The sequence below is a fragment of the Pan troglodytes genome, chromosome 12 (genome assembly GCF_028858775.2).
Source record: "Pan troglodytes isolate AG18354 chromosome 12, NHGRI_mPanTro3-v2.0_pri, whole genome shotgun sequence".
NCBI lineage: Eukaryota > Metazoa > Chordata > Mammalia > Primates > Hominidae > Pan > Pan troglodytes.
Genome location: NC_072410.2, coordinates 26,919,965 through 26,989,323, shown reverse-complemented (window position 1 = coordinate 26,989,323; position 69,359 = coordinate 26,919,965). Strand labels below are relative to the sequence as shown.

Here is a 69,359-nt window from a genome sequence, read left to right as displayed (position 1 = left end):
TGGGGCGGCTGCACAACCAGAGTTCCAAATTACAAGCATGTTTTCTGGGAGGGGCCACAAGGTAGACAACCCCCCACCTCCGGCAGCTGCCCAGGCCCTAAGCCCTGGAGTCCTGGCTCGGGCTATTACTGACCATCCCTGTGATCCTGGGCAAGAGGTCTATCTGCAGGGGAGGAGGTGCTGAACTAACACACTTGTGCGTAACTCAGGTGGCCCAGGTGGGCCTGCATCTCCAGGCCTTTCCAGGCAAAAGGTAAGAGTATTGGCTTGTGCGGCTCCCGTGACCCACACAAGGTCGTACCTTGGTGCCTTGCCATGAGCAGGCAGTCCTGCGAGTGCCACACTTCTTCCAAGGCCTGAGGTTTGGACAGCCTGGGTGCTCACTCTTTGCTGATCACTTCACAAAGCTATCAGATCCATCCCGCCTTGGTAATAGCTCTTCTCTCAAGGATGTCCTTCCAGCCTGCAAAATGCAAAGGCTCCAAGCCTGTGTCCTGGCCAGGCCGGGGTCCAGTCTTGGACTCATACTTACCCCAGCCCACGGCTAGTCTGCAAGGGGACAAAATGGAGAGAGGGCCAAGACACCTGCCTGTCCCCCAGGACCTCTTTGCTTGGCCAGCTGAGGTTATCAGGTCATCGATTGGAAGGCCAGCTCTCCTATCCACCTCCCATTCTGGCAGCACTTCACAGTTTACAAAGGAAGCTTCTCCACTCCCAAGAGTGTAACTGACCTCATAACTTCCTTAGAGAGGAGGGAAGCTGCTTGCCCAAGACCACACCACTTATAAGGAACAGGCAGGGACAGGGACTCACATCTCCTGTCTCTCCGAGCCCAGTGTCGCTTACACAGCTGCCCTCCCTCCCACCCCACTCATGGGCAGCTCTCAGGCTGCCTTAGGTGGCCAGGAAGCCCACCTGCCTCTTCCCCTAGTCCTGGCAGGGCCACCACATCCTGGGGTGAACATCCAATGAATTTGGCAGGCACTGTGCAGTGTCACTTTAATTAGGAGGCTGATGAGATGGAGGCTGCCATAGCTTTAGCAGTGGACTTTTCCTTAGTCCTGCAGATCCTCCCTACTCCAGCTCAGCCCAAGGCAGAGCCTGCTCGGTCAGCCACTGGCCTCCAGCCTGGCAGTGTCAGGAGGAGGGGAAGTCAGGCCTGGCGCCGGGGCTGGCCAGCCAGGGGCCAAGGACTGCAGAGCTGCTCACGTCCGCACATATCTAAGCATCCACATCCCGTGACCTGCTTCCAAGGGCCAAGGCCCCCACCCCTCCACTGGGGACAGCTGCCTTCTGTGCTCAGCCAGAGGTGGCCCAAAAATTCTGGCTGGCTTAGCCTCGTGCCCCAACCTCAGCAGAGAGGCATGCAGAAGGCCACATCTGCCAAGCCGTCCCAGGCCCTGCCCTACCCCAGGAGTGCATAGTCAGAGGCCATGCACATTCAAATCCTGACCCCTGGACACTGCTGCCCCATCTGGGCTCCTGCCACCCCCAATCCCTGCAAGACCCTAGGGAGAGAGGCTCACCCTCCCTCTCTAGCCTCAGAGCCATTCCCCACTTCCTGCCTCTTCCTTCCTTAGTGCCTGAGTTAGGCGCATGCCTGTCACCACCCACACTGACCTCCAGGCCCCATGAGGGGCCACTAACATAATTTATGTTCATTTTCTCTTCATCTCTCTTCCCATGGATGTCCTTGAATACACGTGCATCCTCAAAACTGTCTAGTAGCCAAAACCGGGGATAATGGATGAGCACGAGTTCTAACCCAGCAGTCACAAAGGCCTCCAGAAGGGCCTCGCTCCCAGGAGCCATAGGATTTGGGGCTCATGGCCATCATATCTAGATTTCAGGAGAGGAACCTGCCCTGATACCCAGGGATGCTGCAGCAGGTGCAGGCGCTGTTGGGATATTGCTCACCAAGTCCCAGCCACGGGGTAAGGGAGAAATGCCCTCCGCCCCCGGGTTGTCTGCGCTGTTTCTGAGTCCAGCTCTGGCTTGAATGCATGAATCACACATCACGTCCCTGACCGGGTACCCTGTAGCCACCCTCAAGCAGCCATCTCTCCTGAAAGTGCAGGACACCCCCTGGGTTCCACCCCATCATCCCGCCCTTGCTTCTTGCTTGTGAGAGTTCTCATCGTGTGTGTGTGTCTGCCTTTGTCCTGTGCTGTGGGTTTTGTAGACCACCCTGGATGCCCTCTGGCTGGGTTTGATAGATCCTCTCAGCAAGCCTCATGCTTTGCACTGTCACAGTGGCGCCCTTTCCACCAGCCTGAATACGCCAGGGGGCGTCTACCATGTCTGAACAAACAAATGAACAAATGAACAGACCACGGTGTGAGCCTGAGAAGTGGTGGGGGCAGCCTCTGGCCAGCAGGCCCCTCCAGGCAGTCGTGGAGAGTGGGCACCTCCTCCAGGCCCAGGGCCTCCCTCCCTGGCAGCCGGGGCCACCTGCACTGCTTTGGCTAATCCGGCAAACCCTAAGGGAGGCCCAGAGGTGGAGCAGCGACCACAGCAGCCTGCCCTGAGGACCCCGCTCTGGTTTGCCGCTGCCTGCAACCAGCCAGGGGCTGCTGGGCTGGAGGAGGCAAGGAGGAGGGCGAGCCCAGAGGTGCAGTCAGCAGGGGCTTCATGAAGAACGAGGGACTGAGGTGGGCCTTGGGGTGTAGGTGGGGTTTAGATGATGGACGTGTGGAATGGAGGAGAAAGGGGAGAAGCTTCTAGTCACAGGCAATTGTGTGTGCACAGGCCCAGCACAGGGGAAGCTCAAGCCACCAGGGAGTGGCCCTGAGTCTGTTTTTGGAGTGTCTAGATGTGGGAAGAGGAGGTGCAGGTGCTGAGGCTGCAAAGGCAGGAAGACCCCTGGGGGACAGTGCCAGGCGCCCAGCTAGGCTGGGCAACCCAGACTCTCCTTTTGGTATGAGGCCAAGTTTCACCCCTGAGCAGCCAGGAAGAGAGTGGAGCCAGGCACTTTCTCAGGACAGGAAGCATTGCTGACCGCCAGCAATGCAGGCCTGGGCTGCAGAGGGAGGGCTGGGACTGAGGGGCAGGGGTGGGGATGGTGATGGCAGAGGCCCCAGAAGAGGGTCTGACTGCCCATGGGAAGAATCAAGTGGATGTGGGAAAGCAACCAAAGAGAGACCCTGGGAACCCGTCATGCAAGGGGCAGAAGGTGAGAGAGATGGAGATGTGGTCAGGAGGCCAAAGAAACAGGCAGGGACGCCCAGTGAAGAGGGGTTCCTGGAAGCAGAAAGGGCAGCATCTCCATGGGGCTGCTGAGAGGCCCTGGGGTTTGGAGATTGGAGGTCACTGTGGGCAGTGGGGGTGGCTGATGATGCAGACCGCGCTTCTCTCTGTGAGGATGGACGGGGGCAGAGGAAAGGGAAGGGCTCTGTTTGCCTGCCTGGATCAAAGAGGCCAGGTCTGCTTGAGATGAGGAGCGAGGCATCAGAAAGGCAGAGAGGCAGGAGGGACCAAGGAGAGTTCACAGGGAAGCCCAAGGGCCAGGGCCAAGGGATGGAGGGACGGGCCGTCCAGGTGCTGGGCTGCTGGGTAGCTGGGCCCTCCCCACTTTCTCCTCACCCAGCTCCACCTCTGGGGATCCAGGCCTTCCACAGCTGCAGGGGAGTACCTGGATACCACCCATCAGGCTTTATGTCCCTGCAAGTAGGTGGGGGGCACAGGCAGAAGTCACCTGGGGGAAGGTTCAATATCAGGCCTGGGACAGGCTGCAGGGCTCCACAGGCCTGAGCTCCAGAGCCGCTGCCCCAGGACGCGCAGAACCCAGTGCGAGCTCAGATCCTGTGGTCAGTCTGTTCATTCATTTATTCACTGACTCATTCACTCTTCATTTCCCAACTCAGCCTGCCCCATGCACTGGGCTCTATGCTGGGATGGGGCCCTTGAGGAGCCACAGTCTGGTGGACACATAGGCCTGTAACCAAATCCCGGCCACAGAGGGTGATGATGCTGCAGGAACCCAGGGTGGCTCAGAGTGGAGCAGACAGACCATCCGCCAGCAGACGAAAAGGGGCTGGAATCTCCTTGGTGAGCTATGCTCTTGCAATGCCCAAAAACGAAATTTAGAAAACAATTTTATTTACAAACAGCATCAGATAATAAAATATTTAGGAATAAATGTCATAAGAAAAGTGAAAAACTTAAACCCTGACAACTACAAAACACTGTTGAAATAAATTCAAGAAGATCTAAATAAATGAAAAGATACCCTGTGTTAATCAATTAGAAGACTTAATATTATGAAGATGAAAATACTCCCCAAATTGATCTACAAACTTAATATAATCCCTATCAAAATTCATCCAGCTTCTCCCAAAAAAATGACAAGCTGATCACAAAATTCATACAGAAATCTAAGGAACCCAGAGTAGACAAAACAATATTGAAGAAAATCAAAGTTGGAGGATTTCCAATTTTAAAATTTACTACTGCTAACCTACATTGATTAAGACTGTGGCACTGACATAAGGATACACATTCCAATCAATGGAACAGAATTGAGAATCCGGGAATCAACTCTTGTATTTATGGTCAAATTGATTTTCAGCAAAGGTGCCAAGACAGTTCAATGAAGGGAAGACTAGTCTTTTCAAGAAATGGTATGGGGCCACTGGGTAGCCACATGCAAAAGAATGAATTTGGTTCCCTGCCTCACACCATATATAAAACTCAAAATGAATCACAGATTTAAATGTAAGAGCTAAAACTATAAAACTCTTACAAGAAAGCATAAATGTAAATCTTCATGATATTAGATTAGGCAATGGTTTCTTAACTATGACATTAAAAGCACAAACAACCAAAAATTTAGATGAATTGGACTTCAAAATTGAAACTTTTGTGCTTCAAAGGAAGTGAAATGACAACCCACTGTATGCGAGAAAATATTTGCAAATCGTATATCTGATAAGGGACAGATATGTAAGATCTGGGACTTATCAGATAAGGGACAGATCTGATAAGGGACTAGAATAGATAAAGAACTCTTCCAACTCAATAATAAAAAGACAAATGGTCCAATTTAAAAATGGGCAAAGTATCTGAAAAGACATTTCTCCAAAGAAGATATACAAATGGCCAGTAAGCACATAAAAAGATGTTAGACTTAATTAGTCATCAGGGAAATGCAAATCAAAACCACAATGAGGTACAAATTCACATGCACTAGAATAGCTATAATAAAAAAGACAGACAAGCCAGGCACTATGGTGCTTGCCTGTAATCCAAGCTACTTGGGAGGCCAAGGCGAGCGGATCACTTGAGCCCAGGAGTTCATGTCCAGCCTGGGCAACATAGTGAGGCCCCATCTCTAATAATAAAAAATAAAAGACAATAACAAGTGTTGATGAAGATGTGGAGAAATTAGAACCCTCACATGCCACTGGTGGAAATATAAAATGGCGTAGCCACTTTGAAAAACAGTCTGGCAGCTCCTCAGAATGTTAAACACAGAGTTCTCACAGGAGCCAGCACTTCCGTTTCTAGGTCCATACCCAAAAGAAATGAAAACACATGTCCCCACCGAAACTGGTATACAGATGTTTATAGCAGCATCATCCATAAGAGCCCCAAAGTAGAAACAACCCAAATGTCCATCAGCTGATGAATGGACAAATAAAATAAATGTCTAGCCATACCACAGAATATCATTCGGCAATAAAACGGAATGAAGTACTGACGCGCACTCTGGCATGACGGGCCCGGAAAACATTCTGCTCAGTGAAAGGAGGCAGCCACAAAAGCCTGCGTATGGTCTCATTCCATTTTTAAGGAACGCCCAGAGTAAATCGCCCTGCAGAGGCAGTATGAAGATTCGTGGTTGTCCAAGGCTGAGATGGGGGTGCAGTGGAGGCGGGGGGAGGTGGTGGCTAAAGAGTATGGGGTTTGCTTGTTTAAGTGGTGGAAATAGGTTCATATTGATTGTGGTGATGACTGCACACTCCACGGATATACTAAAAGCCATTGAAGTATGTACTTTAAATGGATGATTACATGGTAAGTGGATTATATCTGAATAAAGATGTTTATTTAAAAATCCTCTTTGGAGAGGCATTTGCAGCTCTGCCCTCTTTTCCAGGGCGCAAAGCTTCAAGGAGAGGAAGGATCACCAGCCCTGGGGCCAGAGCCCAGCAGTACCACAGACCTGCTGGGTTACCTTAGCCAGGTCTCCGCCCCTCTCTGACCTCAGTCTCATCTCTGATCATTTCTGAGGGCCTTTTGGCTCTTTGAGCTGGCAGCCCCAGTTCTGGAAATCTAGACTGAGGAGCCATCCTCATGAAGGACAAAGCTCTATGCTCAAAAAACATTCAGCGCAGCTTTTTCTGTAATGGTGAAAAACCAGAAGCCACCTGAGTTTCCGATAACAAGAGAAGAGTTACATAAATGAGGAGCTGCAGCTGTGCCATTCTAAGCAGGGCCTGCAGACACTGGTGAGGCGGGAAGTGCTGCTGAAGGCAGGACACGAAACCCAGTGGCCGAGACAGCCTGGAGCTGGCAGGACGGTGGCAGTAGTGGGACTGTGAGCATGTCATCCTCTTCTACTCAGAAGCCCATCACTGTCGCCTTCATGGTGTCTGTGTGCCTGCACTGCAGACTGGAAGTAGATCCCTAATGTGTGATCCGTGTGTACAGGCTGCATGTAGGCTGCAGCAGCCCGAGGGTCAGGCAGACTTGAAGCAAGGAAGCCATTCCTCAGCCGGCCTCTGAGATGGCCCGATGGGCAGAGCTACCCTGGGGCAGCTGCCACGGACCCCAGTGAGCTCCAGCGGGGAGTTCTGCCAGTACACCCCGTAGAGCGTCCTCACCCAGCTGGAATGGGGCTGACATGGATCAGAATGCCCCGGGAGGAACGGGGCTCCCTCTGGAGGGAGTCACTGCCCCATCCCAAAGTGCAAACGTCTCCTAGACAAAGACCATTGTTTGTGATCATTCTCCATCCTTGTCCCTCCACAACAGCACCTCTACACCGGCACTACCTGTGATCCAGAGCATGTTCGAGGGAGTGAGGAAGAAGCGTGAGGGGGAAATGGGGCCTCATGGTCCAGCCGGGGCTCCTCTTCCCAGACTTACCTGGGCACTGGCAGTGGCCTCGAGCGGCAGGCTGGGTCCTCTTCCCCAGCCACGCCAGGCTTGGCCCCATGCCCAGCTCCCCTCCAGTCCTTTCACAGGCCCAGGTCACAGCTGAGTCGGAACCATAGGCCCAGGGGTACAAGCTTTCCGCACCTGGGCCAGGTGCCACCTCCCTTCCTTCCTCCGCCCCCTGCCTCCTGTGGGTGGCTCCCTACAAGCCTTTAGGTGTCTCGCTCCCACCCCACGCTGCACAGGGACAAATGAGGGAGCCCACACACTCCTGACCACCTGCACCTGGGAGGAAGCAAAGACGGAGGGTGGAGGGTGGAGGGTGAGCAGGAGGGAGAGCCGAGCAAGGCTGCTGTCTGCACCACCCCCAGGCTGGCTTGTGTCCAGCACTGGCCATGAGAGTCCCTTGCTCTCTGGCGGCCTCTGTTCTCATTCGGCTGTCCTCAGCTGCATCTGGTCAGCAGCTAGCAGGGGCTGCAGCGTGGCAGGTGGAGAACTGCGAGGAGCCCTGGTGCGGATTCCAGGCCTCACCTGAGTCCTGCTTGGTGCCATTTGTCTTGACAACTGCTGACACTGAGTCTCCGAGACAGAAAAACAGGCAGAAAAGGGAACTGCAGCAGAAGGGGCTCCTGAGAGAGGGGCTGTGGCAGGGCAGGGGCTCGAGTGTGCTCTGGGCCAGGGAACCTGCTCCTGAGAGTCTGGGAGACTTTTCCATTTTCCAACGCGGTTTCACATTCAGGGCCTCAGTCCGCCTCACAGCACCAGCCCCAGCCTGAGACAGGCAGGCTCAGCCTCGCCAACAAATGAAAGAGCCACTTATGGGCCCTGTTTTGTGCCGGGCTTTGCACTGGCTGCATGTGGGACCCAGTCCAGGGAGAGGCAGACAGATAGATAACTGAGAATGGTGCCGCAAGGGAAGTGCTCCAGCTGGTGTGTCCCCAGGCTGCAAGTCCCAGGCCCAGGAGGAGCGTGGAAGCTGGGGGCTCAGAAAGGCCTCCTAGAGCAGTGAGCCTAGAAGGAGGCCCAGAATGCAGCCGGCTGGGAAGAAAAGGCCAGGATAGGGAAGAGACATGCAAAGGCCTAGAAATTGCAAAATAGCTTTAAGTACTGAGGGCTTACTAAGGGCCAGGTGCCTGATGGTCCATCTTTCCCATCATTTTTCAACGTAGGCATTATTATCTCATTTCACAGATGAGAAAAGTGGTCTCATGTTACACCACTTGCTCACCGTTACTCCTAAGATTTTTGTGAGTCAGAGTAAGCGAACTGCTAGAACAAAGAATCCCAGATCTCTGCAGCTGAGCACAAATTGATTTCTTGCTCATGTCACAGTCTAGGGTGAATCCAAGTGGTGATTCAGGGACCCAGGCTCTATTTATTCTCTAGTGCTACCATCTTTAGCTTGTGGCCTGCATGCTTGCAACAAAAGGGAAACTGAGTAAAGGATCCTGCTTGGGAGACTTTCATGGGCCAAGTGGATGTGGCGTACGTCTCTCTTCCACCCCCTTTCCATTGGCCCAACTCATGCCTAGATCAAGGGGGCTGGGAAATGTGGTCTCAGGGTGGTCAGGAAGAGGGGGACACCAGGAAGAGGGGGACACCCAGGATGTCAGGGGACTCTGGATGGTACATCCCTGAGCAGCTGATCCTGGGCCTGTGTCCTTAGCCAGAGGCTACTGCCCTTCATGCACCAGGGAGGAACTGGGCACCCTGGGGAATGGCAAGTAACTGGGGTGGCGCCTGGACTTTGTCCTGTGGGCAGCCAGGAGCCACCAACAGGCTTTCAGGAGGGAAGTGCCCTGGGCAAGCCTGGGTTGCAGAGAGATAAGACTGCCGAGGAGAGAGCGTCGGGGAGGCAGGGGCGAGGTGACCAGGCCTGCAGTTCTTGTGAGCAGCCCAGAGCCCTTGGGGACCCCAGGCTGAGTCTCTGGACCCCTGCTCCAGCACTCATCCTCCTCCTTCCCAGCCCATCATGAAATCCTGGCCACCCAAGCCTCAGCCATGCCTTCCCAACAGGGACAATAGGCAGGACACCCAGCTCCGCCCCAGAATGCAGCTGAGGGGAAGGCCGAGGGGAAGGCAGCGGAGGGCAGACGTGAGGCTATAATTCTATTGCCAGCGTCTGGGAGCCAGCAGGGGCAGAGGCACGGATAACCACATTTGGTTCATTGCAGGCGCCGGGGACATCACTCAGGCCCGGCAAGGAGCCAGTCACCCAGACTGCATGTGCCCTGCAGGGAAACCGTCTCCCAGCAGCCTCGTTAGGGTAGGGGCTTAAACAGGAGACCGAGGGCAGACCTCGGCAGGGCCATTTGAGAGGCTGGGAGGCTGGCAGCTTCTGAGAACCACTGCCAGGAGCTGGTCCCTGACTCTAAACCCCCTCTCCTGGAGCCATGGGTCGGGCGCACGGGGCAGTGTGAAAGGAGCCAGGTGGTGGGGGTGGTGCCCTCCCCAGGGGAAGCTTGGTGAGGCAGGCAGGGAATCGGGCCCTGGATCTTGGCTTCCTTAGCTGGAGCGGAGAGGCATTTCCTGATGTATGGGAACACCTGGTGTGCAGTTACACGCTGGCTCCTGTAAACCTCCTCGCACCCATTCCCACTCAATGCTGCCTGGTAACAACACCTCTCCCTCTTCTGTGCCCTCCAGGCCCTTCCAGGCTTTGCAAAAGGAGATGGGTGTGGCCCCTGTGGGATTTCCCCAGTGCCCAACCCTGATGGCAGCTGCTGGCTCCTCCCTGTCCTCATCCTCCCTCCCATCACAGGCCTCCTGCAACAACCACCCCACCCCCCAGTGCTGGCCCCCAGGACATGCCTGTTTTCAGGCTTGGCTTGCACTACCCTGCCTTGTCCCATGAACCTTGTGAGCCCTGTGCTCTCCCCAATCCACAGAGGATGGCCGGCTCCCCCAGAAAGGGGAGGGAGCTTGCCTGAGGTCGCACAGCAACAGGGGGTAGAGTCAGTCCATGAACTCACAGGGGTGTCCTGCAGGAACTGCTGCCACTTCCCTCCTGCCCTGGCCCTCCTCTCTATCTTCAGACCTCCACCCTTCCCTCCCACTGCAGGGTCCCTGGAGCTGAGGACATTATAACCATGCCCCACATACACACTCTTCCTTCCTGGTGCCCCAGGAATGGTGGGAAACCAATGCCCGCCTTTACTGGCAGAAGAAGCCAGAAAGGATCCCCAAAGGGCAAGAGGGAAGCTGGCAGCTGGGAGGCTCACCTGCAGGTCAGCCCTAGAGGCGCTCTGTGGCGGCCGGGGGAAGGTGGCAGCTGGGACAGGCTTAGAAGACAGGAGAGGAGGGAAAGGCTAAGGAGGCTCATGGTATTTAGGATCCTAGTTAAGGACCTTTACTCACTCAGCCATGTAATCCAATGAAGTATCAGCTTCAAGCCAGTGCCTAGGTGAAAATTGTTGATATTCTAATTCCTTCACAAACAGCTTCTGCATGTGCCCAAAGCTGTTGCTTCATCTCCTCCATATTTGGGCCTTGCCCCACCTCTCTCGCTGACAGGGTGACATCCTGTGGGCAGAGGTCTGGGGCAGGCCCCTGGCAGGAATAACTCCTGTAGCACTGGCCTTTCTAGGGGCAGCACAGGGGAGGAGAGGGACATTTTGGAGTCAGAGGCCTGGGTCTGCATGTCCAGCCTCTCATTTATGGGCTGTGTGCCCCTGGGCAAGTGGCTTCCCTTTTCAAGGATTCAGTTTCCTCTTGAGTAAATGGGCTAGTGTAGCCAAACTTGCAGGGTGGTTCTGAGGATCCCATGCTGGGCAGTTCACACCACACCCGGCACTCAGCAACCGGGAGCTCCCACTGTGACTTGCCAGAGTCTCAGCCACCTTGGGGCATTTCTTCTGTCCACTGTGCCATAGCCTTTAAGTCAGCTTCTGGAAAACCGAACTCCTTGTCTTGGTCTTCACTCCAGATCCTCCACTTAACTTCCACATTTCTGACCTGAGAATGACATTCCCCTATGCTGAGGCTAAAAGCTATGAAATAATCTTTAACTTTGTCTCTTGGCTTAAGTGGCCACCACGCTTTGATTAAGCCCCTCACTCAAATTTGCTTTCACCCCTTCACCCTTCACTCCATATTCAGACCAGGGTCAGGAACAGAGGCTGTCCATGGCAAGGGCCCATTCTGTATGAGCTACAGGGTATGGGCTAGAGGTGAGGATACAGAGTGGGGGCCCTGCCCTCCGGGAGCTTCCACTCAAATGCAGGAGGACGACTTGCCCAATCTTCACCACGACAGAGGCAAGGGGCCAACAGCGCTGCTGACCATGAATGAATGGAAAGGCCACAGGGAGGAGGGGGCCTTTGGATGGTACCATGCAGAAGGAGGGAAAAGGCGTTCCAGGCTCGAGAACACTGACTGTTCATTTGATGATATTTAAGTGCCTGTTACGTACAGGAGGAGGCTTACACCAACTAACTAGGACAGAAGACTCTGTTCTCAGAGGGTATATGAATTCAAACGCGATTAGAATTATGGGGAAAATAAAACAAGGTCATGTGGCAGCGAGTGACAATGGGAGGCCTCTCTAAGGAGACATTTCCAGAAGATCTCAATGATAGAAAGGAGCCACATGAGACTGAAGGGAGAACATTCCAGGCAAAGGGAACAGCAAATAGACATATAGACTAATGGAGTAGAATTGAGAGTCCAGAAATAAACCCAATATGTCTATAGTCCATTGATTTTCAACAAGAGCAGCCCGAACATTCAATGAGAAAAGAACAGTCTTTTTGATAAATGGTACTGGGAAAACTGGATATCCACATGCTAAATAATGAAAATGAACCCCAACTTCACACCATCTATAAGAATTAACTCAAAATGGATCAGAGATCTTACATTTAGTAAGTGCTTAAACTATAAAACCCTTGGAAGAAAATATAGGGGTAAATATTCATGACCTTGGATTTGGTGATGAATTCTCAGCTATGACACCAAAAGAAAAAATAGGTAATTAGAATTCATCATAACTAAAAACTTGTTCCTCAAAGAATACCATCAAGAAAGTCAAAAGACAACCTACAGAATGGGAGAAAGTATTTGAAAATCAAATACTTACACACCTGATAAGGATCTAGTATCCAGAATACATAAAGAACTCTTTCAACTCAATAACAAAAAGACAAAGAACCCAGCTGAAAAACTGGGCAAAGGACCTGAATAGGCATTTCTCCAAAGACAATATATGAATGGCCAAACAGCACATGAAAAGATGTTTAACATCACTGTTTGTTAGGGAAATGCAAATTAAAATCACAATGAGATACTACTTCACACTCGCTAGAATGATCAGAATTTTTAAAAGCAAACAATAAAAAGTGATATTACAGAGGTGGAGAAATTGGAACCCTCACACATTGCTGTTAGGAATGTAAAACGGTACAGCCGCTTTGGAAAACACTGGCAGTTCCTCAAAAAGCTCAACATAGAATTATCGTAGGGGGCCAGGCACGGTGGCTCACGCCTGTAATCCCAACACTTTGGGAGGCCAAGGCGGGTGGATCACCTGATGTCAGGAGTTCGAGACCAGCCTGGCCAACATGGTGAAACCCCATCTCTATTAAAAATATAAAAATTAGCTGGGTGTGGTGGCAGGTGCCTGTAATCCCAGCCACTCAAGAGGCTGAGACAGGAGAGTCACTTGAATCCAGGGGCCGGAGGTTGCAGTGATCTGAGATCGCACCACTTGCACTCCAGCCTGGGCAACAGAGCAAAACTCTGTCACAAAAAGAAAAAAAAAAAGAATTATCGTAGGACCCAGCATTTCCGCTCCTAGGTACACACCCAAGAGAATTAAAAACAAGGACACTAATGTTCATAACAGTCCTAGTCACTATAGTTGGATGCAAGCCAAATGTCCCTCGCCTGCTGAACAGATAAACAAAATGTGGTCTATCCACATTTCATTGCAAAAAGGAATGAAGTACTGATACCTGCTGCAACGTGGATGAACCTGGAGAAAATATGCTAAGTGAAAAAAACCAGACACAAAAGGCCACAAATCATGCCATTTCATACCTATGAAATATGCAGACTAGGCAAATCCATAGAGACAGAAAATAGATTAACGGTTGCCAGGAGCTGTTGCAAGGCAGAAATGAGAAGTAATGCTTAATGGGAATGAGGTTTTCTTTTACAGTGATGAAAATATTCTGGACTGAGATATGGGTGATGGTTGTACAACATTGTGGATGTACTAAATGCCATTGAATTGTACATTTTTAATGGTTAATTTCACGTATTGGTAATTTTACCTCAATTTAAAAATACATTTTCTACTTCAGGAGGCCAAGGGGGGCAGATTGCTTGAGCCCAGAGTTCAAGACCAGCCTGGGAGACATGGTGAAACCCCATCTCTACAAAAAATACAAAAATTAGCCAGGCGTTGTGATGCACACCCATAGTCCCAGCTACTTGGGAGGCTGAAGTGGGAGGATCCCTTGAGCTCGGGAGGCAGAGGCTGCAGTGAGCCATGATCGCACCACTGCACTCCAGCCTGGGCAAGAGAGTGAGAACCTGTCTCAAAAAAAAAAAAATTCTGACAAACTACCAATTTTCAGAATACATAAAGAATTTCTATAAGCCAGTAAGAAAAAGACCAAATAAAACAATTTTTTAATAGGTTAAAGGCTTGAACAGACACTTCATCAAAGAGGATATTCAAATAGCCAATAAGCACATGAAAATATGCTCAACATAACTAGCCACCAGGAAAATGCAAATTAAAACCCATTAGGATAGGATGGCAATTGTTAAAAAAAAAAAAAAACAGAAAGAAAGGAAAATAACAAGTATTGGTGAGGATGTGGAGAAATTGAAATGTGTTGGTGGAAATGTGAAATGCTGCAGCCACTGGGAAAAACAGTATTGCAGTTCCTTTTTTTTTTTTTTTTTTTTTTTTTTTTTTTTGAGACAGCGTCTCATTCTGTTGCCCAGGCTGGAGTGCAGTGGCATGATCTCGGCTCACTGCAACCTCTGTCTCCTGGGTTCAAGCGATTCTCCTGCCTCAGCCTCCCAACTAGCTGGGATTACAGGCACCTGCCACTATGCCCGGCTAATTTTTGTATTTTTAGTATAGACGGGGTTTAACCATGTTGGCCAGGCTGGTCTCGAACTCCTGACCTCAGGTGATCCACCTGCCTCAGCCTCCCAAAGTGCTGGGATTACAGGCGTGAGCCACCGCACCCAGCTGAAAGCAAGATCTTGAAGAGATATTTGTACACCCATGTTCACAGAAGCAGGATTCACAAGAGCCAAAAGGTAGAAGCAACTCAAGTGTCCATGTACAGATGAACAGATGAACCAAATGTGGTTTGTACATACAATGGAAGATGATTCGGCCTTAAAAAGGAAGAAAATTCTGACATAGGCTAGAACATGGATGAAACTCGAAGCATTATGCTAAGTGAAAGAAGCCAGTCATTAAAAGACAAATACTGCATGATTCCACTGACATAAGGTACCTACAGTAGTCACAATCATAGAGACGGGGAGTAGAATGGTGGCTGCCAGGGGCTTGGGGGAGGGGAAGTGGGGAGATGCAGTTTTACATGATGAAAAGATTTCTAGGGAAGGATGGGGTTGATGACTGCCCAAGTTGTGAGTGCATTTAATACCACTGAACTGCGCACTTAAAGATGGTTAAGATGGTAAATGTTGTTATGTGTATTTGACCACAACTAAGAAAATTGGGAAGAAAACACTCCCTTCTTTTCCAAAAAAAAAAAAATACCCACAAAGAGATACTACACACTCACCAGAATGACTAAAAGCAAGAAGACCAATAACACCAAATGCTGGCGAGGATGTGGAGCAACCGGAACTCTCAAACACTGGCAGTGGAAGTGTTCATTGGTAGGCTCACTTTGGAAGATTGAATATCCACGAAAGCTAAATATTTGCTTTTCGTATGACCTAGTAACTCCACTTCTAGATATTTACCCAAAAGAAATGAAAGCTTCTGTGCACCAAAAGACATATGTATGAACGTTCCTATTGGCTTTACTTATAGTTGCCCCAAACTGGAAACAACCCAATGTTCATCAACAGGGAATGGATCAACAGTGATACATCCACACACTGGCATACCACTCAGAAATGAAAAGGAATGAACTCACGCTGAAACAACCTGGATGACTCACCTAGACATTATATTAAGCAAAAGGAGCCAGACACAAGAGACTGTTTTGATTACATTTATATGAAAGTTCTAGAACAGGCAAAATTAATCCATGTGGTAGGAATCAGAATGGTGCTCCTTCTGGGTGGTATCGACTAAGAAGGGGCATGGGGGACTTGCCGGGGTGAAGAAAGCACCCTGCCACTTGCTCGGGGTGCTGCATGGCTCTGTAAACTGTCTCTGAGCTATACCCTAAAGGCTGCCATTCATTGTCTGATCTGGGTAATCATTTGTAAAGGTCCCTCTGAGTGCAAGGTAGAGAGGGGTTTGTAGAGGTCTCAGTCAGAAACGGGGGCCCTGAAAAACTGGCACATTCATCAGCAAGCATCCCCTAGCCCCCAAACCTGGCTAGTCAGACCTGAACCCCAGGAGCAGACCCAGTGTGGACCCCAAGCAAGAAGAGGTCTTTGGGAGCGTTTTTTGTCCCACCACCCTGGCCTGGATGGCAAGGCCCAGGCCCAGAGAGGAGGAGGGACTCACCCCACAGTGCAGGGCAGCAGAGCAGGGCAGAAGCCAGGTTCCCTGCCTCCCAGCCCAGGGCTCACTCCCAGCAACAGGCTGTTCTCATAAAGATGCTCTGACGAAGGTGACAGCGTATCTTTTGAAAGTCCTAAAAGCATCTTTCTGGTAGGGCACAGGAGGGCAGAAGAGGGTCATTCTGAGACCAGATGGGGATGGACAAGGCATTTCCACCCCTCCTTGGCAGAACGAGGAAGGAACAGGGTCATAAGACCAGCAGTAGCAAGCTCTGAGGTGTCCAAAGAAATTAGGGCTCTGATGGGGCCACACTCCACCCAGGATCCAATGGGTTCTGGCTCAAATTGAGAAGAGTCTGGGGAACTTGGAGAATAACCTACTTCCCTCAGAGAAAACAGAAAGGCCCTGCAGGAGAGGGGGTCCAGGACTGGTGGCTGCTGGGCAGAGCAGGCCAGGCCTGGACCTGGGCTCTCTGTAGTCCCAGTGTGGCAGTGAGCTCTGATTAGCCCCAAGACCTGCAGCTTCTAGATGAGGGATGGGGCTCACTTCTGAGGCTCCCACCATTGCCAGGCCTCTTTCTGGGTTGATAGCTAGGTGGCAGCCACCTTCTGCCTAAAGATCCCATCAACCTCAGAGGCTGCCACCAAGCCTTCAGGGCTCTCTGGAGCAAGAGGAATGGAGAAGAGAGGGTGGGGAGAGAGTGAGAGGACCTGGAGTTTGTGGTCCCCAGCTCCCTGAAATCCTTTACCCTGGTCTGGAAGAGGCTCTGTCGATGAATTCTGGCTGTTAAAAATAACCCACCTCTCCATCATCCCGACAGCCGCGCTCCGGGACAGTGTGTTCCAAGGCCAGGCTACTCTCCAGGGACAGGAGCTGTGGGGCAGGAAGGGCTGTGGATTCTCCAGGCCAGCCCAGGCTGGGAGAGAGGCCCACAGCCCTGCATCTCAGTCCAGGCATCCCAGCCACACATGAGTCTACCTGCCTCCCAAGACCCTGGGTGTCAGGTCCAGTGACAAGGGCCTCCAGGTTCCAAGGGTGCTGCAGCTACCCCAGAGGCTCATGTTGTTACAGGATCTGTGGGCCTCTCCCGGTGACCTGGAACTCGCTTCCCCCTTACATAGAATTCAGCAAAGAGGACACTGTGCCACGTGGCTTCCTCCTCTGATTCTCAAAAATGCCTCTGTCTGGGACCACAGGGGGCTTGACAGGAATCAAGGAGACGGAGGGACTTGGGTGTGTGTAAAGCCCACATCCTTGTCCCACAGATGCAGTCCTCTCTCTGCTGCCATCCCCTCTGCATAGCACTCAGGGCTAAGAGCCCAGGCTCTGGAGGCAGAAAGACCTGGGTTCAAATCCTGGCACAGCCCTAACTACAGTGAGACTTGAGAAAGTTACTTAACCTCTCTGTGCCCTGATTCTCTCATTGATAAAATAGATAACTGTGGCTCTAACCTTGTAGGGTTGCTATGAAGCTAGAGGAGTTCCCAGTGTTCCTAAATGCAGGGCCTGACACACAGTAAGAAAGAATGAGGAGGAGGAGAAGGAGGAGGTGGAGGAAGGGGAGGGGGAGGGGGAGGGGGAGGGGAAGGGGGGAGAAATGAGGAGGGGGAGAGGCAGAAGGAAGAGAAGGGGAGGGGGAGGAGGAGGAATGGGAGGAGGGGAGAGGAGTAGGAGGAAGGGGAAGAGGAAGGGGAGGGGGAGGAGGAGAAAGGGGAGGGGGAGGGGAAGAAGGACAAAGAGGAGGGGGAGGGTGAGAAGGAGAAAGAGGAAGGGGACGGAGAGGAAGAAGTCGTCCATCCAGCATCCTGGTTAAGAGCACTGGCTATGGAGTGGAATTTCATGTCCCAGTTCCTCTACTGACCAGCTGTGTGGCCTCGAGCCAGTTGCTTGACCCTTCTGGTCTCTAATTTCCTGAGCTGTGAAATGGAAAGATGACCCCTCCTGGAACCATTGTGCGGCCTCTGTGTGGGTGCCCTTAGGATGGTGCTGAGCAGAAGTCGGCACTGGACAAGTGTGTGAAGCCCCAGTCAGGACAGCAGGAGAGCTGGAACCCCAGAGACTGTTGAGCTGAAGGTGGGGCGGGGTTGGGGTAAGGGCAGCTCCCTTGGCCACACTTCTGCAGGAGCAGTTAGGCCTTCCTGGCCACGCACACCACAGAGGCTGGAAGCTCTTGGGCATGCAGCAACATGCCCACCCTGGGCTCACCTCACCCCAGGCTGGAGAGCCTGAGGGGCTTCCTGAGGCTCCTGCAGAGCAGACCCATCCAAGGCAGCAGGCCCCGCCTGTCCCCACCAGCCACCTTCCCACAACCCCACTGCATGCAGGGATGCGGGCAGAAGGAGGGAGGGAGAGCGAGAAGGGACCGAGGGAAACCAAGAGAGGAGGCTCAGGGTCCAGGAAGAAGGAAGGAGAGAGGAGAGAGTGAGGGAAAGGGAGCGGAGAGAGACCCAGGAACACAAAGGGAGACAGAGAAGAAATTTAGAAACAGAGGAGTGATCTCTCTAAAAGACTAAAATGGGAGGGAGGAAGACCAGCTGTGGAATCCCGAGGAGGGCTGTGAGGGACAGTGATGGAGCTTGGGGAGCTGGAGACAGCCTGACTCCCCTGCAAACAGGGCTTTTATCTAAGGATGGGTAAGATGTTGTTATGACAACAGATGTAGCATTTAGGGTAATTCCTGGTGAATAACCAAGAGAAGAGGTGGCAGCTCTGGTGGGTGCTGCAGTCCAAAAACGGGGTCTCAGAGGCAGCCCCAGGCCCCATTCGCCCCTGCCTCATTCCAGACCCTTCCCTCCACCTGAGCCTAGCCAGGACCTTCCTAGTCCCTGAGGCCAGGCCACCCCAGGACAGACCTTCTGAGCCACAGCCAAGCACCCAGGTCCCACCTCCTCACCCATCCTGCCTAGGGCTGACAGCAAACCCAGGCCCTGTGCATGGACACTGCCTCCGTGACAAGCATCTCAACCTAACTCTCCTCAGGACCCTGAGAGTGAGGTGCAGCAGGAACCTCATTTTACAGATGATAATATAAGAGTCAGAGAAGTTGAGTAACTTCTCTGAGGTCACACAGCAACTAAACTGCTCTACACGGTCCCACCCCAGATCATTCCCAGGGCCAAGAACTGCTCCTGGGCAGATCTAGAGACAGGCTATTCTTACAAACCTCATCCCCTAGCACCTTCTGGAAAAAGTTAGAGACAGCACTTGTGGATGAGAAGAAAAGGAGAGACAGAAAGTGTTTTCTGCACCTGGCTCTCTACAACACTACACCATTGTGGCCCTTGAGATGATTATTTCTATTGCAACCCACTGGACACTCCCAGTATTTGGGAAATACTACAGGGTAACTGTGGGGCCTGGGCTCTATTTGGTGGAATCTCTCAAGTCTGGGGGACCCTGAAGGCCAAGGCTCCCATCTAGCCCCCTCCAGCCTAGGGGAGCTCCATGAAGCCTGCGGCATCCACAGCTGCCCTTTCTCCTCTGTCCTCTGGGCCATTGGCCTCACACCCACAGAACCTCCTGGACATCCACCCCAGGACTGCCTGGTCCACGGGAGGGACGCATCCCAGCCCTAGGGAGCTCGGAGGGTAGGGAGAGGGAGCCAAGAGCTGGGGCAGCCAAGAGCTGGTGGCGGGTGGGGGGGGCACAGCCTCTGCAGGGGGCCTGCTTGTCGGTGGATCCCAGGCTCTGGGAGGATGAAGCCCTGGCCTTTCACATGCCTTGGGGCTCCTGCCCCAAGCCCAGATCTCTGCCTGGCTGGCATCACTGGGATGACAGAGGGGTCTCTTAACAGCCTCCAGGGTCATCGCAAGGGAGCTTCCTCAAGGACAGGACCCAGACCCCAGCACCTCCCTGAAATAACACCCTGGACCTGGAAAGGCAGGCCAGGGGTGAGGGGCGACCCAGCTGGGAGAGAAGAGAGCCCAGAGGCTGGGGGCTTCCAGGGGCTCCAAGCTGACTGCGCCTGAGGAGTGGGGCTGTTGAGCAGGAAGGGATGTGTGTGTGTGTGTGTGTGTGTGTGTGTGTGTGTGTGAGAGAGAGAGAGAGAGAGATTACTAATGTGATGGAACTGTAGTCGGTGAGGCAGAGCTGAGGAATTTTTTTTTTTTTTTTTTTTTTTTTTTTTGAGACAGAGTCTCGCTCTGTCACCCAGGCTGGAGTGCAGTGGCACAATCTTGGCTCACTGCAACCTCTGCCTCCCAGGTTCAAGCGATTCTCCTGGCTCAGCCTCCTGAGTAGCTGGGACTACAGGCACATGCCACCATGGCCCGCTAATTTTTGTGAGTTTTTTTGTTTTTTGAGATGGAGTTTCACTCTTGTTGCCCAGGCTGGAGTGCAATGGCGCAATCTCGGCTCACTGCAACCTCTGCCTCCGGGGTTCAAGCGATTCTCATACCTCAGCCTCCCTAGTAGCTGGGATTATAGGTGCCCGCCACCATGTCCAGCTAATTTTTTTGTATTTTTAGTAGAGATGGGGACTCACTGTGTTGGCCAGGCTGGTCTCGAACTCCTGACTTCAGGTGATCCGCCTGTCTCCGCCTCCCTAAGTGCTGGGATTACAGGTGTGAGCCACCGCGCCCAGCCAAGCTGATGACTTTGAGCCCTTCTAGAGAATTCTTCAACAGAAGATTTGATTTAAACAAAGAGAAGGGGAGGAATTGAGGAGAGGGAGTGCAGGGAGCTAAGGTCCTGCAGGACAGCCCTTCGTGCAAGCTGCTCCACTGCGTTGGACTCCCTTGCATGCCCCTGGATGCAGGTCTGTCCCTGCAGCTGTGGATGCCCTAGGTTGACAGGGGCTGAACATCCCCAAAGAGCTCGCAGCCAGCTGTGATCAGAGTGGCGCAGGTAAACTGCAACAGGCACTCAGTGGAGCGATAGCTGCCCTCCGTGGCCCTGCACTGAGGCTCCAGGACAGCGGGTGAACCGCAATCTCAGGCAGTCAGGGTTCACCCCCACAGAGGGAGGTGGAGGGAAAGGAGGTGCACTGGTCACAGGTGGCCCCAGCCCAGGCCTGGGGAACTGGTGTGCCCAGGGGAGGCAAGGGGCCTGGGCAGAGTGAGAGCAGTCTGCATCTTCTGCGGCTCCACCTAGGCCAGAGTATGGACATGAGAGGCTGTGTCCGAGCCACCCAGGTAAGGTCTGGAGCCAGGATGGGAAGGGGGCGCCCCACTGGCCATGAAAGGCAGAAGGCTTGGGGCCCCCACACATTTACCCCTCAGTGATATCTGGAAGCCTGGCAGGTAGGCTGAGATGGGTGTCATGTGAACCCGATGGCTGCGGGACAGCTAGGGCCCGCCTGCCCCCGGCACTCCCATCCACACCCAGAGGCCTGTTCTCACAACTGCAGGCCACCCTTCCCTCCTGCCGCTGCTCCTCACAGTAGTGTGGGCTGATGCCCCATGCAGACGGCTGTGCCCTCTGTGTGTACAGACCTGGGCTCTAGAGTGGCTCCAAGCATCATCAGACACAGGACCTGGGATCCATCCCTAAACCACCTGGGCCAGATTTCTTCATTTGCAGAATGGAAGGGCTAGAAATCAAATTCAAAGCACCACGTTGTTCTCTTCCTCCAAACAGGCTCTTGGAAACCTGGTTCCTTTTGCCTGCACTCAACAGGGTCCTGTCTCCCGCCCTCCACTGACTGGGTTTCTAAGACATTCTCAGGACACAAGGGTGCTGGTGTGCAGCAGGGCTCCAGAAGACCCGTGCCCTTACCAGATCCAGGGGGCAACAGCCTGAGACTTCAGGCCAGAGAAAAGAAAACAAGTTTGTTGGACGCCTTCAGCTGTGACTGCTGTCTCCTCCCCTTTTCCTCCTCCCTGTCTTGTCCCCCTCCTCCTCTTCCCCCTCCATCTCTGGCTCCCCTTCTTCTTCCTTTCCCCCCTTCCTCCTCCTCCTCCTCTTCCTCTTTTTCCTTCCCTTCCTCCTCTCCCCCTCCTACCCCTCCTCCTCCTCCTTTTCCTTCCCTTCCTCCTCTCCCCCTCCTCCCCCCTCCTCTCCCCCTCTTTCCCCCTCCTCCCCCCATCCCCTCCCTCTTCCCCCTCCTCCTCCTTCCTCTCCCTCCTTTCCCCAACTTCCCCTGCTCCTCTGCACTCGAGGGCAGCTCCTGACACTCATCACTCTTCTCCACTTCCTGGAGACAGGAGACTCTGATATCCCAGCTTATTTTAGTCAGCTGCCTCCTGGAGCCTGGCTGCTGGCCTGGGGCCTCACTGCCCTGTCCCTTGCCCCTGAGGGGGCAGCCTGGGGCCAGAAGTCACCTCAGAACATGAGCAAGCCCACACCCAAGCCACAATCTGGATAGCATGCCCCCTGTTCCCCTTCTCCTGCCTGTGAAGCTCGCCTCCAGCCCTCGGTAGGGTGCCACCCTCCCACAGACCCTCCTCCCTGCTCCCCACCAAGGCCCACCCACTCGGGTACCCGCTGATCCTTGCCTTCCCCAAGGGTCACTCACGCCATCCCTCAGTGCTCTGTGCCCTTGGCACCGGTGGCTTGACCCCATCTCACAGCCAGGGTTCAAGGTGGTGTTGGCTCTCTGTGGCCTTTGAGCCTGGCATGGAGCTTAGTGCACTGGAGACTAGTGTCAAGGTAGATTTGACACAGGGCACTCTAAATTGTGTACCCTGGACCAGCGGTCCATCCTGTTTCTGCAGCTGAGATGGGTGCAGTGGCAAAGGGCACGTGCCTACCTCCAAGGTCTCCAGTAATTCCCTTCCAGCCCCAAACTTGCCCATCCTACTCAGCAACACCAACACTGTGCTGCAAGGGCACTCAGCCCGGCCGCCCTCCACAAGGGCCACTTAAGAAACAACCAGCATCTGTTGTTATTCAAGCTTGTCTCTGGAGGCTTCAACTATTCCTCCCTCTCTGGGAGGAGATCTCATAAATATAGTTTTCTCCATCTCACCACTTTTCCTGGGATATTTTTGCACCCCTGAGAGACTGGTGTCAGGGGCCACTGACAAGCCAGGCCAGCCCTTCCATTTTCACTGTTTGCTGGGCATTGTCACACATGATCCTGGGATGCACAGGGAATGAGACAGAAATATCTTGACACACATGGATGAGGGCCCCCTGTGTTGCCAGGATGGGAACTGCAGGGTTGGCCCCATTGCTGTGGAGCACTGTGCTGGTGGAGGGAATTGGGGCACAAGTTCCACTCCTGGAGCATGGGGAGAAATGATGCCCCCCATGGAACCAGGCAATCAGACTCACAGGCAGCACCAGAGGCCATTCAACTGTGTGGGCTCAGGCGGTGCTTGAACCATCCTTGCCTTGCTTTCCATGCTTCTGAGAGAATAGGACCTCCAAGTGCCCCTGCCTCCCTTCACCACCCTTCCTGCCCATCTTCAGCCTAAGTCAAGGTATGCTGGCTCAAGAAGCTCTCACCCCACCAACACCTACCCTTCTCTCTGCTCACTGGCTGTGTTTCTGATGCAGGCTTCTTCAAATATCAGGGTCCACCTGAGTGCTGACATTTGACCCCTGGATGCCCCTACTGCAGCAGCAGCACAGGAATCCTAGAAGTCTCCGGAGATGGCCCTCTTTACTGCCCTGGATGACACCCCTCACACCAGGGTGGGCAGCCCTTTCCCCTGCACCCACCAAGGACAAGGCTGGGGTTCTCCACAGATCTGAGGGACAAACAGTTTCATCTTTCACACCAGCAATTGTTTTCCACCTGGGACTCCCTGCAACTTTGTCTCTAGTCATGGAGAGAGCTCTGGGGCCCATTACTGATGTCTGGAATGGGCACAGCAAGAAGGGCATAGGCTCACATGTGGCACATTTGACACAGCTGCCTGAGAACCTTCCCCTACTAGCTCCACACTGGAGAGGGCCTGCTGAAGCTCTCCATGGGAGAGTCCTGGAGCCCATGAAAGCATGGGGTGAGAGCAGGCAGGACACAGGGCAGAGTCCACCCTCCTTCCATCAGGTCTCTGAGCAGGAGTCAGAGGACAACTGGGGCAAGGAGTTCTGCCCACCCACTTTGAAGAGAACCTGAGGGTCCAGAGGATTAAATGTAATGGGTCTGCCATTTGCAGGTGCCCGTCTGTACCCTCACACTCTATAGGAACACCTTACATGTCATCTCTACCTCTCAACATGCTCCCCAATCTTAAAGTAGTTGATGTTATCACATTTATTTATTTATTTTAATTATTTTCTCCCTCACTTTTTTTTCTTTTTGATACAGGGTCTTGCTCCATTGCCAGGCTGGAGTGCAGTGGTGCAAGCACAACTCATTACAGCTTTGAATTCCTGGGCTCAAGCGATCCTCCCACCTCAGCCTCCCAAATGGCTGGGACCCCAGGCGCACGCCACCACACCTGGCTAATTTTAAAAAATTTTTTGTAGAGGTGGGATTTCACTATGTTGCCCAGGCTAGTTTCCAACTCCTGGGCTCAAGTGATCCTCCTGCCTCGGCCTCCCAAAGCGCTGAGATTTCAGGCATGAGCCACCACACCTGGCCCTTTTTCTTCTTTTTTTTTTTTTTTTTTGAGATGGAGTCTCACTCTGCTGCCCAGGCTGGAGGTGCAGTGGCGCAATATCAGCTCACTGCAAGCTCCGCCTCCCAGGTTCATGCCATTCTCCTGCCTCAGCCTCCCCAGTAGCTGGGACTACAGGCACCCGCCACCACGCCCAGCTAATTTTTTGTATTTTTTGTAGTAGAGACGGGGTTTCACCATGTTAGCCAGGATGGTCTCGATCTCCTGACCTCGTGATCCACCCGCCTCGACCTCCCAAAGTGCTGGGATTACAGGCGTGAGCCACCGGTCCACGTGGCACATTTTAAATGTGAGCAAGTCAAGGCTCAGAGAGGTTTAGCGGTCTGTCTGAGACCATATATCTGGTAAGCAGTAGAGCCAGCTGTGACTCCAAAGCCAGTGCTCTTTCCATGCTGCTCCAGGAATGGCCCCAACCATGCCCTCTCTCTGCCCATCCCCTCTCTGTCGGGCCCTGTCTGAGCCTCTGCTCTCCGGGTCTGGTCCCTGCCACCACCTCTGCAGATGCCCTGGTGCATCCCGGGTGCTGTGGGGACAGTTCTCCTGCCTCTAGCTCAGCCAAGGCCAGGATGGAATTTTCCAACAGAATTTCTCTAGGAAACTATGGAGAAAACAAAACAAAACAGAAAATGAAAACCCCAAATCAGAGACACACTCCCAGAGCCCAGGGTCCCCAGCCTTAGATAACCAAGGCTGCCCCAGTTTGCTGGGAAAACTCACTTCTCCAACAAATATTTACTGGGCACCTGCTCCGGGCCAGGCTCTGCCAGAGGGCGAGGAGCACAGGTACAGATGAGGTAGCCAAGTCCCTGCCCTCTCAGGCTGTCCTCTCAGAGGAAGTCCCTGGGCACAGACCCAGCCCTGCTGGGGTGAAAGCAGGTCTGTTGCTAGGAGCTGCATCTTCTCCTGCATCATCCTGAGCCATGACCCCATGGGAGCCCGGTTTCCCAGAGCCCACCTCCCCACTTGCCCCTCCCAGAGTATCTCACCCACTTCCTCCTCTGTTGCCCCCCAACTCCAGTGCCCCTCCCAGCCTTACTGTAGACACCATGTCCCGCCCAGGCAGGTGGCCACTCCCCTCTCCCACCCGCTTCCACCTGCCCTGGGGAACGTCTTTCAAGACGACCCTTCTGGGGCTCAGCCACCTAGATTTCACCAGGACACAGGTAAGGGGTGTGACTTGAGCCCAGGTGGGGTTGGGGGATGGAGGCTATGTGGGTGCAGGCGGGAGGGCAGAGGAGGAAGCCTGGTGAGCAGGGAGGAGAGCTGCTTCTTGAACAATCAACAAGTAGAAAGGTGGGGGGAGCAGGGGGCAGGGGGCTTCAGTTTCCCCTCATCTCTCCTGGGACAGCACCCAAAACATCATTAGAACCATGCTCCTGTCCGACCCCCTCACTTGACAAGAAGGCATCTGAAACCCAGAGAGGTGAGCAGCCTTGCCCAGGGCCACCCAGCAATTTGGTGGGCCTCCTAGGATCATGTCCTGAGCCTCTAGACCCGGAGACAGCTGAGGAATCCCTCAAAGAGCTGCCAGCTAGGTGCCCACCCAAATCCAGCTGCCAGGCCAGCAGGGGCAGAGGGGCCGCAGCCTGAGGGGATTTGCAGCTGAACAGCTGCATCAAAGCTGCACCTGACAAACAGGGACCAGTGGAGCCTGCTGCTGTGGCTGCTCCACCAGCCTTTCCCACACTGGGAGGAGGAAAGCTGTGTTTAACCCTTGGCTCCCCAACAATTGACTGGGGAATCCAAGCAGTGGGCCCAGGTAGCCTCTCATGCTCCATTCAAGGCTGTGGCTGGGCTGGGCTGGGCTGCGACACCAGGACACCTGGATCCCCCACGCCACAGCCCAGCCCTCTTCCCTCTTGAAGCAGCTCCAGTCCCCATGGGTGGGGAGGAAATTCCATCTGTGTCCCAGCTGCTCTGAGATTGGTGGGGTCCTCTCTGCAGCTCCAGAAGGGGCCTGCCCTCTCCCTGGGGAAATCAAAGGTCGGGACCCTCAGCACCTCCCCCGCCTGCCCTGCCGGAGAGCTGGGGGCCCCATGGGCTGCCACAAGGACAGAAATAGCCCTGACTTTCCAGGGAGGGAGGCTCTTTTTTGGTCTCCAGTCTGTTCCAGTCCCCTCACAGGCACCACTGCTCCATGGAGCCCGTAAGCTCATGAAGAGCCAGGACCATCCCCCTGGGCAAGGCAGGGGTCAGGGGATCAGCAGGAGGCAGCAGGAGGCTCGGAGGAGGGGGAGTCGCTGAGGACCCGGAAGTGGGAAGGGCCAGGATAGGGGAAGGGAAGAATGGAGAAGGGAGAGCAGAGGAAGGTGGGAACATAGAATCCCAGGGGGTAGTGGTGCGCAGTAAAGGGGCACCTCATCTCTGAAATCACTGCTGATCAATCGCTGGCTTCAAGGCCACGCCAAGGGCAGGAGCCTTTGGCCAGGGTCAGTCCAGGGTGTGAGAAGATCAGAGCAGACAAGCCCGGGGGAGGGTGCGAGCTGACATCCAGGCCCTTCTAGCGCTGGCCTTCTGACAACAGCCTTTCCCAAGCCCAGATGGAAGAGCGGACGGATGCGGGAGCACGAAGAATCCCGGAATCTAATTTTAGCCCAGAGTTCCCCGCCTCCCCTGCTGACAGTGAGCAGAGCCTGGGAGGGTGGTAGCCTTGCACCCCCTGCCAGGGCTCCTGCTCTCGTGGAAGGGCCAGCCAACAGGGAGAGCTGCCAAGAGTGGCTGGGGTCAGCAGGTGAGGCTCCCAAGCTCACACAGGGCAGGAGCGTTGCTGGACTGGGAAGGACCCAGAGCCTGAGCTCTGGTGCTGGAGGCAGGGCTGGTGAAGAGGCAGAGGTTGATGCTGGAGGCAGGGCTGTTGAGGAGGCAGAGTGAGGCCAGTGGGTGACACCACTGAGATGAGATTGGGTACGTTTATGTCCTGGTTCTGGATAACCTCAGCCAATTGCCTCTGCCTCAGTTTCCTTGCCTGTGAAATAGGCATAGTAATCACATCAATTTCAGATGATGCGTATCCGGCCCTAGACCCTAATGTCTTAGGACTGTCATGATTGCTTTCACCACGGCATATCTCAGAGGGCCCCAAACTGATCTGTTACTCCAGAACTGGTGCTTAACTTTGTGCTGAGGTACAAAGGTGAGGAAAACACCACCGCCATCCTGCCCATGAGCCTGATGCTAAGAACAACTGATTAACTCCAGGAACCTTCATGTCTGGACCTCCCAGGGAGCTGGGGCAGGGAGTGGCAGTGGGGGGAAGGCAGAGATGGAGCCCCAAGCTGGGGAACCCTGGGGACCGCAGGGGCAATCCTGCATGGGCAGACAAGGACACCAAGGCCCAGAGAGGGACCGAGTCCTGCCTAAGGACAGCCCAACAGGTGGTGGCAGGGACAGGACATGAATCCTGAGTTCCCCACCTCCCCCTGCCCTCCCGCCCACAGCAACCAGGATCTGGGAGCAGAAAGCCCCACCAGTGCCAGGGAAGCCAAAGGCTGCCCAGGTCCGACTCCAGCTGGGCAGACGCCTCCTCCCCAGCCAGCAGCAACCCCATTTGCAGGTGGGAGTTGGGCAAGGTCTCAGACCCCTTGCCAGTGGCCCCCCACACACAGGGTGGGGACCATGCAGAGGATGGGGAGAGGGTCCAGGGCCAGATGAACCCACAAGCCTCCTCCACCTTGAGCACTGACGGCAGATCAGCTGGGCCCTCCTGCCACAGGTCCCTTCTTAAACAAGGGTCAGGAGTCCCTTCAGCCACAGTGCTCCAAAGAGGAGTTCTCAGCAGCCCCAAAGTTCTCAGCAGGTATCCCAAGGTAGAGCTGGCTCTTAAGGCCCTCTCAAGGGTATCCTTGCCAACTAAGGACCCAGGCTCTCAGAGGGGAGGTGCCGCTGTGGGATATTCCTCATCCTGCTCTGCCCAGCTCCTCTTTAACTGCATTCTGCAGCAGCGCCTCCCTTCCAGCAGGGACGTCTTAAGAAAGTGGTGTCTGGAAGGATGATGTGACCGGCTGAGACAGCTCCCATCCACCTGGTGAACTGCCAGGTAAAGCACCCCTGCTGGCCTCACACCTGCTCCCCGCACCCACCACCCTCACCTCCAGGTGACTTGCCAGGATTACTCTTGGAGGCAGAGGGCTGCACCCACCCCACTCCCGCCTCTACTGTTCTCAGCCAGCCTCATCAACCTGTAGCCCTCAGATGGGCTCAGGGCGAAACCAAAAGCAGGTCCTACTCACAGAGAGCTTCAGGAATGGAGCATGAGAGAGAAGAAAGCCTGATCGGGAGCCAGGTCCTGGGCCCAGCTCCAGCTGCACCCCGTTAGTCAAGGGGCCTGGACAGGTGCCTGAGACTCCGCCCCCCAGTTCCTCATCTGAGAACTGAAAGAGACAGCAAAATGGGGACGAGCCAAGCACAGGTCCTGCCACACAGGTCAGCGGATGTTTCCTGAATGTGGGCCTGTTATTCCTTGAGTTCGGATGCAATTCCTTCAGTGTGAAAGTGTGGCATGATGGGCAACCTGGGTCTAGATCTAGATCCAGCTCAGCCAGCTGTGTCTGTGTGACGCCCTCTGAGGCAATTCAACTCCTCTCTCTGGGCCCCAGTCTTTTCCTTCATACAATTCAGCGGTTGGACTGAGCTGTCAGGAATGGAAAGCCTGGGACACACCTGCCATCAATTACATATTCTGTGGCAGTGACAGACATGAACAATCAATCACAGCATAGTCACCTGCTGAATCCATCCACATGCAGTTTCAGGATCTTCAGATACCCAGCGCCACTGAATGAGAGCTGGCTGAAGAGATGGAATCACAATTCTTCATCACCTGAATTTCATAGTTTTGTGATTTCAAGACCTAGAGAGGTCACTTTAAGTCTCAATTTCGTTTTTTGTAAAATGATCATTCTCAGCAAGGTTGTGAGGATTAATGAGATAATGTATTCAAAATGGGCTTGCAAACAGTCCTGCTCTAGGAGGGGTACCTTTCCACCACCATTTCCAGAGTCGGGGCAGGGTTCTCTACTCCCAGGCTCAAGGGCCTGCCCCTTGCAGACGCTTAAGCACTGGGGGACAATGTGGTCAGCAGAAAGAGCCTGGGCCTGGATGACCTCAAACAGGTCATTACAGCTTTCTCAGCCTGCATTTCTCTAGTATAAAAGGGGCTGATACTTACCTTACAGTCAAGCATAAGGATTAAATGAGGTCATCAGACAAAACCAGAAGAGCCTGGATCAGTAAAAGGGAGTCAGTGAACCATCCTCATCACCCATATCAGGCCTCTGGGTGTCAGCAGTGGGTGCTTCGGCAGGTGTGGGAAGCTGAGAGCAGGGCAGGGCATGTCTTTCTTGTTAAGTCCTCAGCAAAGCCCATGTCCCCGTGTCTGTCAGTGATGGTGGGTACACTGGAGGTCTCGCTGGTTGTCCCTAGCAGAAGCATGGCCCACGCCAGTATGGAGGTGGTGAGAGTGAAGATTCTGGGCCAATGTGGAAGTAGAGGGGTGGCCTCACACTGAGGACCCTGGGGCTTCACGTGTCCTCCTTCCTCCCTCCCCTCCCTGGGCTGGCCACTGGCACTGGCCCTGCCCACGGCCTCCTGCTGCCAGCCTGCCATCTGCCCCCCTGCCCATGGGAGCAGGCCCACCTGGTTCAGGCTCCAGGGACTGCCCACTCTGTGGCCACTAAGTAGGGCAGGAAGGCTGTGGCACCAGACCACCCGGGGCTAGCTTGGGGCTGTTTTCAAACCCAGTCACAAATCCACCAATCACATCCTTTACACATGCCCTTCCCCCTACCCAAAACACCCTCCCATCTTGCTTCTTGGTGTACTCCTGCTCTTCCTCCAAGACCCAACCCAAAGGCCACCTCCTCCAGAAAACCCTCCCTTTTTTTCCCTCCCAGGGAGCCAGTCTCAGGCTCCTCCAGCCACCCTCACCCATTGGCTTGTGATGATGAGTAAGGATGCTTTGTGGACAAAGGCGGGTAGGAAGGGCAGGGGCTTGGGGGAACCAGCCAGCCACATCTGGGGGAGGAGAGGACTACTGGCCCTGGGAGGGAGCCCCAGGTCATTGGGCCAGCACCCAGAGTCTGCTGTGCCAGCAGCTGAGGAATAACTGCTCCAGGCAGCCTTTGGGCAACAAGGACACCACTTACTTATTACAAAATATCCTTTATTGATAAAATAGCTCAGAGTTTAAAAAAAAACAACACCACCTGCATGTCGCAATAAGAGGTCACAGGCAAGAACACTGGGGGTCCCATGGGGCGCACACAAGACCGGCCAGCAGAGGGTCACAGTCAGTCCCTCTCTTGGCCCAGCTCCCCACCACATCCCAGGGCAATACTCTGGCCTCAACAACCCACTGAGGACCAAGCTGGGAAGCCTCCCACACCCCAGGAAGGACTCTTTTTGGTCCCCTCCATTCTCTCTACACCCAGAAAACTCCCTCGGTGCCCTTCCAAATCTAGCAGGTCCATCTGGCCCATTCCCCCGACACCTGCCAAGCTAAGATGCCTACTGGCCCAATGTTGAAGCCAGGCCCTCTCCAAGGGAAGGCCGAAAAACCTCCTTTCCACACTTCCAACTGTTCTGGGTGCCAGGTTTTGGGGTGGGACTGAGAACCAGGAAGCAGGGGTCCTCAATGCACAGCCCCATCAGCATTGCGGGGAACAGCGTGGCTGGGTCCGAGGCAGTTCACAAGCACCCACCTGGGGGGATCAGTTGTGGTTCACAAGGACTCATTTGGGGCTTGGAGACCTGGCCGGGCACTCCAGTGGGAGGCTCCCCTAGGGGCGCACCAGGCTGTCATGCCAGTACCCCACCTGGGGGCGCTGCCACCTGTCACAGGCTCTCATCTTAGACTGTTGCCGAGGTGTGGATATTTTGGGCTGTCTTGGGGAGACAATTTGCCTCCTTGATGACAAAAGACTTATCCCCCACTGGGGAGACCCAAGCCACTAAAAACCCTCTTGGTGTTGCCGGTGAAATGTCGAAACGTTGTCATGTAGCATAATAACTCAGACCTTTGCAGCCAGAAGAACACATTCTCAAAGAGATCCTTTAACTTGAAATAGTGATTCTGTCTGCCACTCCCGGCTTCCAGTTCGGGGTAGGAATTCACACACCCCAGGGACAGAACAAAAGTCTACAGGAAGACAGGTGGTGGTAAACACAGAGGAAAGGGATTTTTATATCACCATATAATCACATTTTTGGTTCTCTAGTGTGTTCCCCCACAGAGCTCAAAGCTTTCTGCAAAGCCTTTCATCTCCCTGCAGCAAGTAGGCGGTGAGCTATTGTCGCCCCGATTTTTGCAGGGGGTGAATGCCAGTGATCGGGGATCTCCCGTCGAGGCAGAGACCAGGCCTCCAAGACCGCCCCAGCGAGGCATCCACGTGGCCACCCACCTACCGAAGGGGTGCTGGGTAAGGAAGCCGATCCATTGTTCTGGCTTTCAAAGGAACCACAGATCCCAAAACAGGCAAAGGGGGAAAGGAGGGCCCAGAGACGATGCCACCCCATAAGCCCCCATCCCAGCGCCTGCCAGGGACCGCGAGTGCCTAGCGTGGGTGATCAGTCTTCGTTTCTTCCTCCCCCTCAGCAGCAGGCCCCACTGGGAAAAGTGGAAGGCTGGCTCCGTGCTCTTTGTGGGTCGGGGGGGAGATGAAAAAGAAACGAAAACACCACAAGCAAGTGACCTGCCAGGAACACAAGGTCCTCAAGAAAGGGAAGCCCAGACATTGGTCTGGAGAGCATGGGGCTCTGGGAAGAAAGTGCTCTCTCTTCTCCTGGTCTTGGCTATGTTCCAGAGGATTTGAACTACCTCCATCGGCCTGTGCTCAGGGAGAGGGTGGAGAAGGGGTCCCCCACAGCTAAGCCGGCAAGGGGAGGCTTCACTGGGACCCTTGCTAGCAGCCCCCCTGCCCACCCCTCCCAAGGGGTTCCTAAGATGAGGCCTACAGGATCTGGGCAGGGAGCAGAAAGCCCAGGGGAGGCAGCCACACACAGCAGGGCAAGAAGCAGGGTGGCCCCGGCGCCACCGCACCAACCCCACAGGGGCAGCGCAGGCGGGCTCACCAGGCCGTCTGGGTCCACGGGCGGCACAGGATCCTCCGGAAGGCACGGCGGAAGTCCTGGTTGAAGATGGTGTAGATAACAGGGTTCAGTGAGCTGTTGCAGTAGCCGATCCAGAAGAAGAACTGGAAGAGGCCATGGGGCACCTTGCAGTGCTTCGGGCAGATGGCGCCCAGGCTGTAGCTGAAGAAGAAGGGGAACCAGCAGAGCACAAAAACGCCAATGACCACAGCCAGCACGAAGGTGAAGCGCTTCTCCCGGGTCAGCTGCGCCCGTCGACGCCACCACTGCCCACCTATAGCACCCACGCCCCTGCCCAGGAGCACCTGGCCACGTAGGGTGGCCAGCACCCGGGAGCCCTGTGGCTGCTGCAGCGGGGGGCTGCAAGCTGAGGCCGGAGACACTGGCACTGCCTGGGGTTCACACTCTTCCTCCTCCTCCTCTTCCTCCTCTTCAGCTTCATCCTCTGGAGATGCCCCACAAACATCCTCCTTCTGGCCCTGGCGTGAGTTGGGAAGGGCAGCCCAACTGGGTGGCAAGGCCCGGGTCCCAGTATCTTCAGGGGTCTCCCCCTCCTCCTTCTCCCCAGTGGACTTCGAGTGTCCGTTGACCTCTCTGGCAGAAGCCAGAGAGGCCAGGGCTGGCAGTTTGGCTGAGGCCAAAGCCCCACCATGGTCGGGTCGGGGCTGCTTGGACTCACCCTGCCCAGGCCCCCCCTTGGCCCTGGGACCTCTGCGGTTGCTGCGTTTGGCGATCAGGTAGATGCGCAGGTAGACAAGGATCATGATGAGGCAAGGAGCAAAGAAAGATCCGATGCTGGAGGCCAGGATGTACCAGGCCTCCTGGTTGAGCTTGCACTGGGGGCGCCCGCGCGGCTGGGGGCCCTGGTCGCCCTTGTAGATGAGGGGCGGCAGCGAGATGACGGCGGCGATGAGCCACACAGTGAGGATGATGCACTTGATGCGGCGCGGGGTGCGCTTAGAGTTGTACTCCAGCGCGCGGCTCACGGCCCAGTAGCGGTCCAGGCTGATGGCGCACAGGTGCACGATGGACGAGGTGCAGAAGAGCACGTCGAGCGCCAGGTACACCTCGCACCACGTGCGCCGGAAGTACCAGTAGCCCAGCAGCTCGTTGGCCAGCGAGAAAGGGATGATGAGCGTGGCCACCAGGATGTCGGCGGCGGCCAGCGACACCAGGAACAGGTTCTGAGGGGCGCGCAGCGAGCGGCTGGTCAACACAGCCAGGATGACCAGAGCGTTGCCGAAGATGGTAAAGAGAATGAGGAAGGTGATGGCCGCCGCTATGGCCGCCGTGGCCTGCACGGAGTAGGGGTCCTGGTGGTCCATGGCGGGGCGGGAGGTGGGCAGAGGGAGCGCTGCCCGCCCAGTGCGCACCGTGGACGACAGCGCTGCCCGGCTCGGCTAGACAAGAGCGTCGCCCCTCCGGCGGCGCCGAGGGCGCTGGAGCCCCATGGCCTGGACGAGCGGGGCCTAGGAGGTCGGGAACACCCAGGACCAGCAGCCGCCCTCCTACATCCTCCTCCACCGGCGCCCGGGGTCCCTGCCGTCCGCCCCAGAGAAGTTTCCCAAGTTGTCCCGCCGCCGTCCCCGTCCCGCCCGGGACCGGAGAAAGTCGCGCCCTCCCGCCACGCGGATGCCGGACGCTCTGGGGGCGCGGGCCGGGCTGGGCCGGTTCTTAAAGGAGGCGCGGAGGACCCTGCGCCCGCTCAGCTCGCAGGCTTTCGCCCCAGCCGCGCCTGCAGGGGAGTGGGGAGCGGGGAGCGCGGCTGGAGGAAGGCGGAGACTGGAGGCGGGCGCGGGAGCGGGCGGGAGGCGGGGCGGTGGGCGGACCGAGGTGGGCTGAAGGTGCGCTTCGCGGGAGGCGTGAGCCCGGGACTTCCCGCGCCCGGACCCCGCCCAGCGCCTCTACCTGCCTTCCTCCCGGCGGCCGCGCCTCGGGAGAGCGGAGGGGCCCGGCGGCCGGGGTCTCCGGCCCCCAGGCAGGACGCGCGCAGCTATGGAGGGGTCGGTGGGTGCCGGGAGCCGGGACGCGGAGCTAGCGCGCGGGCCGGCACCGGGACGGGACCCTTCTCCCGGGGGAACCGGGCTGGGCCCGGTGCCGGTGCGCCCTGCTCTCCCTTCCGCCGCTCGGGAGCCCGCAGGGAGGGCAGGGCGGGCGTGGGGCTGGGGCGCCGGGTCGCAATACACCACAACCCCGCCCGGCTCGGCCGTGGAGACGCCCTGCGGAGAGGTAGGGGAGCGGGGAGCGGGGAGCGGGGAGCCGGTCCCGACCCTTTCCCAGGCGCTACCCCTCGCGGACCAGCTCCGTCGGGCCAGCGCCGCGCGAGGAGGGCGCGTCCCGGCCTGCGAGCGCCCCCTGCTGCCGCCCGCGGGCCCAGCCCGTCAGCGGCAGCCCGGGTCCCGGAGCCAGCGCTCGCAGCCTGGGTCTTAGGACTTCGGCTTCTTGTGTCTCCGCAGCTGCCTCAGTTTTCTCCATTAAGGGCAAAGGAGGTAAGAGGGAAACTGGCTTGGACTCGAATCACAGCATCAACTGCGATTCAGCCAAGGGTTTGTACGGGGCACAGGGCGAGCTGCCGCCCCTTGACTAATGCGAAGGGGAGGTCCCTTCCTGGGAGTAAAGCAAGGAGACCTTGCCGTGGGGGAGTAAAGGGTGGGGCCTTTGTCACACAGCTCCGAGAAAAAGCAGGTCTCAGGGGCAGCCGTGAAGGGAGGAGCGTCCCTCCGCTTCTGTAGTGACCCCGGGGGAAGGGGTTGACCCTCCCTCCCTGCTGCGGTCCTGCCCCACATACACACTGAAGCCCTTCTGGGGGTGACAGTGGAAAGAGGGTTGGGGTAAAAAGAAACTTCAGACTAAGGCCCCCCACTCGCCTTCAAAGCGCTATGAGCAACTGTTCTCCCTCAGGGCCCCAACTCACTCTCCCTGCCACATCGCCACCAGCACCAGCCTGGGCAGCCCTGAGGGCATGTTTCCCCGGTTCTGGAGCCCCTAATGTCATAAGCCCCTCCTCGAGCCAGGCCTCTTATTCACAGCCCACGACTCTGCAAGGCATCCTCTGTATAAATAAGCACCAATCCACCTCTGACAGTGGGGCTCCCCCAGGCCCCGTCCAACCTGCTGGACCTCCTCTCCTCCCTGCCCCCTCCATGGGAGCAGAGCACGTGGCCTCTCAGTGCCCACGGACAATGTCTAGCGCCTCCCCAGGCTCAGGTGGGAGGTGCCCTGTCTCAGGTACCCAGACCAGCACCCCCAGCCACGGGGGTGTGTTGGGAGTAGGTGCCTCCTTGATCCCCCCATCCCTGTCATTCTGCCAGACTCCCCAGCTTCTGGTGAGGTGCAAGTGCCCACAGCCCATGGGGTGGATGCTGCCAGGGCTGGGTTCGGACAGGGCAACCAGCCTCCTTCCCACCCCCAACCCTAGGCTTCAGCTCAAAACCGACCACTCTGCTAGACACAGTTTCCTGGATGTGTCTTTCCCACCCTCTGGGCTGGGCAGGGCCTGGGCGCCGCCTGGGCATACATAACCAGTGATGGAGAGATGCCAGTAGCTCTTTCCCTGAGGAAGGACAGAGGGTGGCCATGAGAGCCTGGGAGCAGCTACTTAGGCAGGTGCCTGCCTATCCAGGGGCTCCCAAGGCCTGTACAGTCTGGGCCTGCTAGAGGCCCACGTGGGCATCGAGAGGAACCGCCTTTCCACTGTCTCCAACCACACTTGGGCTGGGGGCCAGTGAGCAGCTCCCCAGACTCTGCAGCCAGCATCAGCCTTTGTCTTCTGACCCATCTTCCTTCAAGGGATGCTGCAGGAGCTGAGACTGGGTTGCCCGTGTGCCCTCCCCACCCTGCAAGTCCCCACTGAGGACGCTTACCTGGGCCTTCCTAGAAGTGACAACTTTGGGTCTACTGAGTGCCAAGCCTTGCTAGGCATCTTTCATTGGGCCAGCTAGGCACTAGGCCAGGTGGGGACAGCCAGGGACAGAGTCTACAGCTGGCAGACCTGGGAGATGTGTGCCCTCCGGGCAGCAGGAGCTGCCTTGGCATCCATACCGCTGCCCCAGGCTGTCACCTTCTACTGCAGCTGTCTCCTGGCTCCACCCCAGGATGGACAAGTGCAGCGTGGGTGCGCCAGCTCTCCAGGGCCACGCAGGCCATAACATAACTCAGCTCCTGCTCCTCTCGGCGGCTCACCATCTCCCCCCGCACACACACACCTTCAGGCCTTGCCTGCTCCAACCAGCCCCATGAGGCTGCCAGGTGCAGGAATTGGAGCCTACTAGCCATAGCAAGGCTTCCTTCAGCTCTTCCCAAACTAGACCTGACCTTCCACTGTCATCCTGTTCCACAGGAACGGGCATAGTTCAGTCCCAGACCAGCAACAGCCAGCAGCAGGAGCAGCCGGAGCATTCCCAGACACATAGCAGGGGAGTGGGCAGCAGGGCACAACCTGGATCCCAGCCCTCCATCCCTGCCCCGCCAGGCCAGTGTTGGATTCTGAATGTGCCCTGGGTCTCCACTCTCCAGACCTTCCCTGGGGCTGTTTGCTCTGATAGAGATGCCCTATCACCCTTCCTTCTGTGTTTGGTGGGCTCCTACTCACATTTCAAGGCCCACTCACCAGTCACCGGGCTCTCAGGCAGAGGGAGGACCTCCATTCTCCAGGTTCCTCGACGCCAGGCGGCACCACTTTCACACTCAGCACACTGTACTAAGATGCTGTCTGATGGGTTTGTTGCATCACCTCTGCCCATCAGAGTGGACATCCCTTCTCTGTCCCCAGTACCTGGCACAAGGTCATTGGCCGTGAGGGACAGTGGCAGCAGGCAACAGTGCACTCATACACATGAGCATTCTAAGACAGATAGCCCAAATGAGGGTGCCCTGGAGGGATGTCCTTGGGAAGAGGGGCCATGGGGAAAGGACCTAGCCATGGAAGCGATCCACCTTTTCCAAAGAAGGGCAAGACTGTTGTCCCATCGCTGGCTGTGAGACCTTAGTTGGAAGCCATGGAGCCACTTCTCCAGGCCTGAGAGGTGAGATGGTGCCACCAGATCTCCTGGGCTGGGGCTCCAGCAGCTCACAACGGTGCCTTCCCTCCCCTAAGGGCCCACTGGGACAGACCCCCATCAGGCCACACACCCCACCTTTCTCCAGACGTACTCCGCCCCCCACCAGCCTTTCAGTCCCTGGGACTCTTAACCCCAGACCATCCTGTATGCCCCAACCTCCCCACTTCCCAGATCCTTGGGTCGTGTCCTCTATAATAGAAGTCAGTCGTCCTCTCTGCATAAAGATCTTGACAAAACCCCAGCTCTGGTCAAACCTAAATCATCCACCCACTGCCTGCCTTTGACCAAGCAGCTGCTCTTTCCGGAGCAAAACACTCTCTGCATCGACTGGCCTCACTCTAAATTCATGACCACAAATCTCCAAACTTCCCTAGTATGCTCACTTTCCCACTTGTTAAAATCGGCATCCCTCCCTCCCTCTCCAACCTCCCAGCCACTCCTCCGCCCCACCATGCTGTGACTCTGCCTGGTACTTAGGGGGAAACCGAAGTCCAGGCAGGAACTCACCCCCGCCGCCCACCTGCATCTGGCCTCAAACTCTCTCTGCTGATTGAAGGGCAAGTCCTCAACCTATGCCCTAGAGCCCAACCCCTCTCATCTCACCCCAGGGTTCCCCCGCTTCAGTTATCCCCCTCTTATGGTCACTGCCCCTACTCTACAAAGCCAGCCCCACCCCTTAGAACTGCCCCCCAAGCCCCATCACCTTTCTGCTGCCTCCCATAGCCACCTTCCCCTCGTGTCTGTATCCAGGCACTGTGGCTGACCCCTCACATTCTCTCCTTAACCCCCGGCAGGTCATCTGCAGACCCTCCACCGAGGGTCTTCTGTGGGTCATGCCCTACTCCACATCACCAAGCACCAGGCTTATTCTGCCCTCTTTCTCAGCAGCACTTGGCACAGCAGCCCTTCCCCTGGAACACTCACAGGGTCTGTGACCACCTTGAAAGCCACTCCTCTGCAGCCCTTTCTTCTCCCAAACTCTTAAGTCAGAGGTTCTTGTTAAGAGTGATTCTCTCTCCTCCTCTAAAGGACGTTCGGCAATGTCTGGAATACAGGGAGGGGGCCGCTATTGGCATCTGTGGGTAGAAGCCAAAGATGCTGCCAAATGTCCTGCAAGGTTCAGGGCCGTCCCCACAATAAAGAATTACCAGGTACAAAATGCTGCAACGCTGAAATTAAGAAATGCTGCTCTAAATGCAGCAACCCAGCTCAGTCCAGGGATCCTTCCTCTTCCTCTACACGTGTGGCTCCCCTCCAGATTCAACAGCACTCCCCCAGGCACCTCCTGCCCTGCTCTCCCCGCTGAACCCCAGACTCCTTCAGCCCACCTACTCTCTGACCCCTTTGATGTCACATGGACACCTCAGACCTGACATACCCATTTCCCCCAGCCCTGCCTTGCCCCGAGGTCCTCAGTGCTGGATTCTCAGTGAATGGTGCAGCTCCCACCCAGAGCCTGTGCCCTCACCCCATGCATGCAATCACAAGTGGGGCCACTGTGACCCCTAAACACTCCAAAAGCACCTGCTCCTGTCCATCTCTGTAGCCTCTCTCCCTTGCATAACCTCAGTGGCTTCCCGGCTGTTCTGCTTCCAGCCCATTCTCCAGAATGCATCGAGGACGTTTTAAACCTTAAGTCGGATGTGGCACCATCTTCCTTCAAACCCTCCAGTAGTTGCTGCCTGTTGCTTGTGGAATAAAACCCTCCCCATCTCTGACTTGGCTGTGGGCCCCTCCCCATGCCAGTTACACAGACCCGACACACCTTGCTTTCCCCTGCCTCAGGGCCTTTGCACTGGCTACTCAGGAATTCAGGAAATTCAGTTCCTGAATTTTCACAGGTAGCCTCCTGCCATTTAGGGCTAGGCTGAAATGTCACATCCTCAGAGGGGCCCTTCCTAACCAGCAGCCTAAGGGGGTGCTCCGCTCTGCCATCATTTGCCAATGCCAGATGTTTTCTGGTTTGCTGACTTATTGTCCAACCCTCCCCACCCTGAATAAGCTCCACAAGAAGAGGAACCCACCTTGCTCACTGCTATTCCCAGCAGAACAGAGACTGCCTACCTGGCATGTTGGATGAGTGAACAAATTGAGCCTACACAGCTGCATGGTCGGTGACTGGGGAGGTGAACAAGCCACAGACCCCTGGGAGGGGATGGCTAGCCGCCTGGGCTTGGTTTACACCCCAGGGCCCTGTACCCCTCCCACCACCCAGGCTGGGGCTCAAAGGACTGAACCTTGTCCCTGCGCTCCCCTTAAGCCACCAGGCTCAGACAAGTGGCATCTTCAAGAGAACAAGATCGGAGACCAAGAGACAAATCCCAATGGAGGCTGGTGACGGGTAGCCCGAGAGCCAGGGTCCTCCCTGGGTACGAAGCACAGCACCTCCTTCCACCCAGCAGCAGAGGCCGAGAGGAGTGCAAGCCTCTCTACTGTCCTTGATAAATGGGGCACTGCATGTACTGCCTCTGTCCTAGGGCTGCCTCAAGGTCTCTGCCTGGAAGCCTCCCAGCGGGGCTGTCCCCTACTCCTTGGGGCATGGCCAGAGCCCCTATCCACTCTACACTCACGCAGACCCCACTCCCCCAGCCAGGAGCAAGAGGAAGAACAGCACCTCCCTGCAGTCCTTCCCTTGTGCTAATGCCTGGGACTGGGCCACTGTTCAGTCTCAGGGTTCATGACTCATGACTGAAACCCAAGGCCGACTGAAGGTAGAGGACACAGTGTCCCCTGAGTGCATCCCCATGTCCTCAGTGCGGCCCCAGCACGTGACCCTCCAGAAGGCTGGCAAACAGCAACCTCTCCCCAGAACTTGGGAACTCCAAGCTTCAGCCCTGCCCTGCTGCTTCTTGGCCAGGACCCCTGGAGCACTCGCTGAAGTCTTTGTCTTCCCTGGGAGGTGGGATAGCCACCTGGGGCCCCAGAGGGCAAGGGGTGTTAAAGGCACACAGGAGGTGGGAAGGTCAGCACAGCACACTCCACTTTATTTCCTCCCCCAACATGTGGGGCTCCTGCCCCTTCTACCCCAAGCAGGTCTTCCTTGACCCTCTGAAAGGCCACCAAAACAGTACCCTTGGGGACTGAGGGGCCTCTGGCCTAGGCCCACTCATTGGCACCCTGGATGCTTTCTTCATGCCTGGGACAAACCTCATGGGGAAAGCCGGAGCTGGGGCAGAGGAGTAGGGCCTGCCTGGAGGAGGCCAGGCTGGGAGCTGGGGCAGAGGAGGAGGGGGGCTTGCCTGGAGGAGGACAAGCCAGATAACCCCAGCCCTTTCTCCTTCCAAGGCTGCGCCTGGCTGAGCTCCAGGGAATAGCGGTGTGGGGTGGAGACAACTGAGTCCTCTGTTCAGGGGCCATCTGAGGTTCCCATTGTGCAATCTGGTGGGGCCCCACTTCTTTCTCGTCTCCCCAGTGGTGGCCACACTTGACCTACCACCTTCCTGCTCTGCAGGGGAGTAAGTTGGGCTCTCAAAGCCTCCTGGAGAGAAGGGCTGGAGGCTACACCGCTGTAGAACATTCCCCCACACTTGGGCATGTTGGGTGGGATGGGAGGCTGTTCCCAGGGTCCCAGCCACAGGGCTGCCCTGAGGGAGAGGTAGGGACACCATTAGTCCATGCTGGGGGGCAGGGCCTCAGGCACAGGAGGGATTCCAGGGTTCTGCGGGGCTGGAACCTACTTCTTCCCCACCCCTTCCAGGACCTGTCCCTGGAGAATGTCACCTCCCATTCCCAGCATCCACCAGGGCTGGGCAAAAGTCAAGAGCAGGCACAGCCAGGCCTGCCTTCCCCTGTGGCAGAGCTAGAAGAACCCCTGGCCCTAGGAGCCCTTAGGGGAACACAGTGAAGAGAGACAGGGGAAGAGTCCCGGCCCTCTGAGATGGGGTGGTAGGTTGGGGCTGGAAGACAGTGGTGTGGCCCAAAGGAGCCAAGAGGTAGACGACCCAGCTCCACTGGGCAGAGGATGCCCTCCCTACTTGGGGACAGAAGCCACAGGCTTAATCTTCGGACATCCCCTTGAAATGATTTCTATGTACACAGCCCCCTGGCAGAGCTGGGCTTCCCTGGACAGGGACTGGCTGGATTCCTGCTTCTGAAGATGGGACTGTGGGCTTGGTGGACACTCCGGCCAGCCAGGACTGCCCCTGAGCAACACCGGGGGCACCTGCTCCAGGCCTTGATCTTGGGGAGGAAGCCAGGGTCTGAGGCTGCCTTGCCGAGGCCTCTGCACTGAGCTTTTTCAGGGCAGGGGACTCCCACCCATGTGGGCTCTCCCCAGGCCCTGCAGGAACGGGCTGGCCTCCCACACTGGAACCACTGGGGTCGGGGCTCCTGGATTCCGCCGACAGTGCCTCCAAAAGCCGCTGCAGAGATAGGGAGGCCGGAGCGGGGCTCCTACCAGTGCTGTGGGCATGGGACCCTGCAACAGAAAAGACAGGAGGTGGAACCTCAGAACTGTAGGATGACATGTGGCCCAGCTGTGCGGACCCAGAGCTGGCTCAGCTCACAGGAGTGGTGCCCACCCATGCCACGGCCTAGTGCATCCAAGACCCAGATTCCCACACTACCAGAGACCAGGACAATGAAGCCATCCCATCTCTTCCCTGCCTGGCCCCTGAAGTCACCATCAGAATGTCAGTCCACTCAGGCTTCCACCACTGCCCCATTCACACCCGAGACTGCTGGGACACTTAAGTCACCTGACCCAGCACCAAAGCGCCCGCCTTCCGAACCCTTCACCCAGGCTGTTCTGCCTGTGGCCATAACCTACCACTTGCCCCGAACCCAAGACCTCCCCCTAGAACTGTTCCTGCACTTAATGGCCACATCTAAACCCTGCACCGTGCCAGGAGGTAGGTTGGGGCTTCCTTGTTCTTCACTGTCATGCCAGACTACAACTGTACCCCACCTCTTTGTGGGCACTCTTCCTCATTCAAGCCCATGTTCTCTGGCTGGCCCCAGCCCCTCAGCACTGCCTCCCGTCCCAGTTCCTCCTGCGCACGCAGCGAGGGCTTCACCAGGAGCCTCTTCCCTCAGCTGACCCTGACCAAATCCTCACTCCCACACTTCAACTGGTGACTCTTCTACCAGGTCCTGTTAGCCTCACAGCCCACACCGCCCTCCAGACCTGGTCAGCACCAGGAGCTACCACCACTGCAGCCTGTTCCTGGGGGCCACCCTCCACAGTACCCCCTCCACCTGTGCACACTGAGGTAGCGCGGCTCTGCAGATACTCCCCAGACCCAGCATCATCCTACACCAGCCCTCCCCACTTCAGATCACTCCCACCTACATAGGCTTCACAGCCCCCATGGCAGTCACCCCTCGGAGGTAGCCTCAACCACCTTTCCCTGCCGTCACACCTGCCACCAGACCCAGCCCTAGAACACTAGCATCCCCCACCTCTACCAGGTGTCTCCTGCTCTCCAGTCAGCGGAGGCACATCTTCTCCTTTGTTTCCATCCCCTTCTCCCTACCTCTGGTGGCCTCACCTCTCCTTGTGTAACAGAGTCCCCAGCATCCATACATCAAGATCCTCCTGCAGACTTGGGTCTATTGCTGTCTTCTTCCTTCCCACTAGATCCAAGGAAATGCCTCAGCTCCCACCATGTGCAGCCTTTTTCCAAACATTCTGGGTGTCCTTTCTCCCCGCTATATCCAACCCTCTCCTCCAGCAGGTCATGGTTCCAGCATCTGAATGTACTCCCATGCTCACCATCTTGATAGACCCACCCCTTGACCACAGGCCTTTTCACCACCTCCCAATTCCCTAGTCATGGTAGTCAAACCTCTAGAAAAATTGCATACAAGGCCAAGCATGGTGGCTCATATCTGTAATCCCAGTACTTTGGGAGGCTGAGGCAGGCAAGATCACTAGAGTTTGGGAGTTCAAGACCAGCCTGGCCAACATGGTAAAACCCTGTCTCTACTAAAAATACAAAACGTAGCCAGCATGGTGGTGCTCACCTCTAATCCTAGCTACTCGGGAGGCTGAGGTGCACAAGACTCCATCTCAACAAAAGAAATTACACACAAATTTCTCACCACATCTGTTCTTTAGGGATTTTTTAGATGTTTAGTACAGTAAAAAAAGTGTAGGGGAAAGAATGGTGCTGGAACAACTGGCTAGTTACATGAATAATGAAGTTGAACCCCTTCCTTACACCTTGTTCAAGGGTTCACTCCAAATAGGTCATATACCTAAATGTAAAACCTGAAACTAAGACTTACATGGAAACAGGAGCAAATCTCCATGACCTTGGGTTAGGCAAAGGCGTCATAGACACCAAAAAGGAGTGACAAAATTGGTCAGTTGGACTTCCAAATTTAAGATGTTAGTGTTCAAAGGACATCATTAAAAAGTGGGAAAAACAAAAACCATAGGAAGTGATGAAATATTTAAGGGCAACATCTGATGAGGGACATGTGTCTAGAATATATAAAGAACTCTTACAACTCAGAAGAGACAACCCAATTGAAGAAAAACAGACAGAGGATATGAACATTCTCCAAAGATGCAGATGACCAACAAGCACATTAAAAGATGTTCATCATTAGTTATTAGGGAAATGCAACTCAGAACTACAATGAGATACTACTTCATACTCACTAGGATGTAGACCAAAATGATAGATAACAAGTGTCAGCAAGGATGGGAGAAATCGGAACCCTCGTATACCGCTGGTGGGAATAAAAATGGTGCATCCACTTGAAAATATCTTAGGCACAGTGGCTCACACCTGTAATCCCAGCACTTTGGGAGGCCGAGACGGGTAGATCACGAGGTCAGGAGTTCGAGACCAGCCTGACCAACATGGTGAAACCCCATCTCTACTAAAAATACAAAAATTAGCCGGGCATGGTGGCACATACCTGTAGTCCCAGCTACTTGGGAGGCTGAGGCAGGAGAATTGCTTGAACCCTGGAGGTGGAGGTTGTAATGAGGCAAGATTGCATCATTGCACTCCAGCCTGGGTGACAGAGTGAGACTCCATCTCAAAAAAAAAAAAAAAAATCTTAGCAGTTAAACATGGAGTTATTGTAGGACCTAGCAATTCCATTCCTAGCTGTATACCCAAAAGAAATGACATGTTGACACAAAATCTTGTACATAAATGACCATAGTAGCTCTATTCATAATAGCTGCAAAGTAAAAACCCAAGTGTCCCTCAGCTGGTGACTAAGTATGGCATATCTATCCAACGGAATGTTATTCAGCGATGTTATTGATACATGCTACAACATGGATGAACCTTGAAAACATTAAGAAGCCAGACACAAGAGGCTATGTGTTATGATTCTACCTATGGGAAATGTCTAGGTAAATCCGGAGAGGCAAAGTAGGTTAGTGATTACCTGGGGCTGGGGGCAGAAGCAGGTAGTGAGGGGAGGGAGAGGGCATTTGCATGCAAGATGACCTAGGAGTAGAATCTGGGTCAGGGGTTATGTACACTTCAACCTTCCAGGATGTCAAATTGTTTTCCAAAGTGGTTGCAGCCACTCATATTCCTATCAGTAGGGTCTAGCATTTCCATTCATCACTCTATATCCTTAACAGTATTTGGTATTATTGGGCTTTAAAGTGTCTAGTTTAGTGGCTATAGAATGGTATTGTAGACTTCATTTGCATTTCCTCAATTACTGAGGTTGAACATCTTTGGTGTGTTTCCCATTTGGTCTCTGAGATGTCTGTTAAGTCTCTTCCCATTTTTCTATTTGATTTTTTTCTTTGCGACAGAGTCTGGCTCTGTTACCCAGACTGGAGTGCAGTGGCACGATCTTGGCTCACTGCAACCTCCGCCTCCCAGGTTCAAGTGATTCTCCTGCCTCAGCCTCCCTGAGTAGGTGGGACCACAGGTGCACACCACTATCCCACTAATTTTTGTATTTTTTTTAAGAGACAGGGTCTTACTATATGTTGTCCAGGCTGGTCTTGAACTCCTAAGCTCAAGCGATCCACCCACCTCAGCCTCCCAAAGTGCTGTGATTACAGGCATGAGCCATCACACTCAGCTGGTTTGTTCTTATATTAATGTGTAGTTCTTTATTTATTTTGTATACAAATTATGTGTTGCAAAAAAATATATTGGGGCCAGGCACAGTGGCTCACACCTGTAATCCCAGCACTTTGGGAAGCTGAGGCAGGGGGATCACCTGAGGTCAGGAGCTCAAGACCAGCCTAGCCAACATGGTGAAACCCCATCTCTACAAAAAATACAAAATTAGCCGGGCATGGTGGTGCGTGACTGTAATCCCAGCTACAAGGGAGGCTGACGCAGGAGAATCACTTGAACCCGGGAGGCAGAAGTTGCAGTGAGCCAAGATCGTGCCATTGCACTCCAGCCTGGGCAAAAAGAGTGAAACTGTCTCAAAAAAAAAAAAAAAAAAAAAAAAAAGTCTATTTGTAACCTGTATTTTCACTTTCTTTTTGGTGCCTTTGGACAAAGTTATAATTAATGTAGTTGAATTTATGAATCTTTCTAGTTTTACAATTAGTGCTGTATCTCATTTAAGTGATCCTTCCCTATCCCAAGGTCATGAAGAGATCTTACTATATGTTTTTTTTCTAAACGTGTTAAAGTTTTTATTACACGTGTCTTTCATGCATCCAGAGTTATTTGCGCATGATGAGTTAGGGATTTTTAAATAGATGCTAAATGGCTCTAAGACAACTAAGTAACTTAACTGTCCTTCCATAGTGACCATCAATGGCCCTTCATCAGGGCTCTGCTTCTGAATGGAATCTGTTTCTAAATTTGATTCTGTTCCAGCGGGCAATTGTCTAGCCTTGCTCCAGTGCTATGCATTTATGTAAAGACGTTTCATGAACTAGATGACTAACATCTGCTAGGGCAAGTCTTTTTAGTTTTTCCTTCAGGGATGTCTTGGCTATTATTGACCTTTCATGTTCTCATATAAAAACTTTATAATCACCCTGTCAATCGGGAGGCCAAGGCAGGCGTATCACTTGTGGTCAGGAGTTCAAGACCAGCCTGGCCAACATGGTGAAACCCTGTCCCCACTAAAAATACAAAAATTAGTTGGGTGTGGTGGCACACACCTGTAAGCCCAGCTGCTCAGGAGATTGAGGCACAAGAATCACTTGAACCTCGGAGGCAGAGACTGCAGTGAGCCGAGATTGTGCCACTGCACTCCAGCCTGGGTGACAGAGTGAGACTCCATCTTTAAAAAAAAAAAAAAAAGAAAAAGAAAAAAAAAATCACTCTGTCAAGATCAAACTTATTTTGAGTGGGAATTTATAGATTAATTTGGGAAGACTGAATTTTTATAACATTGCCTTCCTTTCAATAACAGATTTCTCTATATTTAAGTATTATTTAACAATTTTAATAAAGGTTCATTTTTCCTCAAATGTTTGATACAGCTGTCAGATTTATTCCTTGGGACCTTTATGATTGCTATTATAATGGTATGTTTACTAACAATTGTGTTTTCTAACTGGGTGTACAGAAATATGATTTTTATATTAACTGTATTTACCTTTTCTAATTCTTATTAACTCTAATAACTTGTTTATAGATTGTTGCTTTCAATACAGGTAATCATCTGTTATGAACGATTTTTTTGCTTCCTTTCCAATCCTCGGACCTTTAGTTTCTTTGGCTCTACCTCGGTGCCCAGGACCTCCACTGCCACACAATGTGGAGTAGATGGGACAATGGTGGGAAAACTTGTCTTGGTCCCAGTTTTAATGTTTTACCCTTAACTTTTGTTCTAGGTTTTTGGTAGATGTTTATTATCTAGGCTAAGCAAGTGAGCCCTATTCCTCTTTGGTTACAGTTGAGTCATAGTGAGTGTTAACTTTCCTCAAGTGCTTGTTCTGCGTTGTTGTGGCAAGCCCCCGTGATCTCACCCTGCTCCCCCTGCAACCTCATCTCCCTCCTTGTCACCCTCCCTGACACCATTAGAGCACAGGCGCCTTCTCCAGATTCAAGTCACCTTCCTGCCACGCCACTCACCTCTCCCACGGGGCCTGGGGCCACTTGGGCTGCAGCCGTAGAGTTTGAGGACCCGGGTGATGTCCGAGGCACTCAGGTTCCATCGCTGGCCGATGTGGACACTGGGGGCCCAAAGTGGTGTGATGGTGGGCAGCCCACGCCGGCTGAAGGCGAGCCTGGAACCCAGCGGGAGACCCCTGAGTCCAGATCACCACGGGAGAGGCTGGGGGAAGCAGAGGGAGAAGAAGGCAGGGTCCTCACCTCCCATAGTGCATCACAGAGGAGTAGTCATAGGGCGTCAGCATGTTGCTGCTCCGAGACTTGATGAAGTTGATTTCAAAGCCTAAAAATACAAAAACAATACAACTTACTGACATATAAAGAGGGCAGGCAAGAAAGGGCGGGCAATGGCTGGGAGAGTCTTCTGGGAGCTCATAACTCACCCAAGCTGAGGGGCTGAGCCCACAGCCACCATGCTGCTTCTGGTACCAGTCCCACTTTCCCAGCCCTGGGAGGATCCCCAACCTGTACTAGTTGAGGTAGAGGCACAGGGACCCCATGGCTGGCCAACCATCACCTCCTAGCTGTTCCCTCCACCCATCCTTCCTCCTTGCATATTCACCCTACACGGGGCTGGTCTCTGCATAAGCCACAGCTGCCACGGGTCCCACACTGCTCAGAGTCTCAGATGTCCCTCCCACCCCAGATGAAATGTCTATTCCTTGACCCAGCTTTAAAAAGCTGCCATGCTGTCATCTGCAGTGGTGATGCCCTAGTCCCCAGTCACAGGCCCACCTGTTCTTCCTGTGTCAGGCCACAACACTTCCCCAGATTTGGAGCCCATCTCCCCCTCACTCAAGTCCCCCAGGCCTTCAGAGGGATTGCTCCCCCAATCCTCCCAAATCCAGCCAGCCAGCCACGCATACATGCCACCTCGGTCACAGCAGCTTCCTCTCCATGGAGCAAATGAGCACTCCAGCACCTTCATACCCCACCACCTGCCTAACATAGCTGCCTCTTGAGCTCTTACTTCTTTTTAAAAATTCATTAAACATACTTTTGAATAAGTAGTATATTCATTTGGTTCAAAAGTCAAATATTGAGATGTAGTAAAAGTCTATTCCATCCCCTGCTTCCTGAGTTCCCACCTCCCCGCCCCACAACAGTTAATTACTGTTATTAATGTGTCTGCCCTGGCAGTTTCTGTACATGTTAACCTAATGAGAACATATTAACCTAAATGAGAACAAATATGTTCTCATTTTTTCCACTGGGGAACCCGTGTTTTAGCCTGTTTTATCATTAGGAATAATTATTAGTGCTGTTTTCCAACTCAATTTCTGCTTTTACCTTTTGAAATTCCCTCCTGCGTTCATTTAACTTGGGTTGACATGCTCAATTTGTTCTGTTTACTGATACGTAAGTCTACACATTTTCTCTGAGCATTGCTCTAGCTGCGAACCATTGGCTTTTCTATAGTCTTTCATGATTTTTTTTTAGAATTGCTGTACTTTAACTCCAGAGCTGAAAGAAAGTTTTGTTGTTTTTTTCAATTTCTGAATAGGAGAAGCTTTTGGTTTTGATGTATCGGTTTCTACTTTATATCATGATCAGAATGTTTACATTGGTCTACTTTCAGAGTTGCAGGTTTTCATGGCATTTCATAGTATATCATAAAATTATCAGGGTAAACTTTCACAACTGTTCCACGAGCATTGGGAAGGATCAGTCTGTTTTCAGGGTACAGAGTCACTTGTCACCCCCCTCACAACCTCCCCAGCCTGGTCTGATTCAATATCCATCCCCTCCCCCTTTGTGAGGTGCTACCCACGTGCCCTGTCACCCCTTTCTCTGTGACTCATGTTTGCTGAGAGCCACTGAGAAAGCGGTGTTTGGGGCCTGGGAAGGTCCTTGGGCCCAGGCAGCTTCCCTGGCTGCCTCACCTGGCTAACATGACAGCCCTGAAAGGTCTCATGCTGGACGCCCTCCACCTGTGGTAGGCCTTCCTGCTCCAACCCCTAAGCCAGACTCCCACCCAAACCTCCTCTGCCCCTCCCTCGTGGGGCTCTTCCTGCCTCCTGAACCAGACCATCAAGCCCACAATGAGAGAGACCCCACCATCACCAGGATCTGATCCCCGGCGCCACACAGCCGCTGCCAGCACAGGAACCACAGCCCACCTGCCTCCAGCCTCCACTCTCCCATGGCCACAGTCTGTGTTCCTTCTGCCTGCTCACTGGCACCACTGGCACATGTCCCAGCCCCACAGTGCTGCCCTCAGCCCGTGGCCCAGCACTTGGCTTGTGCAGCCTGCTACCTTGGGGTCCCACTTTGGCTCAGCTCCCCAAGCTGGCACACAGCCCCAGTCCATGGTGGTGGTATCTGGTACCTGAGACCGCTGCTAGAGTACTCAACAAGCAGGTATCATGGGCACTGCCTGCCCCATCGCCAGGGAGAGGACAGTGTCAGGGATGAGAAGCGAGACAAAGCAGGTGGTGGCGCCCTAGCTAAGGCACAACTACAGGTGGGCGGAGGAAGGCCTGGGGCCCAGAGCAGCAGTTGGACCACCTCCAGGTCCCAGACAGAAGTGAGACCCCCACCTTCCCCACAGGAAGCAGGCAGGTGATGGGGAGGATGGATAGCCTCACCCATGGGGACCAGGCGACTTGGGCCCAAGCCGTGCTGTCCCCTCCCCGGCACCAGCCTGTCCTGTGTGTGGCCTGGCTCACCTGGGAGGATCTCGTTCCAGTTGACACGGATATAGCGGTCCCGGTCGGCCCGCGTGTGCTCGTGCCAGAAGCCCAGCACATGCATGAGCTCATGAAGGACAATGCCCCGGCCCTTCTGGAGACAAGTGGGTGCCAGGGAGACCACCTGCATCCCTCCACTGCGCCCCACACTCGAGAAGCACCTGCAGGGTGATGAGAGCAAGCGGGGTAAGTGCCAGCCCAGATCCCTCCAGACATACAGACCTGGTCTCTCCCTCCCCACACAACACAAGATAGACAAACTCCCAACAGGCAGGCCCCACTCTGGGCTCTAGTCTCAGGTTCACCATTCTCCAGGCCCCTTTACTGCCTGGACTTCTGTGAAATGGCCATACCGGACCCCCATCACCAGCCTGGGCTGCAGGGAGGCGGCAGAAACTGATATATGAACGCAGAGGACAGAAGCAGCTCACTAAGTGAGCACACCCTCCTGGTCAGCCCTAAGCCAAGGCTTTCACACAAATTGCCTCAGGCCCCTGACAAGCTAGGAAGCAGGTATCGCCACCACTCGCACCCCAGAGGGGACAGAAGAGGCTCAGAAGTTAGGGGACTTGCCAGGACTCAGTGACTCACGCACTGTCTGCCCCGCAAAACCTCCTCTCCTCACCACCTCATGGAGTCCCCCGGGAGAGGAGGGCTTTGTAAATGGAGGGTCTAGCACCGTTCCCATCCCTTTCCCACCTTCCGCCCTGGAGGTCCAGCTCACACTGGGCAGACCCCTCAGGGTGGGCAGGGAGACTGAGCCCTGGAGGATGGGCCCAGGAATACATTTTAGACAATGGCCAAGTTAATTCCGGGCTGAACGCAGAAGCGAGCTGAGATACGCATCCTGGCCCCGGCACTTACCCATACATGGGGATGATGGAAATGAAGTCTCTCTGGCCCTGATAGGCGACAAACCTGATGCACGTGGAACGTTCAAACTCCGCAAGAGCCTCCAGGATGACCTGGCGGCTGGGCTCATCTGGAAGACACCACCTGGCTGAGCCCCCAGAGCCCTGGTGGTCTTTGAGCTCTACCTGAGGGTCTGGGAGCAGAGCTCTGAACTCACTCTCCCAAAATAGCATCAAGAAAGGGCAGCTTAGTGGTGCCAGGAAGAAGCTGGGCCCCAGACAGACCCTGGCTGTGTGGCCTTGGGTAGGTCACTGTCCTCTGCACCGCATGGTCTCAAGGGGAACCAGATCCCCCCTTGACATACCTTCCCATCAGATTTTAACCTTCCCTACTCAGGAGACCTTCAGCAACAGAAGGGCATCTGTAGACAGGTTCTTCGGGTGGGGAGGTGGAAGGGATGTGATGGTGTAAGAGGAAAAGGGAAGAGAGGAACACCTCTGCCGCATTAGGAAGAAGGGGCTGAAGCAGGGAGGGAGCCCGCCATGCTCACTCACCGTACTTGCTGGAGAGCAGGAAGGGGACCTCCACGACACCACCACCACCCGTGGGCCACTTGTTGCTGGTTGCTGACAGCAGTCGGAAGGGACTCTGAGGAGAGAGCAGCAGTTCAACCCCTGGGGACAGAGGCCACCCAAGCTTTGTGCCCCAAGGGTACCACACCCCAGGGCACCAGAACCCCAAAGATGTGGGAGTCAGGACCTGTGTGCATGGGAATGGGGGACCATTAGAGATGGGACAGAGCTGTGGAAGGCAAGGGGCCAGCTACATGAACCTTGATGCACAAGACAGTCCCTTGGCCTATGATGAAAGAATTTCAATCTCAAGCAAACAAGAGACTAGTCCCTGAGGATGTTGGCTAGGAGGCCCAGCACCCCAGGGTGCCCTGAATCAGAAGGGCTTGGGCCAGCAGCCCCACCCCAGCATGTTGACAGTGCCCCTTCCAGAGGGGAACAGCCACCAGGCTTCCCTGAACGTGGGACGATCATGGGAACAGAGCCATATGGAGTGAAAGTGAGGCAGCACCCTGGCCTTGGCTGCTTACTTCTGCTCTCCAGCAACCAGAGCCCTTCGGTGCCCAGGCTCCACAGCACCCCAGCGTGCCTGTGCCATCAGCTGCAGGCATTTGATTCTGCTCCGGGTGGTTGCACACCACCTGCCCGAGCACTCACTGCATAACCCGGAGGGTCTGCCCTGCCCCCGGAGTTCCCGGGCAGCCTTGGGCCAGCCTCTGGCTCTCCTGCCCAGCCAGAGGCTGTGCCGTCAGTGGTGGCCTCCAACAGGACAGTCTTGCCTTCCCCTGGGTCACTGTCCTATTCAGGAGACTTCTGCCATTCGCAGTTGCCTGAAACACATGGCTGCCGTCCTGGGCACAGTGTTCCCTTTTCTGTTAGCAAGGCGCCCCAATCCCCAGCAACCTTCTCCCTTCAGATGTGGCCCCTCGACCACAGCCAAGATGGTCAGGCTCAACATCACTCCTTGTTCCACCATCCCTAGGTCGCCACTGCCACCAGGCCCTTTATCCGCCACTGGCCACTCTGCCAACCCTTGCTCATCTCTTCCTTTATCTGAGCACCTCCCGAGTGCTGAGCACCTCCCCTGGGCAGGGTACCAAGCTGGGTCAAGTGTTCAAACCTCCTCCTTCAGGAAGCCCTCTCAGGCTGACTGTGCCAGCACTTCAGATACCAGCCTTCCTTAGCATTCAGGCTGGCTTATTCCTATTTCCTAACAGAACAGTCGCTCCAACCTTGACAAAAAGAGGCATCTACCAAGCTATGTATGTCCCTCACACATCAGGCCCCATGGCATCCAGGGTGGGCTCAGAGGGCCTGTCGCCAGCTGTGGGCTTATCCGTACCCACACACGTCAGTGTGTGCACTCACCGGCCGGACGATGTCCCCCTCGATGAGGAAGCTGCTCTCTGGGGTTTCTTCCGGGATGAGCCCTGGGAAAGGAAGAAGGACGTGTTGGCCCATGTCCCCCAGAACACTGACTCGTGGGACAGGCCAAGCAAGTCCCTACTTACTTAAGTCTATTCTTGTGTCTTTCCTAGTGGATTGTTACTTTTATAAGTTCTTAAATAGCCTGATAAAAGTATAGGTCATCGGCTCTCCGAGCCTGGGTGTTTAGTTAAGTCATTAGTTGATGTTTGAGAATGTCAGCCACCCTGTGCGGACTGTCTGCAGGTGTGAGGGGGCTGGGGGACAAAGACAAAGGAGACTGAGGCTTGGGGTCTGTCCCTCTCCTGACTGTGGAGCTAGAGGTTCCCTGAGCACTGAGCCTGCGTGGCCTCAGGGAAGTCACACAGTCCCTGAGTGTGCAAGGCTTCTCGGCTGGACTGCATCCTTCCCCTGCTCAAACACAGCCCGTGACCCATGCAATCCAGTCCCAAGCCCGGGTCCCTGCTCTCAGGAAGCAGCGGCTTCTTCCAGCCTGAGCCACACTCCTCAGAACAGGCCCTGGGGTCTCCCGCCCACCTCATCCCCCATCTATTCCCCACCCATCTGTTATATTCAGGCCCCTTGAGGTGGCAATTTTGTTCACAAATTTGTTCCACCATCAGAGGCAGGCAAATACTGGCTCTCGCAAGCCCCTCTCCCCTTAGTCCCTCTGCTTCTCGTCTCTCCCTGAGCCGGGTCTCCCACAAGTGACTCACAGGGGGAGTGAGGGAAGCAGGAGAGAAGGCAGGGAAGAACCCAGGCACAGCCTCAGCCAGATCCCATGGGCGCTCCAGACCACAAATGACACCGCTGACTTGTACCACCTTTAGGCAGGAGCCAGACTCCTGTCCCTTAGAAGTCACAGTAGGCCACCTCGGGCAGACAAGGGAGTAGCCCCCAGGCATCTCTGGCTGAGGCAGCTCCTTCTGGCCAAGGGCCAGTTTTGGGAGGCAGACAGCTGTGCAGCATTAGCCATATTCACAGTGGCTGGAGATGGGCAGGTGCTTCCCAGGAAAGCACTGGGTAAGGCACGGGCAGCCCTTATGAGACAGCCTCACTGTAGGTGATAGGATAGTTGTTGGGGTCACCAGCATTTGGGAGTTTTCTCCATTGGTTCTGGTTACTTGCAGACCACTCACGGTGATCCAGGGGTGCGATGGTGCCTGGGGCTCAAGGCTCAGCTGGTGCTGGGCTCCCAAGTCAGCTCACAGAGGAAGAAGGGGGCAGATCACACAGTGGCTACCACATCTGGTAGGATCTCACCCACCCTTAGGGCAAGGTTGTCCCCTGTTCAGCCCCATTGCTTCAACCCTGAGTGCTTCAGCCCTCATTGCTCCAACATCTGAACTCCAGTCTCCATTTCGACTGGCTTTGTTCAGGCTATTTATACACCCTCATTCCTCAGCTGACATCCCCAGACAGCAAGACCCTGAGCCTGACTTTTGTTTTTTGTTTTTTGTGAGATGCTCTGTCGCCCAGGCTGGAGTGCAGTGGCGCGATCTCAGCTCACTGCAAGCTCCGCCTCCCGGGTTCATGCCATTCTCCTTCCTCAGCCTCCTGAGTAGCTGGGTCTACAGGCGCCCACCACCACGCCCGGCTAATTTTTGTATTTTTGGTGGGGACGGGGTTTCACTGTGTTAGACAGGATGGTCTCGATCTCCTGACCTCATGATCCGCCCGCCTCAGCCTCCCAAAGTGCTGGGACTACAGGCAAGAGCCACTGCGCCCAGCTGAGCTTCAGACTTCTTAATCACACCTGCAGACAGTCCTGCACGGGGTGGCTGACAATCTCAAACGACGACTAACCGCTTAGCTCCACACCCAGGCCATTTAAGAGCTTAGTTTTTCTTATAAAAGTAACAATCCACTAAGAAAGATACAAAAAGAAAAAGTAGACTTAAGCAATTGCCCATAGAATTTCCACCCATTCACACCTGTAGTCCCAGCTGCTCGGGAGGCAGAGGCAGGAAGATCACTTAAGGCCAGGAGTTCAAGACCAGCCGGGGCAACATAGCAACACCACTCCATCTCTTTAAAACCACTTAGAGCCCAGAGTAAGCTGGTCCATTTCCTCCCAGGCTCTGCATTTCTGAGTGTTCGGTGTGGTTTTCACACTACATAACGTCGTGCCCCTCCAGGCCATGAGAAGATGTAGTGCCCTCACCTTGGTTAATTGCAGGAATGTCCTTGTCCCCGGAGGCCTGGGTTCCCTCAGGGGTGAGGCCATCTGGGAAGCTGGTACCACAGGCTCCTGCGCAGCTGGAGGCCAGGGGCGCTCCTAGGATCACACCTGGTCCAGACAGACAGGGGCATACACAGATGCCTGGAGCACCCACTGGTGAGACCAGACAGCAGGACATGGGGTGGGTGTGGGGGATCAGACTGTAAGACTCAGTCCCTAGGAAGAGTAGGCTCCAGCACAAAGCCAAGGAGCCTTCCCAACCTCCCTGCTTAACCCCAACTGGTGCCAAGGTCTAGATGACCTCAGGGAAGGAGCTCCCTTAGGGGGACCAAAAGGGCACGTGCCCCACCTATGAGGTAGAGGAGGGGCAGGAAGGAAGGAGGCAGGACAGACCTCGGGTTCTGACGCCCGTGACGGGCAGGGCCAGCCTCAGACCCCACCTTATGACTCTCTCTCAGCCCAGGCTCTTGGACAATGGGCTCAGCCTGGATGACTCCCTGCCTGACCAGGCTGGAGTGGGGACTTACAGCCTACCCCCACCCCAAGACAAGTAGGCCTGGGGCACAACACCTATCTTCTGCCAGGCAGGCCCTCTGCTTCCAGGGCCTTCAGGAGGCCTCCCCTTGGCCCCCAGGAGCTGACTTCTAGAATAACCCTGGAGAGCTCTGTGCTCTGAGCTACTGAGCTCAGCTACAATCCTTGCAGGCTCCAGCCACAACCTTCTAGCGTCTCCCCAGCTTTCTCCAGGCTGGAGCCAGCAGCAGGAGGAACAGGCAGCCAGCTTACCTGGCAAGGAGAGCAGACCCAGCACCCAAGGCCAGAGACCCCCTACACCCTCCATGGTAGAGCCCTGCTGCCCCTTCAGCAAACAAGACTAAGCCCCAGCAAGACACAGTAACCTAATTGCAGAACCGGCACCACCACCCCCTCTTAAATAGCAGCTGCTCCACCTCCCACCTTGCTCCCCTCAACCGCCTCCACCTGCAGCCGCACCCCAACCACCTCCACCTGCAGCCCCGCCCCAACCACCTCCACCTGCAGCCCCGCCCCAACCACCTCCACCTGCAGCCCCGCCCCAATCACCTCCACCTGCAGTCCCGACCCAACCACCTCCACCTGCAGCCCCGCCCCAACCAGCTCCACCTGCAGCCCCGCCCCAACCAGCTCTACCGGCAGCCCCACCCAAACCAGGTCTACTGGCAGCCCCTCCAATGCCTACCTGTGGTTCCCACCCCAGCCCAGTCCCCTTCCTGGCTGTAGTGGGTGAAAGACAGGAGGGGCCCGCTTGGGAGTGTGGCTCTTCTGAGGTTCCTTCCTGCCTCCAGGGGGCAGAGAAACATCGCAGAAAGTTGCTCCAGGCCTAGCTGAGGCCCCAGCCCAGGTATAGACCTATTCCTCCAGTGAGGGAGACCCCCTTTCCTACCCCGGCCTGTGCTTAGACATGGGGAAAGCTGCCTGAGACCCTGGGGCGCCCCCTGTGTATCTCCGGAAGGAGGAAAAGGTCACTGCACTTTCACAAGCTTTTATTTTAGTACACATATAGAAAAGTTCACTATCACAAGCACAGGGCTCCAGGAAATTTCACAAACTGAACAGTGTGCAGCACCCTAGAAAGCCTGCCATGTGGGAAAGGTGGAACTCCCAGATGCCCAGAGCCTCGCAGGGAGTCCACCCCCTAATCCCACAGCAGCTGGCATGATCAGTCAGTATTTATTCCCATTTCACAGATTTGGAAATTTAAACTCCTTACCTATATCCCCCCTCCTCCATACCCCTGAGCCCCAGAGCCAGGTCACTCAGGGCCCCACCTGGATTGAAATCCCAGAGGTGGAGCATGTCAGCGCTGGGCAGCATTTGGGGACACCCCCACAGTCACCTGCACCCAGTGAAGGGAAGCGACAGAGCCAAGAAGAATAGCTATTGTCCACAAGGACCTTTCAGCATTCCCACTGTGCCTGGAATCCAGAGCTTCTCCAAAGATAGGAATCAGAATCACAGGGAGACCATGATGGAGGCAGACGCCCTGCTGCCAGGGCAGGGTATTGACAGATGTCAGGATATACACCATGGATATGCTAGTTAGCTTGTTGTGGTCATCATTTCACAAGGTATGCATATGTCAAAACATCACGTTGTATACTTAAACATATACTACTTTTATTTGTCAATTATGCCTCAGTAAACCTAGAAAAAATAAGTAAAATAAAGAATAGGACCCATCAAAAAACAAATGCACAAGGCTGACCACTTAGGATGAGTGTTCAGGAGGGCGCGGTGGCTCACGCCTATAATCCCAGCACTTTGGGAGGCCAAGGCAGGTGGATCACGAGGTCAGGAATTCAAGACCAGACTGGCCAACATGGTGAAACCCCATCTCTACTAAAAGAATACAAAAATTAGCTGGGCACGGTGGCGGGCACCTGTAATCCCAGCTACTCGGGAGGCTGAGGCAGGTGAATCACTTGAACCCGGAGGTGGAGTTTGCAGTGAGCCGAAATCGCGCCACTGCACTCTAGCCTGGGGGACAGAGTGAGACTCCATCTCAAAAAAAAAGATGAATGTTCAGTAAAAAAAATAAAGTAGACCGGGCGCGGTGGCTCATGCCTGTAATCCCAGCATTTTGGGAGGCCGAGGCAGGCAGATCACTTGAGGTCAGGAGTTCGAGACCAGCCTGGCCAACACGGTGAAACCCCATCTCTACTAAAAATACAAAAATTAGCCAGAAATCCCTTGAACTCAGGAAGCAGAGGTTGCAGTGAGCCGAGATTGTGCCACTGCACTCCAGCCTGGGCAACAGAGTGAGACTCTGTCTCAAAAAACAAAAGAATTAAAATAATGATAAGAAATAATCACCCTGCTTGGAGAGAAACAGAGTCTTTATTAGGACATGCAGTTGGTCTGAGGATATTTTGCTGAGCGAAACAAGCCAGTCACAAAAAGACAAATCCTGCATGCTTCTACCTCCAAGAGGTGTCTAGAGTAGCCCAGTGCACAGGGACGGAAAGTGGAACGGAGCTCACCAGGGGCTGGGGACTGGGGAGGGGAGTTATCATTTAATAGGTACAGGATTTCAGGTTCGCAAGATGAAAAAGCTCTGGATATCTGTGCACAACGATGTGAATACACTTTACTAAACACTTGATAATGGTAAAGATGACCAATTTTATGTTGCATTTTTTACCACAATTAAAAGTTTAAAAATTTAATAAATAGGAAAGAAGGAAAGGAGGAAAAGAGAGAGAAAGAGAAGGGCAGTTTGCTAGATGACAAGCTATAAAAAGCACAGGGAAGGGAGGAGAGGGGATTGGGGCTGGGTAGGGTGGGATGGGGTAGGGCCAAGGGTTGGGGGTGGGCAGAGGCCTCAGCCACCAGTGCAGCTGTGTGTGAGATGAGGCTGTGTGGTGTGAAGTCCCCTATGACTTAGAGCCCCAGATGTCCCCCACCCACCCAAGCTGGGCATGGGGGTACAAGTGGGTCCCAACAGATGCCCACTCAGCTCCTAAGGAAGGCAGAATAGCAACCCCGGCTCTGCCCAGTTCACACCGGAGTGGCTCACCCCACCCCTCAGACAGCAGTGGGAACAAGAATCACCCTTCATTCGGCCTCACAGAGTGAGCGCCCACCTGTGCCAGGCTCCAGGCACAAGGCTGAGTGGACCCCAGGCCCAGCCGTTATGAGTGTCCATCCTGGTCCAGATGCACACCTCGCATGTGCACACCGGCACATCAGATCAACCTCACTCCTAGGGCCGTAGTTAGCTAACATTTTCGGAGCGCCTACTATGAGCAGGCACTACATGGATTGACTTGTGTAAGTCTACATCCTCAGAGGTGGGGGCTAACAATGAAACTCCATTTTACAGGCAAGAAAACTGTATACAGCAAGGTGAAGCAAAACCAGCCCCCGGACTGTCAAACTACACTGCCCCCTGCCCCACAAGCACACCCTCCCAGGCATTCAGAATGCCGTAAGACAGCAGTTCCCAACCTTTGTGGCACCAGGGACCGGTTTTTGTTTGTTCCTCTGTTTGAGATGGAGTTTCACTCTTGATGCTCAGGCTGGAGTGCAATGGCGCAATCTTGGCTCACTGCAGCCTCCACCTCCCAGGTTCAAGCAATTCTCCTGCCTCAGACTCCCAAGTAGCTGGGATAACAGGCGCCTGCCACCATGCCTGGCTAATTTTTGTATTTTTAGTAGAGGCAGGGTTTCACCATGTTGGCCAGGCTGGTCCCGAACTCCTGACCTCAGCTGATCCACCCATCTCGGCCTCCCAAAGTGCTGGGATTAGAGGCATAAGCCACCATGCCTGGCCCAGGATGGTGAGCGGGATGGTTTCTAGGTGATTCAAGTGCATTACATTTATTGTGCACTTTATTTCTATCATTACATTGTAATCTACAATGAAATAATTTTATACAACTCACCACAATGTAGAATCAGTGGGAGCCCAGAGCTTGTTTTCCTGCGACTAGACGGTCCCCTCTGGGAGTGATGGGAGACAGTGACAGATCATCAGGCATTAGTTAGAGTTTCATAAGGAGCATACATCCTATATCCCTCCAATGCAGTTCACAACAGGGTTCAAGCTCCTATGAGAATCTAATGCCACTGCTGATCTGATAGGAGGCGGAGCTCAGGCAGTAATGCTAGCAATGGGGTGCGGCTGTAATACTGATGAAGCTGCTCACCTCCGGCTGTGCAGCCCAGTTCCTAACAGACCACGGACAGATCCTTAGAGGTAGCACTGTGCAGAGGCAACCCTTGGCTGGATGACACTCCAAATGGCCGAGTGTCCCAGTGAGCCTGAAGCAGGACTGGCTCCCGCACAACCATTTCCAAAGGCCTCAGCACCCCTGCTCACAGGCAGATCACAGCACCCCCTCCCGGCAGCGTCGGCAGGTACCCCTTGGCTTCTGGTGTGGGCAGGGCCCTGGTCTCAGGTCTCCACTGAACCTTAGTCCTATGCTGGGCCCGTAATTGGAAGCTCGACCAAGATGTGCTAGTTGGGTGGGTGTGCAGAGCAATGAATCCCATCCCTGGTGACAGGTCCTCTGCACCAGACACAGGGCCACATGCCTTTGGGGGACATGAAGGAGCTCTGGAACAGGGGACGCTGTGAGCCCCAGCCCTGGGATGTGGGAGAAGAGTAGGGAGGCCGTGCAGGCCTGCTGTGAGGAAGTAGAGACCCACACAGCCTGGGAAGTGCCTCTTGTGTGGGCGTGCACACACGCTCCCACAGGAACACCATGCGCAACACGCAGGTGTGCACGGGCCAAGACCACCCACCCCCACAGGACCACACCCTCAGGCACACACTCGCATCCTTCCACATTCCGAAAAGGAAGCGGGGTCTGATCGGGGCAGCACTGGGCCTGGCTCTGAGTCACGGACGGGACCCAGCCTCCCAGAAACAACCCTGTTCAGCTCTGGAGCGAGGTCCCTGTCTGGGAAAAAGACGCCAGCCCAGGGAGAACTGGGGCCAAGAGAGCAGCGTTTGTGGGGAGGGTCAGACCTGCCCCTTCCAGCCGCTGGCCCCTCTGCCCATTCACTTCCCAAACCCCAAGGGCACAAGGAAACGTGAGGTCCAAGCAGACTCCCGGGTATCAGATGAGACCAGATGCTGGGTTGTTGTTTTTTAAATATAACAATATTTTATTGACATATCCTGAATGTTCTGTATAAATATAAAGTGCTAAGTTTCCAACCCCTGCCCACAGGGCTAGGAGGAAGCGGGGGAGGGAGTGTTAAATGTCAGCTGAGCACAAATAATTTTCCAGCGCCAGCACAGGTGTGAAAGGCTCACAGACAGACACACGCAACATGACACACCCATCACTTCCCAAGTCCCCAGCTTCCCCAGGAACACAGGGCTTGGGCTCCAGGCCCTGGGTGGATGAACCCACAGACAGGGCTCCTGGTTGTCACAGCTTGTTCCTTGGAGCTCTCAGGCTGCCAAGGGCTTCAACATGGTGGTGGACCAGGGACAGTCCACGGTATAGCGTCTAGCTGATTTCTGCCAGAGGATGGGGAGGGAAAGAGCAGACACACCCTTGGTTCCCGACCCCGAATGAGGGCCAGCCTCAGTCCCCCAGCAGAAGAGCACCAGGCCGGAAAGACCAGCATGCCGGCATTCCTAGAGCCCCCATGTGGGGGCTTCTGAAACTCTGAGGAGGTAGCAGCCCTGCCAGAGGTGAGGGGACTGTGCTGGCCCAGAGGGGAGCCCACCAGTCCACAGTCAGCTCCTGCCAGCACAGTGGGGCAGGCAGGCAGAGGGGCACCACCTCAGTGACACAGCACCTGGGTCTCAAACTGCAGCAGCTGCCCCATGAAACTGAAGTTGGGGGAGATGACCCCCCGGCGCTGCTTAACGAAGTCAAAGGCCTCGTCCAGCCGCACACGGCGACTCTGCATGAGGTATGCCAGACAGATGGTGGCAGAGCGCGAGATGCCCGCCTGGCAGTGCACCAGCACCCGGCCTCCGCTGTTCTTCACCCAGTCTGCAAGGGAGATGGGGGAGTGGTGTCAGACGGAATGTGCACAGCCCAGGAGACAGGTGCCCCCAGTCCTCTCCTCTGGAGCCCCTCGGGATTTCTGGGCAGAGGCGCCCCCTTACCAATGAAGCCTATGGCCTCCTGGAACCAGGCACTGATCTCCACCATCTGGTTGTCCTCCACAGGGATACTCTTGTAGCGGAAAAGGCCCTCAAAGTGGTTGGGGCAGCTGGCGGACACGTTGAGGACGGCTGTGATGCCACAGGCCTGCAGCCCCTGCAGGTCTGACGAGTGGCTGCAGCTGCCCAGGAACAGGTAGGGCAAGATCTCCACAGGGCCACCCTGGAGGGAACAGAGGGGCGGTGAGGCCTTTCCAGCCCAGCCCTGGAGAGCTGGAGCAGCAGCAGGTGGAGACCCCATGGGCTGGCCGAGACAAGAGGACTCCTCAGCCAGTCCTCCTGACCTGAGACAGGACTCAGGAATGTGCGGAGGACACACCGGGACATACATGACCCTTCATGCTCCCAACATACACATGCAAACATACACAGACCCATACAGGCACGCGCGAGCAGCCATGCCCCACCCCCTCCCCCAACACACACACGTATAAAAGTGTGTGTATATGGGCAAACTGCTCGCATCCCCAAATGGCAGGCTCTTTCCCTAGAGGCGCCCAGTCCGCGGCGGGGAGAGAGGGAGGGTCGGGGGAGGGGGGTCAATACTCACCTGGTCGTAGACGGGAGCCCTGGGGTCGGAGCGGCTGGTTTTGTCCCCTGTTGGCGGCAGCGCAGGGGCGGGGGCCTCAGAGCACAGATCGGGACAGCAGCCCTGGAAGCCGTCGAAGCCTCCTGCAAGGAGGGGAAGAGCACGGTCAGCAGGGAAAGCCGGGCTGGAGTCGGGTGGGGCGGGCCAAGGGCGGCCGGCGTGCTCACCTCGCAGGAAGTACACGGCAGTGGGCCCCGCGCGGGTCTCGTGCAGCAGCGCGGCCAGCAGCACATGAGCCGGGCCGTCGGGCCGGAGCTCCGCCACCGAGGCACTGCCCTCGTCCAGCACCACGGCCCGCGCCAGCTCCCCGCGGACCAGGCGCGTCCGCAGCGCGCGGTCGGGCAGCAGGCAGGCGAGAACGGCGGCAGGAGGGCCGCGCGCGCGGCGCCGCAGCAGCGCGTTCCAAGGCACTGGCCGCGCGGCGCGCACGTGGCGCCGGCAGAAGGCCAGGAAGGGGCGGCAGTCCAGCAGCAGCGTGCGTTCCGCCTCCCGCGGCTCCCGCAGCAGCGTGCCCAGCGCCGCGCACTCCAGCTCGCGCGCCGCCTCCAGCCCCATGGCCACCGGTGCCTCTTCCTCTTCCTTTCGGTCTTTCCCGCGTCCCGGGCTCTCGTGGCGGTGGCGCTGCCCGAGCGGTCGACTCCGGGCGCCCTCCGCGGCGGCCCGGGTTAAGTACCCGTGGGCCGGCCTCCGGGGCACCATACAAGGGCAGAGCAGGAAGGCGCTGGCGCCCGCGCCCGCCCCCGCCCCTCACGTGGGGCGCAGTCTGGGCTGACCTGGGGACTTCGGGGCGGGGGGGTTGAGGGGGAAGGCAGGGCGCGGGGACCAACACACGGGGAGGATGCGGGGACCAGCGACTAAGGGAAGGGAAGGTGTTACCCGGAGTCGGAGGGACCAGCACCCCTCCGTTTTTGCGCCCACCCTTTGACCTGTCCCAAGCCACTCAGTCCTGGGGAACCCAGCTTCTCAGATGCAGGTCCCCCTTTAGGGCCAACGATGACCCTTGGAGTACCCCACCCCCTAACCCCACGCTTCCTCTGCCTTTTCCCTTTCCCTCCCAGAATTTTCCTCTTAGAAATTTGTCACCACAAACATTGACAAATGCCTGCTGCCACGGGTGATTTCTACACTGGATGATGGGGGGGGGTCCCTGCTGAGATGTCCTATTTCTCATCTATTTGGAGACCTTGAGCCAGAGGGACTTTCTCTCTCCTCCCCCTCCCCACCCCCCATTGCCTGGATAAGACCAGTACTCAGGGTCTTGCAGTAGGTTGGTGGCCAAGCTAGGCCAGAACACAGTCCCCGGGGCCCAGGCCCCTGGGCTTGGGCCGAAGGGAAATGAGGGGGGGGTCCCAGGGTCTTTCATGGGGAAAGCAGGGGTCTGTGACTGGTTTCCAGTTATGTGTAGGGCAAAGCTTCTTCCTCCTGGGTGCAGGGAAAGCCCCCAGGCCCCGGAGAGAAGCACTTCCCCCTGCCACAAGCCCGCCCTGGAGGGAAGTCCGCTGACGCTCCCGGCCCTCCCCAGGCCTGCGGGGATTTCAAGACCTTGGCAAGGCGAAGAGGGAGAAGCAGAACGGAACTGGCCTCCCCCATCCTAGGCCTCCCTGTCCAGCCCCGCTGGGCAGCAAAGTCCAGGGCTAGCACTGCACCCGGAGGACTGGGGGCCTGGGTATCCCCTCCATTCTGCCCTCCCCCAGCCCTGCTGCCGGATGTGGTGAGGCCCAGGTGTGCGTGGGGTGTCTGAGCCACAAGAATTGTTGGCAGTGAACTCCCAAACTCAAGCAGAGAAGTTGAGGTGGGTGGAGACAGCGTCACTGCGCTGGAGCTGCCCTCGCCCTGCCCCCAGCTGCGTGGGATTTCAGAACCCACCCTCCAAGCCCCCAGTCTCCTGAGGCCCTCCTCCGTGCCCTCTGAAAGACCCTTCCGGCTCCCCCACAGACCCCTGTGTCCAGACCGTCTTGAAGAGTGACAGCTGGGACCTGTGGAGAGCCCGCAGCCCTTCTGGACTTGTCTGCCCTGAGTTCCTCACAGCAGTGTGCTGTATGCCTGGTTGTGTGCAGGGCAGCATCGTACCTGTGCATTTCCACTATGTGTGAGAAGGAGCTGGAGCTTGTGTGTGCTGGGGTCAGAGCCGATGCAGAGGAGAAAAGCCCCAAGGACTCCAAAGGTCCCTGGGGCCACGTCACCCTCTCAGTGTCTCCATCTGTAAGGGGAGCACATCATGGTGCAGCGGCCCTTCCACACTGGCTCCAACGCTCTAAGGCTACTCCACTGTCTGGGCAACTTGGCTGAGGCCCCGCCCTCCCTGGCAGGCCAGTCTGGAGGCTGAGGCAGCAAAGCCCACAACAGAGCCAGGGAGTCTGGGCCACAGATCCCAAAGGCTGATATGAACCCTTATCTTTGGCATCGGCCTCCAAATGACTTAATGCTTATTCCAGGGGCAAATTACAGAGCGTGCAGAAGGACAATCAGGTCCAGTCTTGCTGCTGGGCCAGGAGCCAAAGCCTTCCAGCTCTGTGGGAGGACCCCAGCCAGGTGGGATCCCTGATTCAGGAGTGAATTCAGCTCAGCCGTGTAAGGGGCTCCAGACCCAACTCCCATGCTGGGCTGGGCCTCTTCCCCTCCTTCTGGAGAATCTGGTATACCTTGCCAGGGAGTTCTGCATGTGGGAAGAGCATTGCTGAAGGTTTGCTCTCATAGCACAGTCCCTGGGGCCTGGCACTCTTGGCCACGACCAGTGGTCTCTTTTTCTTTTTCTTTTTAAGTGACAGGATCTTGTTATGTTGCCCACACTGGCCTCAAACTCCTGAGCTCAAGTGATCCTCCTGCCTCAGCCTACAGAGTAGCTGGGACTATAGGCACGTGCCACCACCCAGCTCAGGACTGGTGATGACTGCCTAAAGTGGCTGCACATATGTCACCCCCTTGAGGCCATTTGTCTTGGGGCTGTCCCCTTTTCAGCTCTGGAACGTGGACTTACGGAGGCCCAGCTTAGCCATGAAGGAGGGCCTTCCCTTTGCCTTCTTTCCCTACTCCCAAACTGGGGAAAGCCCCACCCCCGATTACTGGGTGAAAGCCCAGGGCTGGGGTAAGAAGAGGGGGAGAGACTTACCAGCCCATGTCCCTCTCCTGCTTTTGCTCTGACAAAAGCCCCCCAAGCCTTGGATGCTGCCTGTGGTGATAATGGTGCAGGACGCCTGCTCCTCTCCGCCACCCCCTCAGAGTCTCCCCAACCACTGTTTGCCAGAGCCCAGCCTTGGGAGCCACAGCAGAGAGGAGGCAGGGCATTGGGTGTAGGGGTGAGGACACAATGAGGAGGGGTCTCTGCTAGACTGGATGCCCCACAGCCTGAAGGCTCTGGAAGCAGGACCCAGTCCTCGCCACTGGCTGGGAAGGGGCTGACCCAGGTTGGGCGTCCCTGCTCAGAGCTCTCTCTGTTTTTGTTTGTTTTTCTTGGCCTGGCTCTTACAGAGCAGACAATATCAAGTAAGTTTGGGCTCAGCACTGTTTTTAAAATTGAAAACCTGTGAGACTCACCAGGAACAAATGATGATTCTGCATGTTATTCTTTTTATAACCATCTATTTTGACGGCTGTTTAAGCGTCACTGGCTCCTGCCTTTGGGATTCCAGGTCTTTCCTGGCCCTAGCAGCACATCCATCAGCCCCCTGCACAGCAGGTCTCCCTCCCACAGCTGCCTCGCTGCTGCTGCAGAGCCTTCCTTCCTCCTTCCAGCCCCCACCTCCAAGCAGACGCCTCACAGGGGGCGGGAGGTGAGTGGCTTGGCTACAGTGCTTGCGCCAGAATAGGGATGGAGGTGAGAGTGACGGGCCACCCCAAGCTCCGCCTGAGTGGTGAGTCAGGGATGACGTCGGGTTTCCTGTGCCAGGCCTCTGACGAACACACCGATGCGGCGGCCACCCCCACAGGCTCCTGCCAGGCGCCAGGCTCCAGGGACAGCCCCTCTGTGAGGAAGGCGTGTCCGGCACAGAGCAGGGTGGGGGTGGGGGTTCACCTGGGGCACCCAGCCCTTAGCAAGGCCTCCTCCTGGCCAAGGTGAAGCAGGAAGCCTGCAGCCGAAAGGGCTGGTGTCTGTTCCCACACTCTGTCATGCGTCTTGTCACGTGTGTGTGTGTGAGAGCAGGACCAGGACCACCCAGGAGCAGGGCTGCTGGGGAAGACACTCTGAGGCCTCCTCAGGGGACCCGTCGCTCAGACTAAATGCATAGGGGCCCGCGATACGCCCCAACCCTGGCCCTGCCTCTCACCCGGGTGCCACCCTGAGCTTCAGGTCCCCTGGCGTGCACCCCCAAGCAGGACATTGGGATGCTCAGACACCTTGAGGCTGCATCCAGACCAGCACTGAGGAGTCCCCAGCCATGCGCAGAGGACGTTCTGCCTTTTTCAAGTCAATCAGTCCTTCTGAGTACATCAAGACGAAAGTCTCCACGTGGGGCTGGCGTGGCTGTAACTTCTAATACCTGCCTTTCCTCATTTTAACCAAGAGGCTTTGCGCCCCTTTCTGCATTTATCACTTACTCAACCCTGCATTCAGAAATACATTTCAAGAACCTATTATGTACCAAGTACTATTCTACGTGCTGGGGATATAGCAGTAAATCCCAAACCACTGCCCTCAAGGCGCTGACCTCATTGCTTCAACAATATATATTTTTGTGATTATGTTGTGTTCATGGTAAATGATACTAATTATCCACCTAGAGTAATCATATCTTTTCCTTTTAAAGTAAATTTTAGGTTTGTAAAAACTGAGTTGACTTAAGGAAAACTGTTGGGAACAGATGGTACCCAAATATCTTAAAAAGTGAGGTGCATGGCCGGGCGCGGTGGCTCATGCCTGAAATCCCTGCACTTTGGGAGGCCAAGGCGGGTGGATCACCTGAGGTCAGGAGTTTAAGACCAGCCTGGCCAACATGATGAAACCCCGTCTCTACTAAAAATACAAAAAATTAGTCAGGTGTGGTGGCAGGTGCCCATAATCCCAGCTACTCAGGACGCTGAGGCAGGAGAATCACTTGAACCCGGGAGGTGGAGATTGTGGTGAGCCGAGATCACGCCACTGCACTTCAGCCTGGGCAACAGAGCAAAACTCCATCTCAAAAAAGAGAAAAAGAAAAACGTGCAGTGCAGGCAGGAGATGCCAGAATTAGGCTGTGTTGTCCAGGAAAGGATCCTATGGCCCCTTCCAGCTTTGGGAGGTGCGGTGCTATGGAATCTGGTTCCCCCTTCTGCCATGGTTTCCCATAAAGAGAGGAGGCCACAGCCTGAGGAAGGGACTCTGGGAGAGCTCATTGCCAAGGCCCCACTTGCCTGTGGGCCTATCCACCAAAGCAACTGTGTTTGTCTGTGTTCCCAGATGGGCCTGGGCCTGGGCCTGGGGGTGGAAGGGACCTCCTCTCTGAGCTTTTCCCTGGGCACCCACCCCTGGCACACCTGTGGCCCCCAACCGATGGGGGTCCCAGTAGTGAAACCGATTCCCACCCTGCTAGCCAGAGGCACTGTGGCTTAGGCCCAGGTATCTAAGGAGGGAAGAGGAGGTTGCTAAGGAATAGCTGTGGCCGGTGGTAAGAGTTGGGCAAGAAATGAAGGAGTCTCAAAAATATGACCACACTGCGGGCATAGGGCGAGTGACAAGAGGCCTCCTGGGGCTCCCCTGTGACCAGAGCTGGGTGCACTGTTGGGGGGGGAGGTGACAAAGGGACCTCCTTCCCACCTCACCAGCACTGCTGACACCTTAACTACCATCGAAGACCAGGCCACGCTCTCTGCCACCCCCCAAAACCAGCAATACCAGCACAGCAGCAGCAGCAGCCGGGGAAGCTCTGGGCATCAGTTAGCTGTGGGGGCTGTGAAGCCACCTTGCCTTGGTCAGACACAACTGGGCTGCTTCCCTATAGTGTGATCTTGGTCTCGTCCCTCATTAAAAAAGAGCAATCACTAGCACTGTGTTCGGTGCCTTGGGAGCATCACTGCATCTGGCCTCACACCCTGGAGAGCTGCCTCATTACCCTGCTCTGCAGATAGGGAAACCGAGGCCCAAAGGTGTTAGGGGGCAGAACCAAGGCCACACAGTCCATATGCAAATGAAGAACTGGGATTGGAACCTGGGCTTAACCACTAGTCTGCCCTGCCCCTGGCCAGGGTCCACATGGGTCCGCCTGTGTGGCGTCCCCAGCACACACCCTCCTGCCTGGGTCTCTTGCTTCATGGGACAACCACAACTGACACCGATTGTGTGCTTGCCGTGTGCCCTGACTTGTCCCAAGAGCTTAACAGAACTTATCTCATTTAAACCTCGAAGAGTCCCAAAAGTGGGACGGATTGGCACTCCAAATACAAATGGGGGAGCACGGCTAGAAAGGCTGAGGAGTTTGCCCGAGCTCTCAGAGCCACGGCTTAAATACACAATTTTGTGTCCCCTCCTGACTGTCTCCAGAATCCAGGTCCCCATCCTCCAGGCCCTTCCCATCTGCCTCCCACCCTTGCCCACAGCCCTTCTTTCTCTCGGCTGCCGTCTTGGAGGACCTTCAGGGCATTAGTGCCACCTCCCCAGCTCTGCTGAAAACCCCTTGAGGATGCACAGTGCCCAGGGCACTGCCCCTCTGAGTCCAGCGGGAAGCACAGTGCCCAGCCCTGAGTGGGGCTTGATGCATCTCTGCAGGCATGAGGACTTGCCCCTGTGCCCCCAGGTAGCCCTCGACAGGAAGCTGACACAGGAAGCTGAAATCCACAATGTGGGATGGAAGTCATTGTCAGGCTAGGCCTTCATCCCCCACCATTCCTCAAGCTCCAGGGAAAAAGAGATATCCTCAGGTGCCCAGAGCAGCAGATGGTTCCCAAGAGCAGACAACCCAGGCATGTCAGTAAAAGAGCCCACCATGAGGCCGGGCATGGCGGCTCATGCCTATAATCCTAGCA

At 55.3% G+C, this 69,359-nt stretch overlaps 3 protein-coding genes across 4 annotated transcripts; all 3 read right to left on the bottom strand.

The window, feature by feature from the left end:
- Nucleotides 1-30,425: 30,425 nt before the first annotated feature.
- Nucleotides 30,426-34,547, bottom strand: ADRA2B (adrenoceptor alpha 2B). The gene has a single exon (XM_016948969.4). It carries the CDS (start codon nt 33,690-33,692, stop codon nt 32,346-32,348), a length of 1,347 nt encoding a protein of 448 aa, XP_016804458.1. The 5' UTR covers nt 33,693-34,547; the 3' UTR covers nt 30,426-32,345.
- Nucleotides 34,548-40,392: 5,845 nt separating this feature from the next.
- On the bottom strand, nt 40,393-56,136 carry ASTL (astacin like metalloendopeptidase). 2 transcript variants are annotated; one of them, XM_054678614.2, is made up of 9 exons: nt 55,951-56,136; nt 55,147-55,272; nt 52,926-52,987; nt 51,540-51,633; nt 50,998-51,115; nt 50,113-50,294; nt 47,645-47,726; nt 47,405-47,559; nt 40,393-41,844 (listed from the first exon to the last, which is right to left on the bottom strand). In XM_054678614.2, the coding sequence occupies exons 1-9, from the start codon at nt 56,003-56,005 to the stop codon at nt 41,423-41,425; spliced, it is 1,296 nt and encodes a 431-aa protein (XP_054534589.1). In that variant the 5' UTR covers nt 56,006-56,136; the 3' UTR covers nt 40,393-41,422. The 2 variants fall into 2 exon arrangements, with proteins under 2 accessions (XP_054534589.1, XP_054534588.1); XM_054678613.2 differs by lacking the exon at nt 55,951-56,136 and having other exon boundaries at nt 55,147-55,695.
- Nucleotides 56,137-60,792: 4,656 nt separating this feature from the next.
- Nucleotides 60,793-64,697, bottom strand: DUSP2 (dual specificity phosphatase 2). Its single transcript, XM_016948970.3, has 4 exons — nt 62,591-64,697; nt 62,385-62,506; nt 61,778-61,997; nt 60,793-61,661 (listed from the first exon to the last, which is right to left on the bottom strand). The coding sequence occupies exons 1-4, from the start codon at nt 63,120-63,122 to the stop codon at nt 61,447-61,449; spliced, it is 1,089 nt and encodes a 362-aa protein (XP_016804459.1). The 5' UTR covers nt 63,123-64,697; the 3' UTR covers nt 60,793-61,446.
- Between the last annotated feature and the right edge of the window lie 4,662 nt (nt 64,698-69,359).

Excerpts from the sequence above, each read along its gene's own strand:
- ADRA2B (XM_016948969.4), bottom strand. The coding sequence starts at position 33,692 with ATGGACCACCAGGACCCCTACTCCGTGCAGGCCACGGCGGCCATAGCG.
- ASTL (XM_054678613.2), bottom strand. The coding sequence starts at position 55,342 with ATGTCCTGCTGTCTGGTCTCACCAGTGGGTGCTCCAGGCATCTGTGTA. Across the intron at positions 51,634-52,925 it reads AGGGGGACATCGTCCGGCCG|AGTCCCTTCCGACTGCTGTC; the intron begins GTGAGTGCACAC and ends CTCTCTCCTCAG. Across the intron at positions 51,116-51,539 it reads CCTGCTCTCCAGCAAGTACG|ATGAGCCCAGCCGCCAGGTC; the intron begins GTGAGTGAGCAT and ends GGTGTCTTCCAG.
- DUSP2 (XM_016948970.3), bottom strand. The coding sequence starts at position 63,122 with ATGGTGCCCCGGAGGCCGGCCCACGGGTACTTAACCCGGGCCGCCGCG. Across the intron at positions 62,507-62,590 it reads TGCCGTGTACTTCCTGCGAG|GAGGCTTCGACGGCTTCCAG; the intron begins GTGAGCACGCCG and ends CCCTCCTTGCAG. Across the intron at positions 61,998-62,384 it reads GGGCTCCCGTCTACGACCAG|GGTGGCCCTGTGGAGATCTT; the intron begins GTGAGTATTGAC and ends TGTTCCCTCCAG.